At 37.0% G+C, this 72,089-nt stretch overlaps 2 pseudogenes; both read right to left on the bottom strand.

Annotated features, from left to right (window-relative positions):
• Positions 1-29,819: 29,819 nt before the first annotated feature.
• Positions 29,820-49,394, bottom strand: LOC149237360 (pentatricopeptide repeat-containing protein At5g15010, mitochondrial-like; annotated as a pseudogene).
• A 3,840-nt stretch (positions 49,395-53,234) lies between these two features.
• On the bottom strand, positions 53,235-62,281 carry LOC149237359 (pentatricopeptide repeat-containing protein At5g15010, mitochondrial-like; annotated as a pseudogene).
• Positions 62,282-72,089: the final 9,808 nt, after the last annotated feature.

The raw sequence follows: 72,089 nt of genomic DNA, 5'->3' as shown, positions 1-72,089 counted from the left end.
TTGCAAACCCTTCGGCGTGATTGTCCAATGGGCTTGCAAGAATTCAAAATTTCATGGAGGTTTATGTGGCACCAAGACTTCCTCACATGTAGTTTGTCATTCTTGGCGGCTGTCGTCTAGAATAGTTTACACACGTAATACGGTGACATGCCTCAGCTCAAATGAAACATGACTTGATATAGAGTGATATAGAGTGTTAATAACATTTTCAGAAAATAAAAACCGTCAAAAATATGTTTTGTAAATTTCAAAACACATAGGCAAGATGGTTATGCAAATGTTTTTGAGGTTAAATATAGGTAAAAATGCCTGTAACGGACGTTTTCCCCATAAAATTTCAACTTTGTAAGGAACCCATTGAACAAAAGGTAATGAAAAACCAGAATCGTCACTAAAGAAATGCTTCTCCATATCATTCCACATCTTAAACGTGCTCTCATAATCGCTCCAACTGCAACACCTTCGAATTGACAGAATGTAATTTTCCACACTAAGGGCACAACAAATTTTATACATTTTATGAATAATTTTACAGATTGCACCTTCATTTTCAACAAATCTAAAGAATGCATGATAGATTTCGATAGCTGGCACAAATGTAAGATTTGTGAGATACACAGATCTAGATCTGCAAAACAATAAACAAGCTTGGAAGAGAAAGAAGGAAGCGAGCAAGAATTGAGAAAAGAATAAAAATTGATTCTACAATATTAGTTTTAGAACAAATACATAAAAGCAACTAAGTTAAGCTTAGTTGTACATGCAATAACTAAAGCTAACTAAACCTAAGTGTGCTTTATCTTATGTTAATGTGTACATGTGCCACATGCAAGCAATAAGTTAACTGGAGCTAATCTAGGTGCATGTACACCAACACAACTAGTCTAAGTGCATGTACACCAACACCCCCGCTTAAGCATAACTTAGGTGAGTGTGATGCAGAATGAATGAGTCCCGACAACACGGCCATTTTAGGTACCCATATACAATGCATAAAAATGAGGAAAGAGGGAAAACCCAGTGGGAAGAAAACCCCCCCTCAAAATATAATGAAAAAGTAGAGAAAAGACAACTGCTAGGCAGTCGTGTCCTTCACCCCGAGACGATCTCGCAGGAATCGAAACTTCTGCTCAGTGAAAGTCTTGGTGAAGATGTCAGCAATCTGCTCGGAACTAGGACAGTACTGAAGATCGATGATCCCATCATGAATGAGTTCTCTAATGAAGTGCATGTGGATCTCGATGTGTTTGGTACGCTGCCGCTGCACTGGATCTCTGCAAAACTTTAGCGTAATTTGATTATCGCACCAAATGACAGTTGGATGATGGACACTAATCCCAAGCTCAGATAGGAACTGTTGTAGCCAAATTGCCTGAATAGTGCCATTGACTGCTCCTCTATACTCGGCCTCTGCTGATGATAAAGCAATGGCAGCCTGCTTCTTACTTGACCAACAAATTGGGCCGAATCCCAAACTAAGTACATAACCGGAAGTAGACTTGCGATCAATGGTGTCACCAGCCCAATCTGAATCTGTGAACCCAATGAGATTCAATGAACAATTGGTTGCATAATGAATCCCATAGGTGATTGTCCCCTGGACATATCGAATGATGCGCTTTGCAGCATTCCAGTGTAACTCATGTGGCTCCTGCATGTATCTGGAAACTGCTCCGACAGCATAGGAGAGATCAGGACGGGAGTGAGTGAGATAAAGAAGACTTCCCACAAGCTGGCGATACAATGTGCAATCAACCAATGGTGTGTCTTTGCCATTCTCAAGCTTTATCCCTGATAAGAAAGGTGTGGCTGCTGGCTTGCAGTCACTCATGTGAAATCGTGCCAAAAGATCTCTGGCATATTTTGGTTGAGAAATGGTAATGCCAAAATCACGCTAAAGGATCTCTAGTCCAAGGAAGAAATTTAGCAAGCCCATGTCTGTCATAGAAAACCGCTTATGCAATGTAGTTTTGATGTTAGTAATGACAGAAGTTGAACTACCCGTTATCAAAAGATCATCTACGTAGAGTACTATGATCAACAAGGAGTCAATTTTCTTCAGAAAATAAGCATTGGAATCAGATTTGTAGCGTACAAAATTTTGAGATAACAAATAAGAATCCATCTTTGCATACCATGCTCTAGGTGCCTGCTTGAGGCCATAGAGAGACTTCTTTAGTTTGCACACCAGAGATGAATTCTGCATGTATCCCGGTGGCTGCTCCATGTAGATTTCCTCCTCGAGATCACCATGAAGAAAGGCATTCTTCACATCCATATGATGCACCTCCCATCCTCTTGCTGCTGCAATGGAGAGAGCTAGTCGAATGGAATCCATTTTTGCCACTGGAGCAAAAGTCTCATCATAGTCAATACCATGTACTTGCTGAAAACCTTTTGCTACCAATCGTGCCTTATATCGACTAACTTGGCCATTTGATGCTTTCTTGGTCCGGTAAACCCACTTGCATCTCACAAGTTTTTGATTTGAAGGTAGCGGAACCAAATCCCAAGTCTGGTTCTCAATGAGAGAGTTATATTCCTCATCCATGGCGGCTTCCCATTCAGGATGCCCATTTGCTTCTGAATAAGTTTGTGGATCAGATCCATGCATCATATAAGCATGCATGGGCATGGATGGCTCCATAGCTAAGAGTTCTTGTGGATCTTCCTCAAACAGAGGGATAGAGGCAGGATCATCAAGGATATCACTCATGCTGCGTCATTTTTGTGTTGAAGATGGTCGAGAATCTTCCGAACTACATGCAGAAGTATGATCTCGATGTTCAACAACTGGTGGTCTTACAGGGGTCACAGGAAAAGACTCATCTTCATCAGAATGCTGGTCTGAAGTTTCATCTGCATACTCATCAATGAGTGGTGATGAAAATTTGGTAACAAGTTCATCTACTGGTGCATGCGAAATATCTTCATCAAACTTTACACTCCTTTCAATAAAGAGCTCTTCAGTGTGGATATCAAGCAATCTGTACCCTTTGACTTCATCAGAATATCCAACAAACATGCATGCTTTGCTTTGAGGCTCCAAAGCCTTTCTCTTCTCTGGAGGAATGCGGGCCCATGCTCGAGATCCAAAAATGCAGAAATGACTAACTTCAGGTTGCATGCCAGTCCAAGCCTCAAAAGGTGTTTTTCTAGTAACAGATTTATGAGGAGATCTGTTCTGGATGTATGAGGCACAATTAATAGCTTCGGCCCACAATTTCGATGGAAGAGATCTTGCATGCAACATGCAATTAGCCATCTCTTTCAAAGATCGATTTTTCCTTTCAGCCACGCCATTTTGCTGTGGAGTGTAAGGAACTGTATGCTGCAACTGTATGCCTGCTTCATCACAAAGATTCTTGATATATTTGTTGACATATTCCGTCCCATTATCTGTGCAGAGTATTTTGATGCGTTTTCCAGACTGATTTTCCACATGCGCTTTGAAAATCTTTAGATGTTGAAAAACAGATGTGGCGAGAACATTTTGTTGTTCTTAAATCTTGTCAATGTAATCAAGTTCGATTGGAAAGGAAAGAATCAAATCTAACAAGAAACATTGTAAATGGATTCAAGGCCTTTGTTTCCTTAACAAACTCAAGCGGATTAGGTGACCACCAGGTATACTAGGCGGATTTTGAAATCATTACCCACATACAAGGAAATTTCCATCGAACACGCGATGTTGATTCACTTATTGTAAAGTCCGCCGCTCTTTAAATTCATGCAATATTTTCTTTCCCGATGTCCTCCAATTTCCAAGTCAGGTGATGGGTGTTAGTTGTAGAGAGAAACGAGAATATAGTAACAAGATTGGGCTACACAATTAAGCCATTTTGTTCTTGAAAGGGGAACAAGAGTGGCAAGCTTCAATTCATTGATTGTTTTCTAATGATGATATTATGGTTGTTTATGGGGATTCAAGGTTGTGATTGGTTGGAACCTATTGCGTAGCTTCTATGGGAGAAATTAATTTCAAATTCGAAGTGCCTTTGTGTAGTTGTTCCATTGGATCTTGCTCAATGGTCCGCAATCATGTGGGTCATTGCTCTTTCTTCTCAAACACGATATCATTAGATACTTGGGAGTTGTTACGAGAATCATACCCATCAAAGTTCAAGATCGGTTCTGAGTCCTTAAAAAATGAATTGCACTTATGTATTCGATAAGACAATAACTTGGTTATGTCCCATTCATATACAGTCTGGCATGCATGGTAGCACTTTCGAATTATGTAAGCTAGGTAATTGTTCCTATCCCATTGCTTGTGACTTAGCTCACACAACGAGGTTCGATTATTGGTTTAGAAAAACAAAATACAAAAAAACTTTGTCCGCTCTTCCCCGTGGATAGAGGAGAAGAAGATTTGAAGCATAAATGACATAATGGTCGAGAGCACACAAGGAAGGCCTCTCATAGGTAAGGAAGGACTAGGAAGACCATTACGAAGAAGTCAAACTCCAAATTAGAGAGGAGGGCCTCTCTTAATTGGAACAGGAAACAAAAAGTAAAGCCAACTCCAACCTATTCAAAGCCAAGAAGGCCAAAGTATATTTTTGGATGTTAAAATCTTGAAGCCTCTACTTGAGAGCAAGCGTCTGGAATAGCATATGATACCCTCGCTTTAGGGGGTATCTTCCTTGATGGTTTCTCTGAATGTGAAAGAAATCCCAAGCATCTTCCTAGAGGCATATGGCGATGACATCTAGTGGTTAGCCTTGATCAAATGTGTGCTTGTCCCTAAGTCCTCTCTATTTTTGGTCAACCGTTTGTTATCTTGGTGGACATTCTTAATGAGATTGGTCAAATGACATGGACCTTCCTAGACACTTTCGTTTAGTGATTCAAGCATGGTGATAACATTAGAGTGCGATTCATCCTCCATTCATTTTGAAGTAAGATTTCATTAAGCGATTAAAACGACTAATTGAACAATAAAGCCATTAGGGTTTCAAACCCAAATGGAAAGAAGTAGAACAAAATGTGAGAGCCCCCAAAAACCGGTAGGCCAAAATGATGTTGGCCTACAAAAATAAGTATGCCACAGGTGTGTGAGTTAACGACAAACAAGAATCTGAAGAACCATTATTGGAGGCTACTGGCATGAGTGGTTTAGTGACAAGTGGTAAGGTGATTGCAATTTGAATGGTTGTAGATGAGTCGAGGTGCAAGTCCTGTGTGATTTCGACATCGTGAAAATCCTCGTCAGAGTAGTTGAAGGGCATCTATGAGCAGTATTTCAAAATCAAGCCCTAGTTGGCAATGGGGAGTTTGGAGAAGAAAATGAGCCTCCCTCGACAAGGGAACTCTACGAACCATAAAGGGAAGTCTTGTGAGTAAGAAGAATGAGACAAAGAGTCGAGCATAGAAGAAGTTCCAAATAAAATTAGTAATTACTATGAGAGATTCAATGACATGATATCATCCTGGATAGAAATAAAATGATTCTCTCCCGGCATGGGAACTCGAGGAATGATAAAAAGAAGCCTCGAGAGGAAGATCGATAAGAGAAAGCTCCAAGAAGAGAAAACATGCATATTATATAGGTTATCCAAAATGACTTGGAGAATCTCATTGTCACCTAAATCTAGAGAAGTGAAAATCCACAAAGGGAATAGTTCAAGGGCATTTAAGAAAATTCAATCTTTTGTGTCGCTTTAGAGATCCTTAAGCGCGTGGAGAAACCATGTCTGAGTATCTCACTTTCTACCTAAAGCTTGACTTAAAAATAAATTGCTTTGGATAATTTTCATCCTACACAAAAAAGAAGTGCCAAATGGACAAAGTAACATCGAAATCATTTAAAAAAAAAAATCAAGTAATTTTAGATTTGGACCATTCTTAACCTACACAAGAATAGTGATTTCACCGTTTGACATTGGCCCTTTTCAAGCATCTTCTACCCATTTAAGTTTATGGATAACCATAATAAACATTTCTAAGACTTTGCAGCTCTAACCGACCCATTTACACCTCCACTAGAGCTATGAGGTTGACATTGACATTGGTACATGTCACCTGCATGTACCTACTCCCCGAGCACCCATTTCAAAATTTCATTTTACCTCCCGAGCACCCATTTCAAAATTTCGTTGTACCTCCCGAGTTCCGTACATATTGTCTCATTCCTCTTCACTGGTTGTTGGCTACCCCATAGCTACAACTCGAACTAACGCGAAAATTGGAAAGGGGATTTCTGAAACAGATGATCCGGTGTCCGCAACGCGAGGGGATGATGGAGTTAAGGAACAAGAAGGAGTAGCTGAGCAAAACTTGTTTGTTAGTGTTGGTAGCTTACGTCCACACACTAAGATGTACACCATGGTTTCAGCGGTATCTCAAGTGGTGGCAGGAATTGTGGCTAGATCGAATGTCCATTTCTAAATTTGATCGATGATGTACTATAGTTCTATATAAATTGATTAAGAAACACCACTTTAAACATGGTGTTTTGTTATGAATTACAAACTCTGCACACTCAAGCCAAAGAGAGGACTCTGATAGAATATTTGGCCCTTTGAGGCATTTGGTGACAAGACTCGGCCTTACAGATAGTGATATTGTTAGGTGCGAGTATTTTGAAAACGTGTCTTGTGGGTATATATATATATATATATGCACACACAGTGAGCTCATTATTGTATATGCTCTTGCTTTAATACGTGTATTTTTGTTTTAGAATTTTGTGATGGTCATGGATTCATCATTTGGAAAATTGAAAGGTTTGTTCTATTATGTAGCATGATGTTTCTGGTTCAACTCAATGTATGAAGCTTTCTATACCAAGGTTCTGTGGGTGGGTATCGTCGTTTAGAGCACACTGTGTAGCTTGATTGCATTTTTATTTGAAAAAACTATAGTTTATATCTTTATCGATAGGCCATTGTATCCTCGGTTTGCCATTAACAGGATAACCCCAATATCTTTAGTTGTTGAAGCAATGGACTAACATATTCAGGAATAAGGTTTGTTCTATTATGTAGCATGATGTTTCTGGTTCAACTCAATGTATGAAGCTTTCTATACGAAGGTTCTGTGGGTGGGTATCGTCGTTCAGAGTGCACCATGTAGCTTGATTCCATTTTTATTTGAAAAAACTAGAGTTTATATCTTTATCGATAGGCCATTGTATCCTCTATTTGCCATTAACAGGGTAACCCCAATATCTTTAGTTGTTGAAGCAGTGGAATAACATATTCAGGAATCCATAGATTTTTATGGGCATTTATTTCAAGGTCTTTATGTTGAATATTTGGTTTTTTTCGTAGGAAGGAAGAGCTGGGAAGGAGTATAGTGGCCCTCTTAAATTATACTAGCTAAAACCCAAGAAGAAACGTGTAACTTGGATCCTTGGAGTCATTGGGCTCTGTGCCCTTTTCTACCTCTTGGGTGGATTTTAAAATACTTGGTCTCCTCCACCGTCTCAAGCTTCTGGATTGAGCAAGGCCAATGTGGGTTGCATTAATTCTTTTAACTCTCATCATGTCTTCTTCATTTGTTTCCTTAGATTCTGAAGCTCATTATGCAGTTGGGGAGAATGAGACTTCAAAAGGCAGTGGATCGTTTGAGTCTCGTGGTATCAAGTAGAGTGAGTATACTCCCTATAACGATCCAGTGAGATCTCGTAAGTTCAATAGATAAAGCCATTGCCCAGACAAGGAGGAAGCTTTGAAATGCCCAGGTTACAGAGCATATATGTTTAAGAAACAACATCAGAGTTTAACAAAGTATCAGTGGTATTTCTGTGAGAAAGGAATTTCAATTCCGTTAGGACCGAGGAGACTCAACACTCTATGCTTTTGTTTATTTGTGTTAGAGACTATGCCTATGGTTTATGGTCCATCGACCATTTAACTCTCTCCAAATGATGGTTTATTTTTCAATAATAAGGATGCAACAAGAGTAGGAAGATCTAGCTAACATTCTTTTCTTGTATCGCAGCCCATTGCAGATCATAGGGTCCCTGTGGATGCATATGGAGGTATAGAGAATGTTGTACGAACTGCTAGAGGTAAATAGGCTATAGTTCCTTTCTCGGCTTCCATTCGTTGCACATGACTCTGCTATGCTATAGACAAGTCCGAAATTACAATGTCACATTGATTATGTGCGTCTCTTTTGAGCAGGTCCAAAGACACTTGCAAACTCGCATGGAGGTAACATAAGAGTACTTTCACGCAAGGGAAACTGTAGCAAGTTACAACCTAGGCCAGGAATTGTGGCCAACTCGAATTTCCACTTCCCAATTTCCGAAGGTTTTTATGGGTATTTATTTCAAGGTATTTATGTTGAATATTCGTGGGAAGGAAGAGTAGGGAAGTAGTATAGTGGCCCTCTTAAATTATACCAGTTAGAACCCAAGATGAAACGTATACCATGGATCCTTGGAGTCATTGGGCTCTGCGCTCTTTTCTACCTCTTGGGTAGATGTTAGAATACTTGGTCTCCGCCATCTAAAGCTCCTAGATTGAGCAATGTCAATTTGGGCTGCAATTCCTTAATTCCAATAGTTTCTTCTTCATTTATTTCCTTTAGATTTTGGATCCCATTATATAGTTGGGGGAAATTAGGCTTCAAAAGACAGCAAAACATTTGAGTCCAGAGATATCAAGTAGAATGAGTATACTGCCTGTCGTGATCCAGTGAGATCTCGTAAGTTGGATGGAAGGGGTTGATAAACAGATAATGCCATTGCCCAGACAAGGAGGAAACTTTGAAATGCATAGTTTATAGAGCATATCAATTTACAAAACACCATCGGATTCTTGACAAAGTTTCTATGGTGTTTTTGTGAAAAATGGATTTCAATTCTGTTAGGACTGAGGTGAGTCGAGACTGTGTGCTTTGGTTTATTTCTATTAGGGACTGCAGATCTGTTTTATGGTCCATGGACCATTTTATCCTCTCCAAATGATTGCTTATTTTTCAAGACTAATGAGGTAACAAGAGAAGGGAGTGTTAAAAAATTGTGACAGCGATTCTAAATGTGGAATAAACTCAAAGAATCGTAAAACTTAATGCCCAGAAATATAAATTACCTCCATTCATTGGTGACTTTCGTGATGCAAACCACAGTCCACTTGATTCAACCACAGTCCACTTGCTTCTTTACTGAAAGCAACGCTCCAGCTTCTATCTAGGAAAAAGAAAAGAATACAGAAAGTCTGAAGGCACTTCCAAGCTCTGCTCTCTCAGCTAGATGGTGTAAAAAAACTGAAGGGGATTGAGATACAAGCTTGGGGACCAAACAGATAAATTTATAGCCAATCTTCTGATGGCTATGTGTCAGGTGTTCCACAGATCAAGGTAGAGAACTCCCGATGGAGTAATGGACCACTTCAGTAGCTCCCAACAATAAATTTATTAACTACAATTGATTTCCTTAATTTAAGGAAATTACTACAGCTGGTTTCCAGAAATTAGGGAAAGACTGCAGTTTACTTCCATAATTGTAGGCAATAGTTGTTAAAAAAATTAATGGAGCTTAACATCCCACTTGGTCCATACATCCAAACTTAATGTCTCAAATTAAAACCCATTGATAATCTGTATTAAGTAATAGATACATGAATCATGGTGATAAGTCCTCTAATGACGAGTATTATCTTCCATGTATTACTATGTATTTATTCTTATTATAATTTATGTGGCAACAATTTCTTAATGAATAAACCTTATGTTTATTCTTGGTCCTTCTTAAATGAATTTTCTCAAATCAACTTAAGGTGCACATAAATATGAGAAAAAACATCACAATAATTAAGAATTTCATTAAAATAACATTGTCTATACAATGAGAAACTACATAATGGAACCAAGTCCCATATTCATTACATGATCCTTGAATTTAAATGGTGGCATGCCCTTAGTCAAAGGATCAACAATCATAAACTCAGTGCTGACGTGTTCAATGACCACTTTCTTTTCTTTAACACGTTCCCTTATAGCTAAATACTTAATGTCGATGTGTTTATTTCGACTCCCACTCTTGTTGTTTTTAGCCATAAAAATAGTAGTTGAATTATCACAATATATTCTCAATGGCTTAGAGACAAAATCCATAATTCTAAGCCTAGAAATGAAACTCTTAAGCCATACACCATGTAAAGTAGCCTCAAAACAGGAGACGAACTCAGCTTCCATAGTGGAAGTGGCAATCAAGGTCTGCTTGGCTCTCCTCCATGATACAGCTCCACCGACCGTCATAAAAATGTAACCTGATGTTCATTTGCGTGAATCAACACATCCAGCAAAGTCAGAATCTGCGTAGCCAATTACTTCCAAGTTGTCTGTTTGTCTATACATAAGCATGTAGTCTTTGGTTCCTTGAAGGTACCTCATTACTTTCTTTGCAGCTCTCTAGTGGTCTAAACCTGGATCACTCTGATATCGTCCCAACATTCCCACAACAAATGCAATGTCAGGTCTTGTGCAGACTTGAGCATACATTAGGCTTCCGGCAGCGGAAGCATATGGAATGTTCTTCATTTGTTCCCTTTCATATTCGTTCTTCGGGCATTGGTTCAAATTGAACCTATCACCCTTCACAATGGGAGCTACACTTGGTGAACAATCCTTCATCCGAAATCTCTCTAAAATTTTATTAATATAGGTTTCCTGTTACAGACCCAAGATACCTCGAAATCTATCTCCATGTATCTTAATGCCAATGACATAAGATGGCTCACCCATATCCTTCATATCAAAATTTTTATAGAGGAATTGTTTCACCTCATGTACCAAACCCTTATCATTGGTTGCTAGCAAAATGTCATCCACATATAAAACAAGAAAACAAATTTTACTCCCACTAACTTTTAGGTATATATATTGATCCATAATGTTTTCTACCAAACCAAAAGAAGAAATTACATTATGGAATTTCAAATACCATTGGCGGGATGCTTGTTTTAAACCATATAATGACTTCTTGAGCTTGCAAACCAATTTCTCACCATCACTAGAGGGGAATCCTTCAGGTTGTTTCATGTAAACCTCCTCCTCTAGATCTCCATTAAGAAAAGTCATTTTCACATCCATTTGTTGCAACTTCAAGTCAAAATGGGCTACTAATGCCATAATAACGTGCAAGGAATCTTTCTTAGATACATGAGAAAAGGTCTCTGTGTAGTCGATTCCTTCTTTCTAAGTGAATCCCTTAGCAACAAGTCTTGCCTTGTATCTCTCAATGTTTCCCAATGAGTCTTTCTTTGTCTTAAAGACCCATTTACATCCAATGGCTTTTGCACCATTAGGCAACTCAACAAGATCCCAGACTTCGTTACTCTTTATGGAATTCATCTCTTCCTTCATGGCAGTGTACCATAGTTCTGATTCTTTGCAACTCATGGCTTGTGAAAATGACTCGGGATCATTTTCGGCTCCAATGTTGTAGTCAGATTCTTGTAGATACACAACATAATCATTAGGAATTGCTGATCTCTTTGGTCTAGTAGATATTCTTAATGTTGTACCATCATCTTCTTGAGAAGTATGTGGTTCAACTTGTTGTTCAAAAGTTCTTGGAAACTCTTGAACTCCTTGATCTACTGGAATATCGTCAGCAGCTTGTGGAACTTCAACAATTGGTTGTTCAACACCAGTCTGTACTTGAGGGGTGTTATGAACAATAACCAATCTATCACTTGAAGTGGAAGGTTGAGATTTTGAATGATCCTTCTCAGAAACTATGTTTCTGGTTTGATCGCTCCCACTGATCAAGTCATTTTCAAGAAAATTTGCATTTCTTGATTCCACAATCTTAGTGCTGTGAGATGGACAATAAAATCTATAACCTTTAGACCTTTCAGCATATCCAATGAAATACCCACTAATGGTCCTTGGGTCCAGCTTCTTCTCTTGTGGATTATAAATTCTCACTTCATACGGGCATCCCCAAATGCGCATATGTCGCAGACTCGGTTTCCAACCTTTCCATAATTCAAATGGTGTTTTAGGAACCGCATTGGTTGGAACTCGGTTTAATATATACACTGTCATCCTAAGTGCTTCAGTCCACAAGGATTTAGGAAGATTGGAGCTGCTAAGAATACTCCGCACCATGTCCAATAATGTTCGATTTCTTCTTTCTGCTACACCATTCTGGTCGAGTGAACCAGGCATGGTGTATTGGGTAACAATCCCATGCTCTTGAAGAAATTTAGCAAATGGCCCAGGTGCTTGTCCATCTTCTGTGTATCTACCATAATATTCTCCATCTCTGTCTAATCTCACGATCTTAATTTGCTTGCCGCATTGTTTCTCTACTTCAGCCTTAAAGATCTTAAAGGCATCTAATGCTTCGCTCTTTTTATGAAGCATATAGAGATACATATATCGTGAGTAATCATCTATAAAGGAGATGAAGTATCTCTGACCATGTGAGTCCATGTCTGGACTACATATATCAGTATGTATGATCTATAATATGTCCGAACTCCTATTGGCACCTTTCTTTGACTTGTTGGTCTGCTTTCCCTCTATGCACTCCACACAAGTCTCAAAATCAGTAAAATCTAGAGTATTAAGTACCCCTTCATTTACCAATCTTTTAATTCTTTCTATGGAGATATGACCTAGTCTCCGGTGCCATAATTCAGAGGAATCTTCATTAATAACACATCTTCTAGTGCCACTGTGAACATGCATTGAATCATAAGTGACATTGTTTTGTAAATTAATGCAGTAAATACCATTAGACAAAATACCATTCCCAACATAATCAGATTTATAGAATAGACTGAAAGATTTTTTGAAAAGTTTAAGGAATATCCAAAATGTACAAGCCTTGAAACTGAAATCAAGTTTCTAGAAAAACTTGGAACATAGAAGGTCTTTTCTAATTCTAAAACAAAGCCACTACTTAAAGTTAAATAACATGTTCCTATAGCTTCCACATGCGGGCCCATCTTGTTTCCTGATAAGATGCTTTGCTCACTTCCCACTGGCTTCCTTAGGTTTTACAAACCCTGCAAGGAATTCGAAATGTGAATTGTTGATCCAGAATCAATCCACCATGTGTTAATATTAACGTTAACCATATTAGATTCATAACAAATAAATGAGATTAATTTACCTTTGTCCGCAAGCCATTTCTGAAATTTGGCGCATTCCTTCTTCATGTGTCCCTTCTTTTTATAGAAGAAACACTTGGAATCCTTCTTGATATCGGCTTGGGGAGGTACTTTACCTTTCCCTTTCTGATTGGCTTGAGATTTGCCCTTTCCACGCATTGCCAACATTGCACTCTCTCCCAGTTCCATCACCAGTCTCTCTTCCTCTTGAACACACATGGTCATGAGTTCATTAATTGACCATTTATCCTTATGTTTGTTGTATGAGATTTTGAAAGGTCCATATTGGTGCGGAAGGGTGTTCAGGATGTAGTGCACTAGGAAGGACTCCGATATATCAACCTCTTCAATTGAGCCACAGTGTCCCTCATCTGCATGATGTGCTCGCGCACACCTTTCACACTAGTGAGCCTTAGTGATGAGAACTTCATGATTAGGGTGCTTGCTAGTGCCTTTTCTGAAGTGAAGAATTGATCATCAATGGCCTTCAACAAGTATCGGACCTTTTCATGCTGATCAATGGAACCACGAATACCAGCTGAAATTTTAGTCTTAATGAACATCATGCTTAAACGATTGGATCGCTCCCATCGTTCATAAAGCGTGATGTCCGCTGCAGTGCTGGTATTAGTGAGTGCCGATGGTTCATCTTTCCTAATAGCATAATCTATGTCCATCCACCCCAAATGAAGGAGAACCCTCTCCTTCCAAACCTTATAGTTATCTCCCTTAAGTTCGGGAATGTCACAACGAATTTCAGAGAAATTTGTAGGTTGTACAACTGCATCAAAATTAAAAATTACATGCTTATGTTAAAATTGAGGCTTAGATAAAATTTCATGTTTTACCAATGTAAATCATGCTCAAAATTGAATCTAATGACATAGAAATTGCCTGTGGGCTAAATTTTCAATTCAAACAGATTCAATTATTCATAATTCTGAACTTTATGATAAAACTTATTAATTCATAACTCCTGTGTGTAGGTTATGAAATTTTATCCTAATTAATTACATAAATATAATAAAAATTCTTGTGGGATAAAATTTATTATATTTAGTCTAATTAATTACAATTTAATGTTTAAATAATCTTTATGTGATCTAACCAATCATAATATATAATTTTATTTAATTAAAGATGCTGTGGCTATTCTTTAATTAATTAAAATTATATGGATCACTAGACATTATCCATTATAAATTGCATAAACAAATATATATATATATATATGGAAGGCGGAAACAATTACCGCACTAATCAAACTCTTAAAAAAAAAAAAAATCTTACAAAATTATAAACATTTCTTTAACCAGAGTAAAAAATGTTCAATAAAATGAATATGTCAAAATGACATTTTAAATAAACTTCATACAAGAAAACTATATGAGTAAAAACTGCGATAAATATTAGTATTACTTCAAATGACAGCAGGAATTTCTTTCTAAAATAAATAAACCTTAAATTCCTTTTTAATGAAAACCATATAATTAAAATATGCACTAATTAAAAAAGTTATTTTATAAAAAAAATATATATATCCCATAAAAATTGGTTCAACGAATATGGTTAAAGGGTATATATATGTATACACCATATATGGTGCCAACCCACACCGCACATAAACCAAAAGAAAGGGGCCCATAAACCTTATCCCACAGCAAACATATGTGCGATAAGGATTTAAATAAAAATGCCTCTAAAAGAGAATGCTTCTATAATCTATATTCATTTAGCGAGAAATTTAAAAGAACCCTGGTGAAATATAGAAAACTACAACACAAGCAATAATTGTGGTTGTTTGATGTACGTTCGTCCCTTCATAATGGAATTGATTATGAAGTCGACGCAATCATTTGCAAAAATTTCCAAATATGCATATGATCCGAAGATCAAATTAAAATATTATTATTTGTGAGTCATGATGGTTCACCAACCAGATCAAATTAAATAAATAGACCTAAGTTCTTCACTGCGACGTAATGATCAAAACTTTTTGCTGAAGTTAATTTTGATCTTTTAAATATGTGAAAGTTATGATCAGGTCTAACCTCGAGAGCAGATGATTAAATAGAGAAATCAGACAAACCATGTTTCATAAAATAAAAATATACAGGCTTACAGTAAACCGGACCTCTGTTCCCAATGGATAAAGAATCCCACTGTCTAACAGTCCACATGCACAGAAATTACCCTCATAAACTTTAGTGTTTTCATCATAATAGTATCATTATCATACTAGAAATCTTAGTAGGGAGGATAATGATTCATGGAAAGCCAACCCGGGAGGAAAAATATTATTACAGTCACTCTTCTCGTTGGCAGGCTCCAAAGGTACCCGAATACAATGCCATAGGCACATAAACTTAGACCCTGGCGATGACTAGGGCCAGATCAGCTAACGAACACTCAGTGTAGTGTAAATATGCTGATAGAGCTACATACTATACCTATATAACTAAGCTCAGGGTAACTGGCCAAGAAAAACAAATCCGATATACATGGACACAGATTTCGGAGAAAACAGAGAAGAGGTTCAACCCTAAGCATAAATAAGTCATAAACTTATAGATTGGAATCTTCACTCGTAGATTTCAACATTTGAAATGAACAAACCGAAACAAGCTGATAACGCTGAATCGAACAACAATACATATAATCCCAAAATTGACGTGTGGAACTACCGCCGATCATAATTCTCTTTTCGGCTAACTGCAACTAAATTCAATTTTTCGAGGGGCGAGAAAACAAATTTCTCGGGGCATGGACTGTGATTTCCGTTATCATAAACATAATTTTTTTAAGCAGAACACAACCAAGGTAGAGATAAAAAATAATGCTCTGATACCAATGTTAAAAATTTGTGACAACGATTCTAAATGTGGAATAAACTCAAAGAATCGTAAAACTTAATGCCCAGAAATATAAATTACCTCCAGCCATTGGTGACTTTCTTGATGCAAACCACAGTGCACTTGCTTCAACCACAATCCACTTGCTTCTTTACTGAAAACAACGCTCCAGCTTCTATCCAGGAAAAAGAAAAGAATACAGAAAGTCTGAAGGCACTTCCAAGCTCTGCTCTCTCAGCTAGATGGTGTAAAAAAAATGAAGGGGATTGAGATACAAGCTTGGGGACCAAACAGATAAATTTATAGCCAAGCTTCCATCAAGCTTCTGATGGCTATGTGTTAGGTGTTCCACAGGTCAAGGTAGAGAACTCCAGATGGAGTAATGGACCACTTCAGTAGCTCCCAACAATAAATTTATTAATTGCAGTTGATTTCCTTAATTTAAGGAAATTACAGCAGTTGGTTTCCAGAAATTAATGAAAGACTGCAATTTACTTCCATAATTGTAGGCAGCAGTTGTTAAAAAAATTAATGGAGCTTAATAGGGAGATCTAGCTAACATTCTTTTCATGTATCTAAGCACACTGCAGATCACGGGGTCCTTGTGGATGCAGATGGAGGCACAACACCGCTAGAGGTAAGGGTTGTAGTTCCTTTCGTGGCCTCCATTCATTGTACATGACTCTGCTATGCCATATAGAAATCTGAACTTAAAATTTCGCATTGATTTTGTGCCTCTCTTTTCAGAAGGTCCAAAGACACTTCCAAGTTTGTAGGGAAGTAACAGAGAAAGTGCTTGCAGCTAGTTCAACAGAAATAAAGGGAAACTCTAGCATCTTACAAAGTGGGGTCAATCCGATTCGTTGGCCTCAATAGCTAAAAGCGGATGTTTTAAGTCTACAATTTTTTATTTGATTTTATCTGATATGCCTAAATTATCTTGGCTATTTCCAGGATAGGAAATTTCTCGTTAATAAGTCTAGCCATATGGCCACCTCGCTTCAAATGAGAGTTCAGAGAAGATCCTGCATATAATTTGCAGGTTGGTGGTAGAAAAAAATCGATGCATGCATATGATAAGGTAGTGCAGTTTCATCCAGAAGAAATAAGACAAGATATGAGGCTGCAAAACTTGGCAAGAGAAGAAAATATTCCTTCTCCTTTCTCTAGGACCAAGGACTCTTCAGTTGTTTTGAAAGAGAAGTCTACTAGCTACATAGTACGAGCAGAAGAAAATGGAAATGACAAAAGCGGAAGTGTGGGAATGAATGGTGTGTTTGTTGTTCAAACCATGGAAACAACATTATGCTTTTCTGGTGCTCTGTCTCTGCATAAAGTAATAAGCCTTTTCTGGTGCTCTATCTCTGCATAAAAGTAATCAACGTCTTTTCTGGTGCTCTATCTTTGCATAAAAGTAAGCCGCCTTTTTTGGTGCTCAATATCTGCATAAAAGTAATCAGCATTTTCTAATGCTTTATCTCTGCATAAAAGTAATCAGCCTTTTCTAGTGCTATATCTCTGCATTAAAGTAATCAGCCATTTCTAGTGCTCTTTCTCTGCATAAAAACATTTAGATTTTTCTAGTGTTTTATCTCTACATGAAAATAGTCAAATAAATGAGACAAACAAAATTTAATATGAATAAATATAAAACATGTTCCAGTGGGAATAATAAATTTTTGAAATGGCAACTGGACTTGAATTCCAATGGTTATACCACCATATCCCCCCCAGGAAAGGGAGGTTGATGTGAATGGTTTTGGATTGAGAAAATGAGCATTGTATCTCAATGTGGCTTAGTTTTTGGCACATATGAGCAACTAGTAACTATGTTCATGAACGTGATTCATAGCCAGTAGGCATTGCATTATGGCTTTATACATTGCTGGGAGATGAGAGATCCTTTCTTCTTTTCCCCTTAAGTTTCAACCCTGATCGAGTCCTTTTCTAGTGTACCAATAAGATTGGAACCATTCTATAGAATGTAAAATGATGTAAATAATGCCACTATACAACTATATACTCTAGAAATTCTTTATCTCCGATTGTTCTTTGTACAACTGAGTTGGGTCAAAATTACTTTTAACATTGAAAATTTCATATAAATTACAATGCATGACTAAGAGGTTTGGTTTGATCTATCTTCAAAAAAAACATTCATGTTAGCATGATAGAATTTATGTATATACTAACTAATATTGTATTTGTAAAGAATCTCTCGTACCTTTTCTGAATCTTGTGTCACTGAAACTCAATATTCAAATTCTTGTGAAACAAACATTTTTGTTTAGCATGAACATACACACCAGTCTCTCTCCCTAGCCTTTACCTAAAAAGAAAGAGGTTGAAGTGACCTAATGAAAATATGGATTCGATAATGTAAGGCATTGTGAGTACTTAACGTGGGTGCATTATTTCCTATTTAATCATAGCTTATTATTAATATGTTTTTGCGGAGTCATTATAAAATAGTTGACCAACAGGTAACAAAAAGTTCTCAATTTTGAGTTTGCAAAGCTAAGGGTTATAAATTTATTCCATGCTTCTTAAGCACTCAGTCAATGTTTATTAGGCACCCACATTCTCCTTTAAGTCTGCATTGGCAACATATGACATTTATATGAACATTGTGCCTATGGTTTATTTTTCAATAGTAATGATGCAACGAGAGAAGGAAGATCTAACTAACATTATTTTCTTGTATAGCAGCACATTGGAGATCTTAGGGTTCCTGTAGATGAAGATGGAGGTACAGAGAAGGTTGTATGAACCGTTGGAGGCAAGGGATATAGGCTATTTCTCGGCTTCCATTCATTGCACACGACTCTACTATGCTATAGACAAGTCTGAACTTAAAATGTCACATTGATTGTGTGCCTCTCTTTTGAGGAGGTCCAAAGACACTTGCAAAGTTGTAGTGAGGTAACATAAGAGTACTTGTGGTCAGTTCAAGAGTTAACGCAAGGGAAACTCTAGCAAGTTACAGCCTGGAGTCAATTGGATTGGTAGCTACCTGTTCGAGAAATTCTGATTTCACATCAAAAGTGAAAAGTGAATGTTTTAAGTCTACTTTTTTGTTTTTATTTAGTATGCCTAAAATATTTTGTGCATTTCTAGAATCTGAAATTTCCCATCAATTGGGCTATACTACAGACTCATCTGCATACACCTTCCTCACTTTGAACATTGAGAGATCAACTACAGAAAATTTGCAAGTTGGTGGTGGAAAACAGTGCAGGTATGCATATGATTCAATGGTGCAGTTTTCGCAGGAAGAAATAAGAAAATATATGAGGCTGCAAGAATTGGTAGGGGAAGAAAATATTTCTTCTTCTTTCTCTTTCTCTGCGACCAAGGACTCTTCAATTATTTTGCACGAATTTTCTACTAGTGGCATGGTACACGCAGAAGAAAATGACAATCCTTAGTCTGAAGAAAAAGGAAGCTTGTGAAGGAATGGCATGCTTTCTGTTCAACCCATGGTAACGACATTAGTGTTTTCTAGTGCTCTATCTCTCCATAAAACTAATCAACCTTTTCTAGTGCTCTATCTCCGCATAAAAATAAGCAGCCTTCTCTACTGCTCTATCTTTGCATGCATATAATCAACCTTTTCTAGTGCTCTATTTCCGCATGAAATATTATATGAATCAAGTTAAAAAAAAAAAATCAAACAAGAATTAATGAATTCTCAAAATGACAGTGGAATTGGACTGGAATTCCGATGGTTATACCACTATATCCACCATGAAAAGGGAGCTTGATGTGAGTGGTTTTGGGTGAATCATATGAGCATTGTATATAAATGTACCTTAGAATTTGGCACATATGAGAAAGCTGTAATTGCATTCATAAATGAGATTCAAAGCCAATGGCCATTGCATTATGGCTTTGTACATCGCTGGGAGATGAGTGATGTTATCCTTTTCCCCCATAAGATTCAACCTTGATCGAGTCCTTTTCTAGCGTACCAATAGGATAGGAAACATTTTATAGATGTATGATGATGTAAATATATACAACTATATACTCTAGAAATGATTTGTCTTTTAATTTTCTTTGTATGACTAAATTGGGTCATGACTACTTTTAACATTGAAAAGCTCATATAAATTACATTGCATGCTTGAGAAGTTTGGTTTGCTCCATCTTCCAAAAAAAATCATTCATGTTAGCATGACAAAATCTATGTAGCTACTAACTGACATTGCATTTTTAAAGAATCTCATGTATGTTTTTTAAATCTTGTGTTGGTGAAACTCAATATTCAAATTCCCCTTAAACAAATATTCTGGTTTAGCATGGGCATACACACAGGTCTATCTCCCTAGTCTTTATCCAAAAAGAAAGAGGTTGAAGTAAGCTAATGAAAATATTGATTCGATAATGGAAGGCATTGTGAGTACTTAACATGGGCAGGTTGTTCCCTATTTAATCATAGCTTACTATTAATCTATGTCTACAGAATCACTATAAAATGGTTGACCAACAAATAACAGAGAGTTCTCAAGTTTCAGTTTTTGAAGCCAAGGGTTCAAAATTTTACTTACTACTTATTAGACACTCACTCAATGGTTATTATGCACCCGCATTCTCCTTCAAGTCTGCACTGGCGACTTAAGACATTTATATGAAGATTGTGGTGAATGTCAATGATCACGGTATGAGAGAAGTTTGTAGCGTTAACATAAATATTCATCACAAACATATATTATTGACATGTAAGCGCAAAGGAGATAGAAGAATACACAAACTAAGAAAATGTCACTTTATAGGGTGAAAGAAACTATTAACAAATGGATTATGTACTTCCTATTCTATATAAGTGATGGTGGAATTTCGAAAAAAGGTTTCTGCAATTTGTCTTCATATATTTTTTCTTTGGTAAAGTGTCCTTCCTTTTAGAAAGAATGTTTGCACTGTGTCATGTCAAATATACCTAGGTATTGTAACCAATCAGATTTTGGGATACATATTTTTATATTCGACAGAACTAGTTTGATAAACAAATAACACCACTGCCCAGATAAGGATGAAGCCTTGAAATGCGCAGGTTACAAAAGCAGGTCCGTTTAAACAACACCGTTAGGATTTGACAAAGTCTCCAGGGTGTTTTTGTAAAAAATGGTTTTCAATTCTGTCGGGACTGAGGAGAGTCACAACTATGTGCTTTGGTTTATTTCTGTTAGAGACTATGCCTCTGGTTTATGGTCCTTCGGTCCCTAGACCATTTTAGCCCCTCGAAATGATGTTTTTTTTCTAAGACTAACGATGCAAGAAGAGAAGGTATATCTAGCTAACACATCTTATTTTATTTTCCTTGTACCTCAGCACTTTGCGGATCATATAGACTTATAGTGCCTGTGGATGCAGATGGAGGTACAGAGAAGGTCATGAAAACCACTAGAGCTAAGGGCTATAATTCCCATAATTCCCGTCTTGGCTTCCATTCTTTGTATGTGACTCTACTATGCCATAGAGAAGTCTGACTTTAAAATGTCATGTTGATTGCGTGCCTCTCTTTTGAGCAAGTTCATAGACACTTGCAACTTCGTATGGGAGCACAAAGAAACCTTTTGCAGACAGTTCCAGAGAAAGCGGGGAAACTCTCGCAAGTTACAACTTGGGGTCAATTGGATTGGAAGTTACTTGTTCAAATCTTTTTGAGAAGGCCTCAAAACTGAAAAGTGAATGTTTTTACATCTACATTTTCTAATTTGACTTTCTTTACTTTGAGTAAAATAATATCTGGTTTATTTCGAGAATTTCAAATTTTCTCTCAATAAATCTAGGCTGCAGATTTGTCTAGATATAGTTCCCTCGCTTCAAATGAGAGTTCAACGAAGATTCCCGCAAAAAAGTGTCAAGATATGCATATGGTTTACAATAGTGCAGTTTTAGTAGGAAGAAATCAATAAAGATATGAGGCTGCAAGAATTGTCGGGAGAAGAAAATATTTCTTCTCTTTTTTCTAGGACCAAGGACTCTTCAACCATTTTGAATGAGAAGGCTACTAGTGACATAGTACAAGCATAAGAAAATGGCAGTCGTTCATCTAGGAGGAAAAGGAAGCTTGTGAATCAATGGAGTGGTTGTTCTTCAACACATGCCAACAACATTAGCCTATTCTAGTGCTCTGTCTCTGCATAAAAATCTGTCATCCTTTTCTAGTGCTCCGTCTCTGCATGAAAATGGTCAAATGCACGAGGCAACAAAATTTTATGTGAATCAAGATAAAACATGTTCCGACGGGAATATTAAATTCTCACACTGGCTGCGAAATTGGACTTGAATTCTAAAGGTTATACCATTGTATCCTTCGAGGAATGGGGGCTTGATATGAATGGTTTTGGGTGGAGAATATGAGTCTTTGGCACATATGAGCAAGCAGTAGTTGCATTCATGAATGGGGAATAGAGCCAATAGCCATTGTATTATGGCTTTATACATTGGTTAGAGATGAGAAATCATTTCGTCTTTTTCCCTTGAGTTTTAACCCCGATCAAGTCCTATGCTAGCGCATCAATAGGATACGTGGCATTCTACATTATATGTGCGATGATGTAGATAATGCACTTATGCAACTACATGCACTAGAAATTATTTGGCTTCAATTGTTCTTTGTGCCACTGAGTTGGGTCAGTGCCACTTTTGACATTGCAAAGTTCAAATAAATTATAATGCATGCCTGAGATGTTTTGTTTGGTCCATTTTTCGAGAAACCAATCATGTTCCCATGTTAGAATTTATCTATGTGTTGACTAATATTGTATTTGTAAATAAGCTCTTGTATTTTCTTTTAATCTCGTGGCGATGAAACTGAAGCTTCAAATTCTCTCCTTGTTGGTGAAAATCAAGGTTCAAATTTGCGACTAACATTTTTTTTGGTTTAGCATAGGTATACACACCGGTCTCTCTCCCATAGATTTTGCCTAAAGAAAAAGAGGTCAAGGTGACGTAATGACAATTTTGATTCGATAATGTAAGGCATTATGAATACTTAACATGGGTGGACTGTTGACTTGGGCATTCCTATTTAATTAAATTATAGCTCATTATTAGTCAATGGCCACAGAGTCATTATAAAAAGGTTGACCAGTAAATGGTATGAATTTCTCAAATTTCATGAAGTGAAACACGGGGCTCAAAACCTCACTTCATGTATATTAAGCACCCAGACCCTTTGTATTAGGCCCCCACATTCTCCTTTAAGTTTTCACTTGCATTGCCAACTTATGGCATTTATGTGAACACTTTTGCCAATGCCACTAATCATTGTACAAGACAAGTGTGCAGGGTTAGCAAGAATACTCATCATGGATGGATATGATTGACACGTAAGAAAAGGAGATAGGTAGAAGAATATACGCCACTGAGAAAAAAATCACTTTATATGGCGGAATAAACTATTAAAAATTGCATTCTATAGGTCATGTCACATATAAGTGATGGTGGAATTTTCCCAAAATGGTTATGTCGATTGTCTTCACATATCTCTCTTTTTAGAGCTATTTTGTTTCCTTGTGAAGTATCCTTCTAGCAAGATTGTTTGCATTGTGTCGTGTAAAAGGCACCCGCGCATTGCCGTCAATCACAGTTTGAGATACATATGAATGAATTTGATTATATCTTGCCTAGACCAATTCGTGTCTCCCCTTGAAATCCCGAGGCCTTCATGTGACAACATTAGGTTGTTTTTTATCCTATAGAATTTCTTTGGTAAGATTCCCTAATTTCGATTGCCCCTTTTACTGTGATGATTTTGAGCATTGAGCATTGTTTGTCTAGTCCAATGACACAATTGCGTTATTTTTAAAAATTTGGATATCATTAAATTTGAGCCACCTTAAAGCAATTTCTAAAACAATGGCTCATGAAGTTGGTGAGGCTGGAGTGCACGCGTTCAATTCGAACTTTCCCAAATCTGAACAAAAAAAATAATTCAAAATGGAAGTTTTTCTTTTCCTTTTAGGCACTTACATGTTATAGTGGTGAACTTTTCCCTTCACCTGCAAGTTGGATTGACTTGGCAGTAAACACGCCATGAGTTACTCATAGCTAAGGATCTAACTCACGGTTACTAATACGTTTGACTCGACTACAAAGACTCAAACTTGGGTCCAAGGTAATTCAATTTGACAAAAAGGGCGAGTGGCATGTCGACTTGAAAGTGATCAATTTTATTAACTATGCGCCATAGAACCCATATTAGTGGTTTATGCCGCTTTGGATTTGAATGTGTGACCTCTCAGGAATAATCACATGTTCTTGACCATTAAGGGTAATCATGTTGTACTATAAGTTATTCGTTTTCGTTAATCTATATTGGTTATGGTGTTTAAATGAATATTAGTAGCACTAGAATTCGAACTAATACCGTTTAACACTAAAATCATTAATTAAGTTGGAACTGGATTTAGAATCAAACACATTATCACAAATCGGATTCCAAATCAAAATAGTTAACCCTTAAATTAGGACCTCCTTAGAAGTGGAGTTGGACAGGGTGAAGCAAAATAAGAAGCAGGATTAGAACAAAACCAAAAAGGTTCAACCTCAAAGTCATGAACGGGAGAAAAATGTTCAACCAAGACATATATAAAATGGTCAATTATATATATCCAAGCCATTAAACAACACTTGCATAAATAATAATAATAATAATAATAATAATAATAATAATAATAATAAAACAATGTAAGCTACTAAACAACAATCATAGAAAGTATTTTTGATGTACAGAGAATGTAAGGGTAAATACACGGAATCTATTGACATTTAAATGAAATATATTTTGAACAAATATACATAACATTGATGATCTAAATTGTGTAAAGAGTGCAAAAATAATTATACTATAATCTACAATTAATGTATGTATATGGTCCAAAATGTTCGTTCATATATATATATATATATATATATATATATATATATATCTCCAAGCTATTAGACACCAACGATATAAAAGTTTTTAATGAATAGGGAATGTAAGGGTAAATACATGGCACCCAATGGAATCTAATGGCACTCAATGCAATACATTTTTGAATCAAAATACATAACATTGAGGTTCTAAATTGTCTCAATAGTCCAAAAATAATTGTAGTATAGTCTACAATCAAATCATCATCCAAATATTGGTCTTCTACCATCTATACATCGATGTATACTCAATGTCCGATACCAATGTTTTTACCTTGCCACAATGAATTCTGTTTCCCGTTACAATTCCATCAAGGTAAGTCCATTGAAGATGGGTGGAATCATTAAATAGATTGAAACGAAGCTTTGGGTAGTTGCGGTGTTTTTTTTTTTTTAAATGGGGATGGCGCAACACCAATTAAATTAATTGTTTTGCCTGTGATTTACCACAATAGCCAATTTTAATGGATTTTGTCTAATTTTGATCAATGCACAACATGAGAAGTGAAAACTAGTTTGAATGACTAGTGTTGTTTAGAAGTGACCAAAATTTGGTTGAATTAGTGAATTTTGGTGCAGAATGATCGATATCAATAACACCGGTTCAACAATTTTCTTTAATTTTATATTTGTTTAATTTTCAACATCCCTCCAATAAGATTGAAGAACTAATATCACGCCATGCTAAAACATCTCGATATGCTTTTCCATTAGAGAAAACAACCACTTTGATAGGATGTTCAAAATGATGAGCATTTGGGTCAACACAAAGTTCAGCCCCAAACAAAGAATACCACTGTCATCGCGGTTTAATATAGATTTCATGTATAAGTTATAGACTAGAGACTAATCTCACATTGTTCAAGATGCACAGGATCATGTGGTGAAGAGATGGGATTAGATTCATCATGTTACAACGAACAATCCCACATAATAAGAAGAATGATTAACATAGATTATGAACAACGAGCACAAGAATAAAAGGTTACAACAATGCATCGAATATGCACATCAAAACATATCTGCACTAGTACATCAGTGGTGTTCATACATATTATTCACAAGGTGGACAATATATACATGTGCCACCAAAAGACATACATCAAGCATTTCTTCAATGGATTCATCCTTAATGGTTACATTGTCCATCTAATCATTAGATACACCGGAATGTTATTGCTTAGTTCTGGTCCGTAGGTGTCAGCGTTACAAACTCAGCAGCCTCTCAATGACTTTCAATGTGCTCTATTGTACCAATTTCACCATCCTTAATTCCCCTTACTTTTGTCTCATTGACCTATAATATTAATCCTATTCCAAATCCACTTGACTTAATATCCAAAATAGTATCGATTGCAGTACCTTCAAGAATATTACCTCATCCATCTAGATTTTTATGCTTAGAAAGTTGCTTCCTTGCGATGGAAATACAAATAGACTTTAATTTCCTTCTAGACTATAGGATGTGATTGTGGTGCGTTGTCCTCACAACTTATGGGGTGAGGGACGGGGAGCGATTTTGACGAGTAACATGATTTCATCCCAAAGTTGAGAGTTGCATGGACTAAGATAATCAGTGGGCAAACCAAACCTTTTTGGTGAGTTTATTTTTTAAGACGGGGTAAGGTTTTGTGTTGACGGGGTAAGGTTTTGTGTTGACTAAGAGGATCTATTCCCTGCGATTACGATGGGAAAATGAAAGTCATAGTTCCTTTGTTGGTCAAATTTCCTTCACCACTATTCTTGTTAGTCAAAGTTCCTCACCGGAAAAGTTCCAAATCACTAAAGGAACCATGACCTCAAGAAATTTGATTGATAGGAACTATTCCTAGAAAAATGACTGATGGATGAAGGTCATATCCCCTTTGTTAGTCAAAGCGCCCGATGTCATAGTTGTTTACTAATAAAGGCACTGTGACCTCAAGAAATCTGATTGATATGAACTACGACCGACATATCAAGGTCCTAGTTCCTTTGCCAAGCAAAGTTCCTTCATCATAGTTCCTATTAGTTAGAGTCCCTAACTAACAAAGGAACTATGACCTGGGGAATTTTCATTGGTAGGAAATACTCCCTAGAACTACGATTTACAAATGAAGGTCATAGTTCATTTCTCAGTCGAATTTCATTCGTCGTAGTTCATGTGGTCATAGTTCATGTCTGTCGAATTTCTTGATTAACAAAGGAACTGTGACCTCAAGAGCTTTGACTGGAGAGGATTGTTCCCTAGGATTCGAATTGACAAATGAAGGTCATACATAGTTCCTTTAACAGTTAAAGTTCATATAATTCATGTCAATCAAAGTTCCCGACTAACAAAAGAACTATGACTTCATGAACTTTGATTGATAGGGACCATTACCTAAAACTACCACTGACAAATAGAGGCAATATTTACTTTGTCATATTTCATGTGGTCAGAGTTCATGACGGAAAAAGGGACTAGACATCATTTTTAAATTAAAATATCTAGATGATTTTAAAAGAACATTTCATGTGGTCAGAGTTTATGACGGACAAAGGGACCATGACCTTATTTTAAAAATAAAAGATGTGGATGATTGATTTTAGACTTTAGTGGTCCATACTAATTTTGATAATCCGAAAGACATTATCAAATCTCTGGATAATATATTTAAAAAAAAAGAGGCATGCCGGCATCTTAAAATATTAAAAAAAAATCTGACTGATATATTTTAGAAAAAAGAACGGGCACGTTAAAATATCTAAATGGTGTATTTAGAAATATAAGTGAATGAGATATATAAAAAAATATGAAATGGATGATATATTTAAATATAAATGAAATTAAAAGATGTAGCGGATAATATATTTAAAAAACTTGTGAAATGGATGATGATATATATTTAAAAAAATAAAAAATTATGAAATAGATGATGATATGTATTTAAATAATTGAAAAAACGGGCACGTTATCCTTCCACTGCAGGGAGCGGGAGGTAGTCGTTGCTCTGTGAATCCAGCCTCACGCGTTCCCCTCCTCTCTAAGGCGCATGACACTTCCGGAAGAAGCTCCCGGACCCTGCCCTTCGACAGGGGGCCATGTACCAACTCTCTACTTGGACCAGGGCGCACCCACATATCCAATAACACCTCACGCCCACCAGTATCAACGCTTTGGTTTCTGCGCCCCTGGCGCGTGTGGGATATATGTGACTCACTCACTCACCATTACATTCCTATCCTCTGTGTCTCTGTCTTTGCTCGGCTCATCGCATTGTGGTACCAATTCAATTCTTATTGTGACCATCCATATTTTTGTCAAGGACAACGAGCAGAACACAGCTGGACGTGGAGAACAGAATCGATTGCTCACACTCACAATACGCATTTCACACCACATTCGCGCATTTAAATTTAAAACTTCCTTTCTGGACGTGCACATGCAGAAGAGAAGTGTATTCGCTCATTTCTCCCTTCAACACATTAATAGTGAATCATTCAAATAACAAGCCTGTCGTGCATCCATAATAACCCACTCCAGCACTCACCACGTGCCAAGTTTTCCAGCTTCCACTGTGAAGACATTGATAAAAACAAATTACTAAAAGAATAACAAATGCCAGTCGATTTGCTGAATCCTTTGAATGTTCACCGTCAGGCCTTGCACGACAAGGGAAAATAGGGATCAGTTTTTCACGTTCACACTCTTTCATTTCTAAGTTCAGAAAAAATTGGATTCCTTCTTGTGTATGCACATTGCAATCTCACCGCCAGATAAAATTGCTGAGTTTTCACGGGAATTGCAGGGAAGCGTGAAAATATGCACTATTTCACCACTGTAATATTGTGAAGTTGTGATCTGCATCCCAAAAAAATGGAACAGAAGGCAGAAATATCTTTCTATGTCAAGAAAATATGGTGACTGTCATGAGAAAGGCGCGAGGAGAGGTAGCATTAATGTCCTCATACTCCTTGCAGTGTTACTCAATGCTTTGGACGTAAATGAGTGTGACAGACCCTTCGGCGCGATTGTCCAACTGGCTTGCAAGCAGTCAAAAGTACATGGAGGCTTACATGGCAGCAATACTTCCTCACATGTAGTTTGTCATTCTTGGCAAGCTGTGACAGGCCTCCGCTCAAATGAAACACAACTTGATAACTTGAGTACTAATAACGTTTTCGGAAAATAATATTTCATTGAAAACACGTTTTGTAAATTTCATAAGACATAAAGCAAGACATTAGCAAATTTTTTGAATGTCAAATACAGGTTAAATGGTTTGTGATTGGAATTTTTCCCACAAACTATGGGGATTTTTCCCGTCAATTCCAGCTCTGATTACACTTCAAAGTTATGATAACATAGTGTTAGTTATTTCACTTCAAGGTGGATATCATACCCATTTAGATGGGTATGTGCTTATGGATTCAAATTCTCAGTCGTCTGTGACTTTTGTCATCTTTATGCTCATGCGTATGAGATAAAATAGGTATATTTCCATGTTTGTTCTCTAATGTAATTTGTTTGCAGGGTGCAGATATGTTTGGGGCCACAATACGTGCAAGTTTTTTATTTGAGCTATTGGTATTAGATATGGAATTAAATATTCAAAAAATAATGAAAGCAAATGTGTTTGTAGAGTTTGGAATGGAATATTGGGATCATTGTGCTTACCGAACTGTTTAGCCTGCCTCGTTATGGCATATCCATGAGGTATAACTATATTTTACAGACATTGATCCTCATTTCTCACATCTCTCTGGAGATCTGATATTTATTTCTTTCTCTTTATCAAGTGGTTAATCATTTATAATTACATTTTAGAGAAAGGTGGACATTGATCTCACTTTTATAATTACATTTTAGAGAAAGGTGGACATTGATCCTCACTTCTCACTTTTCTTTAGAGATCTGATCTTTATTTTCTTTCTCTTTATCAAGTGGTTGATCATTTATTTCCAGTAGCTGAAAATTAAAGTTGCATCTAGTATATAATGTTCACTTCTTAGATTTTGTGGCAATGCCATTACCCCTTCTATGAATTGTAGTAGTAAATTTTGTTCCTTGTCTATCTAATTTCTTTTCAATTGGTTTCCACTATTGCTAGAGAGGGAATTTTTTTTGTCCCAGGTCCAAGATTCAAATACATTATTTATTTATGGCTCTAGAGAAAATCCATTGGCCTTTATTTTTTGATAACATTTGCAAACCTTTTTTTTTGTTAGTAACCTTATGTTTAAAATTTTTCCCTTCAAAAGTGATCTTCTAATAATAAATTAACCCTTTACCAATAAAGGTTTTATTAAAAAATTATCCTTCAATAATGTAGTTATGTTAAAAAATTTCACATATTTATTATACTAAAAAAAGAGAAATGATCATAACAAAAAAATAACTTATTAAATTTTGAATCTTGATTTGAAACTGCATGGAACACTGACAATAAAATTTGGGAACCTGAAATTAAATGTGGTTGACAAAATAGTTAATTTCATTAATGTAAATTGACCTCTCACACATTTAAGGACCCTACCAAATGGAGGTGATGAAAAATATGATAAGATCTATTGCACAAATTGGTGAACAAATATTTGCTCAATACTCTAATATATGTCATCCTTAAATTTATATTAAAATGATGCATTAAAAAAAAGATATGTTTTACAATTTAGTATTGAACAAGTTGGTGAAAAAACACTCAAAATTATGATATATAGCATTTTTAAATTTAAATAAAAACATATATTTAAAAATTGAAAGAGAACATTCTTATACCAATGAAAATGAATACACTTTAATATTAATATATATTAATTTCTATAATATATCTTATAAAATTCAACATCAAAACAATTTTATTTAAAATAATTATTAATTATTTTTATCCCTTTATAAAATATATTATATAAAATTATTTTTATCCTTTTATAAAATATATTATATAAAATTAAAATTTAATAAAGATAAATTTAATTTGAATTACTTAACAATCATTTAGAGTTATATTAAACCATCAATCCCCCCTCTATATATAATATTTTATCCATAAAATTTTAAACCAATATTCTTTATATTAGGGAAAAAAACTTCACAATATACCTTATTTTCTTTTATTCTATGATCCTATATTGTATTACTTATGAATATTTTTTTCTTACTAAACACTAAACTGTATTTTATTTTATTAATATAATACAAAATTTCAACTCCCATAAACTAGCCATAATGTCTTTTCATACTTTTGTTGGAACTGCTACACACCTACATGCCGACTCTTAGTTAGAGCATGGGACTACATGCAAGATTCCTTTTGCATGATCTACTCCCTGATTTGCTCCTTCTTTCACTCCGCAACTGGCTAGTTATCTCCGGAACTTGTTGTAGGTGTTGAGTCTTCTCATTGATCACCACTATGGTGCATTACCTTGGGATCTTCACCCAGTAATGCTATATCATGAGCATTGTAACCTATTTTCTTATGAACCATTCTTTTGTTCTTTCGATTTTCTTTTAGTGTTTTTGCTCTACAAAGCTATGTGTTCAACCTTTACTAGCTAGATTCATCTGTGCAAGTTTTCTAACACATTTACATAGTATCAGAGCCCACAGTTTGCTAGATAAAAGGCGCACCAGTACTTTATTTTGCAAGTATTAGAGCTTGGAGATCGAAGATCGACAGAAAAATGGAGTTTCCCAAAGCATCAATCCTAACACCGTACAACTATCATGAATGGAAGGACCAAATGGCTCGATATCTTCGTCATAAAGGGTTTACAGGATTACGATGGCTACAGAAGTGGAACCCACTTCAGCCATAGATAAATCCAAGCACCTCAACCATATGGATGAGGCCCACGGATCCATATGCATGTGCATCTCTCCAGAGTTGCAGTTTCATCTATCTGCTTGCAAATCTCCCACTAAGATTTGGAAAAAGGTTGAAGATCTCTACGAGAAATAGGATGAGATGAAAGGACATCTGCTCGAAGTGGAGCTGCTGTCATTGGATCCACGGAATTATGACAAAATTCAAAACTTATTCACCAAATATAATGATCTATTGCTGCAACTCAAGGGTTGTGGAATTGACAAATCCAAGGAGGAGATTCGCCAAGTTCTCTCTATTATGTCAAAGCTCGAATCGGAATACTCAGTCTTTGTGTCTACATTTCATTTAGTAAGGATCGTAATAGGTAAATCCTACACTATGCCTTCTCTCAAAAAATTTATGGAGTCCCTTATTTTTGAGCAAGATAAACTCATTGGCATGGGGAAAATCAAACCTCCAAAAGCGCATGCACTTGCTGTGCATGATGGCAGCCACAATAAAAATCACAGATCTGATTCAAATCAAAAAAATCAGCAGCAAAAAGACAAGGGAAAAGCGCATTCCCATCCAAAGAAGGAAGGGTACACCAAGCCCTTCAATGACTCCTCTGGCTCGAGAAATGAGAAAGGGAAGAAAGGAAACAAATGCACCTACTGTCAAAGAGGATTCCATCCAGAATCCTCTTGCATGAAGAAATAAATTAACCAAATGGCAGAAATCCTTCAGAAGCACAACCTTGGGGACCACATCCCTCAAGGCACCAAGAAGAAAATTGAGGATCTGCCACATGCGAAAGGTAACAACTTTCATGCTTTAGTTGCAATTAATTCTTCTTCTGATGCATGGATTGTAGATTTTGGTGCATCACATCATATGGCTGCTGCAAAGGAATTCTATTCCTCTTTGGATGCTTACAAAGGACCTCCCATCCTCATGGGAGATGACTCACCTATTGAGGTCACCGGAAAAGGCAGAGTGGAACTTTTACATGAAAGCTTTGAAGATGTGCTTCATGTTCCAAAACTTTCGGTAAACCTGCTTTCAGTTTATCAAATCACTCATTCCGGCACAGGAAAGAGAGTGGAATTCACTCCAGATGCAGTGAAAATATATGACCTACATAGCAGCTCCAAAATTGCAACTGGTGAGGTAAACAATGGAGCCAGATTGTATATATTTTATGAATTTATTGAATCTGGATCCTCCTTATTGCTTACACATGTTGATGATAGTAGTAGGCTTTGGCACGAGAGATTTGGTCACTTAAATTACAGGTATATGCAGCAGCTAAGTAAGAATGAGATGGTGGAAGGCTTGCCAAATATCAGTTTCTCCAAAGGAGTTTGTGAAGGGTGTGTCCTTGGCAAACATCCTAGAGAAAATTTTGACATCGGCAAGACTCACAGAGCATCCTCTCCTCTAGATCTGATCCATAGTGATCTCATGGGGCCTTGTCCTCATACTTTCATCAACAAAGCAAGGTATGTGCTTACATTTATTTATGATTTCTCACGGTATACTTGGGTGTATCTTCTCAAGAACAAATCTAAAGTTTTTGAGCACTTTGAAGATTTCAAAGCGCTAGTTGAGACACAGTCAGAGAGAAAGATCAAAGCCCTCCATACAGACAATGGGGGGGAATATGTTAACACAGCACTTCGGAACCTTTGCCTTCAGTCCGGCATACAGTTGCAATACACAGTTCCATACACTCCGCAGCAGAACGAATTTGCTGAGAGAAAGAACCGATCTCTTAAAGAGATGGCTTCCTGCATGTTGCATGCTAAGTCACTGCCTCATAAGCTATGGGATGAAGCACTTATTTGTGCTAACTACATCCAAAACAGATCTCCTCATAGATCTGTCAAGGATCAGACCCCCTTTGAGGCTTGGAGTGGCACTAAACCAGAGGTCACCCACTTCCGTGTTTTCGGCTCCCAAGCATGGGCCAGGATCCCCTCTAAAAAGAGGAAAGCTCTTGATCCATAGAGCATTGAGTGCATCTTTGTTGGATACCCTGATGGTGTGAAGGGATATCGATTCCTGATTTCCTCTACGGACAAGCTCATCATTGAGCAAAGTGTCAAATTTGAGGAAAGTCTCTCGCATGCATCTCAATTACTGCATGCAAAAACCTTTTATCTACCTCATGTCTGAGATGATGACTCAGTACACTCAGATGCAGATACAGAGCATGAAGATGCCGAGGTAAAGCATGCAGATGCAGAGATAGAGTCTTCAGATACAAATCTAGTGCATGCAAATGATGATCCACATCCAAGTCCAAATTGGGCTTCCAGCAGTGAATCATATTCCCCTATCATAAATCAGAGAACAAGGAGCTTACGTGAGATATATGCACAAGACCACCCAGCTACTAGAAATGGTCTTGTGTGGGATAATTCTGATCTGCAGAGGACTAGCTCAGAGTTTATTGAGCCTCCTCTTATCCTCACTACCACTGAACCATCGCTATCCTGGCATTTTCATTTGGTTCAGTGTTCTGATCCACAGTCTTATGTTGAGGCTGCTAGGCATTCATCTTGGGAGTCTGCGATGGAGGCAGAATATAACTCCCTCCTCGAGAACCAGACCTAGGATCTAGTCCCCCTTCCTTCAGGAAGGAAACTTGTCCGATGCAAATGGGTCTACAGGACCAAGAGTGCGACAGATGGGCAAATCGCCAGACGGAATGCAAGGCCAGTAGCTAAAGGCTTCCAACAAGTGCATGGCATTGATTATGACAAGACCTTTGCTCCAATAACAAAGATGGATTCCATACGCCTTACACTTGCCATTGCAGCTGCTCAGGGTTCGGAAGTACATCAGATGGATGTGAAGAATGCCTTTCTTCACGGAGACCTATTAGAGGAGATTTACATCGAGCAGCCACATGGTTTCATTCAGGATTCATCTTTGGTCTGCAAACTGAAGAAATCTCTCTACGTCCTTAAGCAGGCCCTAAGAGCCTGGTATGCAAAGATGGATTCTTTTCTCTTATCACAAAACTTTGAAAGATATAAGTCTGATCCAAATGTTTACACGCTCAGGACACATGATTCTCTTCTTATCTTAGTTTTGTATGTGGATGATCTCCTAATCACCGGCAGCTCGGTTTCAACCATCACTACAATCAAGAGGGCCTTTGCATGATAAGTTCTTGATGATGGACATGGGTCCATTACACTTATTTCTTAGTCTTTAGAATAGCCAAGATGCCACAAGCATCAAACTTTCTCAGGCTAAGTATGCACGGGATCTCCTCGAGAGATTTCACATGACTGACTGCAAGCAAGCACCGACTCCTTTTATGTCTGGGGTCCGCTTTGAGGATGGAGGTGACACTCCATTAGTTGACAACACTCTCTACTGACAGCTAGTGGGGAGCTTATTGTACCTCACCCACTCCAGACCAGATCTCTCATATGCAGCAGGGGTAGTTTCTAGATACATGCAGGAGCTGCATGATCTACACTGGAATGATGCCAAGCGCATCCTCCGATATGTGCAGGGCACCATCACCTTTGGGATTCACTATGCAGCAAGCACTGCATTGAATCTCCTTGGCTTCACTGATTCTGATTGGGCAGGCAACATCATTGATCGCAAGTCTACCTCCAGATATTCACTTAGTCTAAGGTCTTACCCTATCTGTTGGTCGAGTAAGAAGCAAGTTACTATTGCTCTCTCTTCAGCCGATGCTGAGTACAGAGGAGTATTCAACATCACCATTCAGGCTCTGTGGCTACAACACTTCCTCACTAAGTTGGGCGTCCAATTCCACCAGCCCATTGTCATCTGGTGTGACAACCAGAGCACTCTCAAATTTTGCAGGGATCCAGTACAGCAGTAGCAGACGAAGCACATAGAGATCCATATGCACTACATCAGAGACTTAGTACATAATTGGGTCATTGATTTTCAATTCTATCCCTCAGCAGAACAGACTGCAGACATCTTCACCAAGACATTCACTGAGTAGAAGTTTCGCTCTCTGTGCGATCGTCTTGGAGTGAAGGACATAGTTGTTTAGAAACTGTCTTTTCTTCCTCTTTTCTTTTGATTACATTGTAATTTGAGGGGGGAGTTTTCCCAAGAGGTTTTCCCTCTTTCCTCAATTTTAGTATAAGTTGCACTGTATTTTGGGTGACCTTTGGCCTTAATTGCTAGGGCCCATTTTCTATTTTTCCCCATAGTGGTGTTCAAGGGGGGTGTTGGAACTACTACACACCTACATGCAGACTCTTAGTTAGAGCATGGGACTACATGCAAGATTCCTTTTGCATGATTTACTCCTTGGTTTGCTCCTTCTTTAACTCCGCAACTGGTTAGTTCTTCTTCATGATTTACTCCCTGATTTCCTCCTTCTTTCACTCCGCAATTGGCTAGCCATCTCTGGAACTTTTTGTAGGTGTTGAGTCTTCTCATTGATCACCACTATGGTGCATTACCTTGGGATCTTCACCTAGTAATGCTATATCATGAGCATTGTAACCTATTTTCTTATGAACCATTGTTTTGTTCTTTCGATTTTCTTTTAGTGTTTTTGTTCTGCAAAGCTGTGTGTTCAACCTTTACTAGCTAAATTCATCTGTGCAGGTTTTTTAACACATTTACAACTTTTAGTTGATCATGGACTTGGACACTGAAACCGATATTCAATAGCTAACTAACTTCTTAGAAGGAAAAACGTAAAGGTAATCTTACCTAGTATGGATGGCTTAATAACCCCGAAATGCCAATTGACTTATTAGCGTTAGCAAGGGAAGTATGGATAGGATATGGCAATGGAAGAAATGCTAATCGACAAATTTACTAGTGGCATACGATGGTTTGTACAATTTTCAATTTATACCATTGTTTATTATAAATTTAATGGTGGTCTCAATTGACAATGATGGATCCTACATTTTGTAGGACATCCCATGCCTATCACTTTGAATTTCCACTAACAGCCAGACGAATCATAATGTTAACCTCAATGCAACGGGATGCTTCGCGAAGTGTTCCGTGGCCTCTTTTCTATGAAGGTTGGATGCGTGTTGGGTAATCTACCCACGTAGACATCCAAGAGAGCAGCATTTTCATCATGAAGAAGTTACAAGGGTCAAGTGAAGAAGATATAGCCTTTCTTAACCCCATGAATTCAGGCACGCGACATATAAATGTTTGCCAGCTTGCTTGACAGTGAAGTATTAATATCGAAGAATTACCCTAAAAATTAACTCATATAACGTGAATGAAACGTACTCGGTTGATATTACAGGTTAACATTAATATCAAACACCTACACTCATACTAATTTGCATAATGGCAACGAAACTGAGTTTTTAACCCTACCACCAAACAAAAACCCAAAGTACGCATGCGAAGTATTTATAGCCAAAGTTTATTGCTGAAATTTAGAGTAAGTACTCTCCTATATGATATTAAAAATTACAAAAACCCTTTTGTATCAATCTTAATTGATACCTTCACTCAACAAAATATCACAAAGCAAGCCCCTGAGAGAAATCCAACCAAATTCGATAGCATACTTGGCATTCAATAACAAAATTCTCAAAGAGGAGATTTTATAGTAGTAGGAGGGAATCAAAGCACCATAAAAGAGGCATATCAAATTATTGTTTTACAAACATGCACCAGACAACACATCAGGGTGGGGAAGGCCCAGCAAGAGCGCTTATCCCGCAACCAATTCCAACCAACATCAGTAGGAGAAACTACTATGGAAGTCCCCATAGAAATCAAAATATTCTCAAAGGAATTATTAATATAAAGTTGCAGTTATTTATGAGAAGGATTACCATGAAAAAATAGCAACAAAATCAACCATTATTGAAGCTGGACTGCTGCTTAAAAATCCAAATATTCTTCACATATACATAATTGGTAGAAGAATAAGTAATAAACTAATTGTGAACACAAAACGCATGACAAAGAGGAGATATTTACGTTCTCACAATCACATAAAGATTTCTTGGCAGAAGTTGTTTTTCCTCCTCCCAGAGATCCTACTCATTAGAAGCCTATGGAAAAGTTTCTTCCATTGTCGTTGCTTCTGTTTCTATTCTCAACTCCCTCTTCGTGTTCTTAATCATAAGAGTATCCTCCACATGTGGCTCCTCCTCGAGGTCGTCCTCATTGGAAGCTTTAGAACAAATTTTTCCTCTACTGTTGCTTCTTTTATCTCTATGCTTTTCTCCCTCTTCCTCTTCTTGATGAGAATATGATCCTCCACATGTTTCCATTCTCTCTTCTTCCTCCATTCCCATCATTGAGGTTTTGTGTTGTTATGCTTTAATAGAAATTGTAAATCCTTGTACTCCAATTGTCTATATTCACTCGTTTCTCCATTTAACACATTAATAATGATTCATTCAGATAACAAGCCTGTCGTGCATCCATAATAACGCACTCCAACACTGGTGAGCTTAAGTCGAATGCAGATTCTCTGAATACTGGTGAGTTTAAGTCGAATGCAGATTCCCCAAATATTCGGGAATCAGCCAGACATGGGTACTGTCAAAAAATTGATGCTGCCAAAAAATTGATGATGCCCATGTCCATCAGATTCCCGAATATTCAGGGAATCTGCAATCAGAAATCTACAATCTACTTAAGGATGGCGCTCCAACACTCACCATGTGCCAAGCTTTCATGCTTACACTGTGAAGACGTAGATAAAAACAAATTACTAAAGGAATAACAAATGCCAGTCAATTTGATGAATTCTTGGGATGTTCACTGTCAGGACTTGCATGACAAAGGAAAGTAGTGATCAGGGTTTCACGTCGACGCTATTTAATTTCTAATTTTAGAAAAAACTGGATTCCTTATTGTCTATGCACATTGCAATCCTACCGCCAGATAAAATTGCAGAGTTTTCCCGTGCATTGCAATCCTACCGCCAGATAAAATTGCAGAGTTTTCACGGGAATTATTGGGAAGGGTGAAAATATGCACAATTTCAGCACTGTAAGAATTCAAAGTTGTGATGTGCATCCCACAAAAACGGAATACAAGGAAGAAAGATCTTTTCATGTACAGAAAATATGGTGATTGTCATGATATAGGTGCGAGGAGAGCTAGTATTAATGCCCCCCTACTCCTTGCAGCGTTACTCCATGCTTTGGACATAAATGAGTGTTGCAAACCCTTCGGCGTGATTGCCCAACGGGCTTGCAAGAATTCAAAATTTCATGGAGGTTTATGTGGCACCAAGACTTCCTCACATGTAGTTTGTCATTCTTGGCAGGCTGTCATCTAGAATAGTTTACAAACGTAATACGGTGACCTGCCTCAGATCAAATGAAACATGACTTGATATAGAGTGATATAGAGTGTTATTAACATTTTCGGAAAATAACAAACCGTCAAAAATATGTTTTGTAAATTTCAAAACACATGGGCAAGATGGTCATGCAAATGTTTTAGATGTCAAATATAGGTAAAAATACCTGTAACGGACGTTTTCCCCATAAAATTTCAACTTTGTAAGGAACCCATTCAACAAAAGGTAATGAAAACTAGAATCGTCACTAAAGAAATGCTTCTCCATATCATTCAACATCTTAAACGCACTCTCATAATCGCTCCAACTACAACACCTTCGAATTGACAGAATGTAATTTTCCACACTAAGGGCACAACAAATTTTATACATTTTATCAATAATTTTTACAGATTGCACCTTCATTTTCAACAAATCCAAAGAATGCATGATCGATTTCGATAGCTGGCACAAATCCGTCCATAATCATCTTGTCCAGATGATAGTTTTCGATAGCTGGCACAAATCCCTCCATAATCATCTCGTCCAGATTCTTGTAAGCCTCTTTTGGGTTCCATGTCCCACAAAGGAGATAAATAACACATGTGTATGTAACGACATTTGAATGGAAACTCATTTCTTGAATCTTGTTAAGGAGGTTTAATGCTTATTTGTTACATCCTTAAAAAAAAAAAATTACAACAATATAGACCTTAAGGTGGTTTAATGTTTATTTGATACATTGTTCTTCTAAAAAAATTGCAACATTATAGACCTTAATATTTGGATAATAACTTTCTTCTTCATCTTAGCATCGAGTCTGACATGATCATAAAACTTGCCTATGTTGGAGAAATAACAGATGGAAGTGGTGTAATAAAATGCATCAAGGGTGATGCACAGGTTAGACATTTCTTCCCGTAGACTCTTAATAGGACACACATTAACAAAAATGGCACACCGACCATAAAGGATAACAATGAATCTCTATGTTTCCAATGTATAACACTTCTTGTTAAAATAAATTAACTCCTTTGCATCTTCAACCATCATGTTATGTTTATGTAGAGTGCATGGAAAAGGAAAAGAAAATCATCATAGTTTGCAGCAAGGTTGAACTTATTCATGGTATGGAATATCTTTATTTTTTTCGCATTATCAACTCTTTACTCATGAGGTAATTTTTTATTATTTTTTTTATAATACGTTTTGGGTCTTTATGCTTTCTGTCAAGTAACGTTATGTTTAAAATTTTTCCATTTAAGAGTGATGTTCTACTAATAAATTAACCCTTCACCAATAAAGACTTTATTAAAAAATTACCTTTCAATAACATAGTTACGTTAAAAAATCTCACATATTTATTATAATGAAAAAAAGCAAAATGACCATAACATAAAAATGACTTACTAAATTTTGAATCTTGGTTTCAAATTTCATGGAACACTCGCAATAAAATTTGAGGAATCTCAAATCAAATTTCCTTGACCAAAAAATTAATTTCATGAGTGCTAATTCATCTCACAAATTTAAGCCCCTACAAAATGGAAGAGATTAAAAATATGATAAAATCTATTGCACAAATTGGTGAACAATTATTTGCTCAAGATTATAATATATGATATTCTTAAATTTAGATTAAAATGTGCATTAATAAAAAATATATGTTTTACAATTTAGTATTGAACAAGTTGGTGAACATTATTTAAAAATTGAACAAGAATATTTTTATACTAATAAAGATGAAAACAAACACGTTAGAGACTCTAATGTCTCCTAAATTTAATATTAATATATATTAATTTCTATAATATATTATATAAAATTCAACAATAAAACAATTTTATTTAACATAATTATTAATTATTTTTCATTCTTTTAATAAATATATTATATAAAATTAAAATTTAATAAAAATAAATTTAATTTGAATTACTTAGTAATCTTTTAAATATATATTAAACCATCCATCCCCTCTCTATATATAATACTTTATCCGTAAAATTTTAAATCAATAATATATATTAAAAATACCTTAACAATATATCTTATCATCTTTTATTCTATCATCCTCTATTCTACTACACTTGAAGAATTTTGCAAATAATTATTTCTTACTAAACACTACATTGTATTTTATTTTGTTAATCTTTTACAAAATTTTAAAACCCACACACTAACCATAATGCATTTTCATATTTTTAGTTTATAAGGGCTTGGACATGGAGACCTATATTCTATAGCTAACTATATTCTTAGAGGGAGAAAAGTAAAGGTAATATTACCTAGTATGGATGGCTTAATAACAATGAAATGCTAATTGACTCATTAGTGTTAGCAATGGAATTATGGATGGGTTAAATATGGCTAACAAGAGAAATGCTGATTGACAAATTTAAGTCTAATTTACTTGTGGCCTACGTTGGTTTGTACAATTTTCAATTCATACAAATGTTTATTATAAATTTTAATGGTGGTTTCAATTCATAATTATGGATCCTGCATTTTGTACATCATCAAATCCCTATCTCTTTTCATTTCCACCAACATCTTAGCTTTCTTAACCCAATGAATTCACTTACGTGAGATATAAACGTTTTCCAGCTTGCTTGACAATGACGTATTAATATCAAAGAATTATACTAAAAATTAACCCATATAATGTCAATGAAACATAATCGGTTCATATTACAAGTCAATATTAATATTAATTCACATAATGACAATGAAATTGAGTTTTTCATGCTACCACCCAACCAAAAGTATTGATGCAGAGTATTTATAGCCAAAGTTTATTCATGAAATTTAGAGTGAGTACTCTTTTGATATGATATTAAAATCTAGAAAAACCCTTATGCATTAATCCCAATTAATACCTTTTCTTAGCAAAATGACATAAAATTCAACAAAACAACGCAAAGCAAGTCTCTGAGAGAAATCCAAGAAAATTCGACAACATATTTGGCATTCAGTGACAAAATTCTCAGAAGAGGAGATTTTATAGTAGTAGGAGGGATTCCAAACACCATAAAAGAGCATATTAAATTATTATTTTATAAAAATGTAGCCAAAGAACACATCATGGAGGGGAAGGCCAAGAAAACACACTTTTCCCACAACCAATTGCAACCAACGTTAGTAGGAGAAACTACTGTGGTTGTCCCCATAGAAATCAAAATATTCTTAAACGCATAATTAGTAGAAAGTTGCAGTTATTTATGAGAAGGATGACCGGGAAAGACTAGCAACAAAATAAACCATTATGTAAGTTGAACTACTGCTTACAAATGAAAATATTCTTCACATATACATAATTGGTAGAAGATTAAATAAGAAACTGAATCAAAACACATAACACATGACAAAGAAGAGATATTTACCTTCTCGCAATCACATAAATATTTGTTGGCATAATATTTTTTTCCCTCCTCCTGGAGATCCTATTCATTAGAATCCTATGGAAATTTTTCTTCCATTTTTTCTTCTTTTGTTTCTATTCTCAACCCCCTCTTCATCTTCTTAATCATAAGAGGTTCCCCCACATGTGGCTCCTCCTGGAGGTCCTCCAAAATTGGAAGCATGTGGAACAAATTTTTCCTTTGGTGTTGCTTATTTTGTCTTTCTGCTCGACTTCCTCTCCCTCTTCTGGATGACAATATGATCCTCCACGGGTTTCCTTTTTTTTCTTTTCTTCCTCCATTCCCATCATTGAGGTTATTTTCTTTTATGCTTTAGTTGAAAATGTAAATCCCTGTACTCTAATTGCTTGTATTCACTTGTTTCTCCCTTCAACACGTTAATAGTGATTCATTCAAATAGCAAGCATGTCGTGGATCCATAATAACCCACTCCAACACTCACCATGTGCCAAGCTTTCTAGCTTGCACTGTGAAGGCATAGATAAAAACAAATTACTAATAGAATAACAAATGTTAACCAACTTTTTGAATCCTTGGGATGTTCACCTTTGGGACTTACACGACAAGGGAAAATAGTGATCATGGTTTCACTTCAACTAATTTTAGAAAAAATTGGATTTCTTCTTGTCTATGCACATTGCAATCCCATCGCAAAATACAATTGTAGACTTTTCATAGGAATTGCAGGGAAGCATAATTTCACCACTGTAATATTGCCAAGTTGTAATGTGCATCACAAAAAAATGGAACACAAGGCAAAAATATATTTCTATGTTCAGAAAATATGGTGATTGTCACGAGAGAGGCACGAGGAGAGGTAACATTAATGTCCTCCTACTCCTTCAAGTGTTACTCCACGCTTTGGACATAAATGAGTGTGACAGACCCTTCAGCACGATTGTCCAACTGGCTTTCAGGAATTCAAAAGTACATGGACGCTTACGTGGCATGAATAAATTGCCACATGTAGTTTGTCATTCTTGGCAAGATGTCATCTAGAATAGTTTCCAAGCTTAATACGGTGAAAGGCCTCAGCTCAAATGAAACACAACTTGATATAGAGTATTAATAAAGTTTTCAGAAAATAATAAGCCTTCGAAAATACCTTTTGTAAATTCATAAAACATCAGGCAAGATGGTAATGCAAATTTTGTGAATGTCAAATACAGGTAAAATGGCTTGTGATGGGTGTTTTCCTGTCAAATGCCATCTCTACTTACGCTTCAAAGTTATGATAACATAATGTTAGTTATCTCACTTCAAGGTGGATATAATACCCATCTAGATGGGTATGTACTTATGGATACAAATTCTTAGTAGTCTATGAAATTTATCATCTTTATGCTCATTTGTATAAGATGACATGGGTATATTTCCATGCTTGTTGTCTAATGGAATTTGTATGCACAGTGCAGATGTTGGGAAAAATGCTGAGAGAGGGGGGGTGAATCAATATTTCCAAATCAATAAAATTCTCATTTCATTTCCTAGTTTCTATATGCAACTTTACAGAAGGGAATTTGCATGTGTATGTGACTACTCTTAAGGTAGATAGCGTATATCCAGTACACTTACTTTGCAATTAATTCATCTTCTGCTTGTTTTGATCTAGTGTATCAATACTTCATTAAACATTAAACAGACAGTCAGTAAGAACAACATAAACCATCACACATAAGAAACACACATGAACACCAGGATTTAAGGTGGAAATTCAATGCAGGAAAAAACCACCTATTGTTGTCGTCTCTGTCTTCTTTTTAATATAACAAAAAGCTTTAACAATCTTGTAATGAGGCAGACTCATACCAGTATGTAGGCACCCACCTAGAAAAGTCTAAAACCTTCGCTCGTTCTCCACCTCCTACTAGAAGGGAGCTTCAACGCCGTAGATCTTGTACTGGCGTACACTCATACCAGTATGTAGGCACCAACCTACAGAAGGCTACAACCTTCACTCGTGCTTGAGCTACTACTGGAAGGGAGCTCCAACCCCGTGATATTAATTACCATCTACCATAGGAAGGAAGCTCCAACTCCCTCAACTTTGAGGACCACATTTCATAAATTTTCATACTGGATCCACCTGCTACAACAAATCATAACTTGTAGGCCATGTTTCATCAAATTTTCATACTGGACCCACTACCAACATTTAAGTTCAATATTAATCATCAAACTAAAACTTATCTTTGTAACTCAATCTCTGCCCAAGCTGAAGGAACCAATCACTGGAACCCAATTAACTGAAACTCAACCAAAAATTCTACCAATCAAAACAATCAGATCACTGTAACTAAAATATAAACAACATATTGTGCATCACAGAAACCAGATTATGTTACTACAAACCTTGATCAAGCATCTGTCAAAATATGTACACTACTTTTCAGTAGAAAACCCGTGTGTGTACACATCTTTCATGAATCATACTCGTGTATAGATCTTAAACCTCTGAAAACTAAAAACTAAATAACTTCCATTATGAAACAAACACTGAATCATACTCATATCTACTCCATCATTCTAAACCAATCACAGAGCTTTCCCTGGTCTCCAATCACAATTAGAAAGTAACTTCAAAATTCTTTAATCAATCAATACATAATCAAAACATCATTGTTTAAGCAAAGATCATCAAGAAGACTTCATTAACAGACAACAAAAACACATCAAGACTAATTAAGCTTATTAGACATCCTTCTCATCAAAACCCTACTTTTTGTACGTGCTTTCTTCAAAGCATATCCGCGTGTGTATGAATTTTTTAGAAACCAAACTTGTGTGTACGTGACTTACCAGAAACACATGTGCGTGTGTACGCACCTTTCCAGCTATAAAAATTGGGTATAGATCTACAAATTTAGAGTCAAATCTTCGCTATAACATATAACTTTAGACATATCGATATCTTGACATACACAGACAGATCATGTGTCCATCAACACAAATCAAATCATCCAATAATCATGATTGTCGTCTCAGATCTATTGGATCTGATCCATCGTCAAACTCTTGAGTGAATACTTAGTTTAGATCCAACAAAACATCAATAGCCCATAACATGCATATTTGCTTCAGATCTAACTATTCAGAATATTTCCATCACTTGCACACATTGCACACATGTTACCACTTTGATCTTCATCACCTTATATAACTTAGCTTTTTTCAACACCACAAGTCAAAACCATACTCCAGCCACTGGGTTTCTTAGATGAGATATAAACATTTGTTATTGGGCTCAGTACCACAAGGAAATACCATGGTAAGGACAATTGGTATTTAGAATAGCATGGTGTGGAAACTGTATGCGCCTTTTCTTCTTCAAACTCGTATGTGTACGTGGCTTTGCTTAACAGAACTTGCATATACTTCTTGAACTTTCAACTTTATCATACCTCTTCCTCGAAACTACTATTCCTTTGCCAAAATACTTTGTCACATTTGTAAAACACTCTGTTATGTCATGTTGACATCTTCAACAATCAGGTTCCCATCAAGATCCAACTCATCAAGTAGGTTGTCATTCATGAGGTAGGTTTCCATCAAGTACAACACATAATTCATAATTCCAATCATCTCCCACTTTGGACTTGATGGCAACCACTTTGGAGTTTGGCCACCACAACCTGTAAATACATGTAAAACACATCAAGCCAAGCACCAAACCAAGATACTCTTGAAACACCCAGCTACTCTCCCCCTTTGACATCAAGGGAAAAGGGTTGACCAAATTCTAAATGAAGACTTATGTATCTGAACTGTTGAGTATGAACACTGATCATGCTCCCCCTGAGCACATGCTAAAGTTTCTAACAAATGTACAATGAAGTACATAACTCTATGACTCATATGACTTGTTCTATCATCAAGGACCCAAGTTTACATCAATCACGCAATGATAGTGGGTTTACATATTTCACATCATTATTACATCAACTTCCCAAAGAGAGTGGGGTTACAAATTTCATCACATAATGAGAAGGACTTGACCACAATAGTCCATACATGACTTAATTCTACAATGATTACATCATAGGTCTTTACATGACCTTTACATCAAATAACAGATAAGACATTTATAACCAAGACCAAATACCTCAAAAATACCATGATAGTCATCAATAACTATCATAAACCATACATGATCTACACCATAAGCATCTGTCAGCATCAACTCATCATAAATATATAAGATAGAAGAATGTAGCTTCAATATCATCAACATGTGGCTTATTATGCAACCACAACATCATAAGTGAGAATCATCATAAGATAGGACAGTGTAGCATCATTCTTCAATATGCCATGTTTCCAAGTATCATTCAATAGATGTAGCAGTAGCATATGACCATGTCTTCACAACATCATTCTCTTGGCCCAAATTATTCATAAGAAGAATTATGTCACCAACACCACTTCATGAAGAAATGTGCAAATCAAGTATAAATAATCAACAAGTTCATCATTCAAGAACTTCGTCAAGATAAGAAACATCACCAAAGAATCATCATGTATGAAGAAAACATAATGCCAACAATTCATGATTAGAAGCATAGCAAGTGCTCCCTGTGAACCTGTGTCAACTGTTCACTTTCAGATCTAATCATATAATTTCATATATCAGTTAGGATATCAAAGGATCTTCATCAACCAGTCATCAAAAACTTATACAAACCAAAAAGAAATTTCAAATAACTTCAACATACTGTAACCTTCAACCATCAGAACATAAAAGCCAATTAATAATTGACTAAAGCATATTAGACCATTTTCCTAAGTTTGTCCCACTGTTTCTTCATCAAACCAAAATATACACAACTTTTCAGTTCAAAACTCGTGTATACATGCGACAATTCTTCATAAGATTCATGTACAGAAAGTGAAATACTGAAATTTCACACCTTCATGTTCTGTCTTTTCCTGTTTAATGTTACTTCACCAGAGACACTGTCAGTAGTATAAGCAACAAGAAAATAAAAAACAACCATGGGAATAAATACGTATTACTTCCCCTGAGATTACACATCACTGATCCTGAGGACCTGATAACCATATTCTATTTCCATGAGGTCAAGTACCTCTCACCACTTCTATAGTCAATGTTAGAAATATTCATTTAAGAATAAGAGACTGCAATAGGCACCATCTTCTTTTACTTTAAGTTTGAACCTTATATCTATGAGAATTTTGATCTTCAAACACATATAATTTTTCTTGATTTCTATATCCTATTATTATGACTTTTCCAGTTACTTCATTCATAAAATTACACTTGGTTGATGTAAACATAATTATATTTCCCTTGTCTTCCATTTTTCCTACACTTAGAATATTCTTCTTTAGCCCTTGAACTAACAAAGCATATCTTGCTGCTCTAGTTTGATTAATTTTGGCTTTACCTTGTACATTAGTTCCAAACATTAGTTCCAAGAGTAACATTAACATTACATTATATTAGTTCTAGTTTGATTAGTTTTGGCTTTACCTTTAATTTTGCTGAAACATTAGTTCCAAGAATAACATTACCATGATGGTTCTTCCTGAGAGACTCCATTTTACTCTTATCCCTAGTCATGTGATGAGAACATCCACTATCTATGTATCATCCATCTTCATTTTCATATGAGCAGAGAACAAGACCACACCTTATATGATATTCTTTTTCTTTCTCATTGGTGGATCCACCTCTTTCAGATTTTGTAATATTAAGGTTCTTATCTAGTTTCTTATCATGTTTTTTGTAGTGATAAATAGACTTGTAAATGAATTATTTTGCTACATGCCCAAACTTGTTACAAGCATAACATATTATATGTTTCACATTCCTTCTATTGAAATTAATGGCTTTGTGCCCAAACATATTGCAAGTAAAACAATGTCCCTTAAAGTACTTGGAAGATGATGATCTTTCCGTGAAATAGTTATTAGATTGAAACATTCTACTTATGCAACTGGTCACAACATGTTTCAAATTATGATATATAGAACACTCAACATTATTGATCAGAGGAGAAAATCTATTAACACTTCTATAGTTAGGAGTAAATGGTTTCCTTTGAAAAATTTCTCTCCTTGGTTGTTGATGAGGTTGACTTCATATCTCCTTGTTGAGCATTTCATATTTTGCATTAGAATTCCTTGACTCAGGTTGTGAGCTAGATTCACCTTTAATAGTTTCATGAAAACCAAGACTAGATTTGATGGAAGGCGACCTTTGACTACTAAGAATATTATCCAAAATCTTATTACTATCTTGAAAGTTTACCCTTTTCTTCTAATTTACCTTTTAGGATATTTACCTCAACCTGATATTTATTTTCCTTTTCTAGATACTACTTCTTCATGATTTCTTCAACCTTTCTTCCTTCCTCCATTTGTTGTTTCAATTTGAGAATCTCTTCTTTCAACCCATTTTCTTGTTCTTCAAAAACATGAAGTAGATCTTCATTCCACTTATTTGATTTTTCAAGATCTGCTCTTAGAGAGATGACCTCAACTTCAATATCTTCACAATATTGGTTAGATACCATACCAGCATGATCCTTGTTATCATAAGCTTGCAACTTATTGTTAAGATTAACAATATTTTTCAAAGAAAGATCAAGTTTTGTTCTAAGATCAACAATTTCTTCTAACTTGTCTTCTCTTGAATCAACAACTCTATTTGTCATATTGGACACATTGTTAGATATAATATTACCTATGATATATTCCTTTGAGACTTCTTCATATATTTCTTGTAACCGATCCCACACCTTCTTTGCAGTAGTATAATGCATAACCTTATTCAATAGTGAATCAGATATGTTACAAAATATTTTACTCAAAGCCTTACAGTTCTTTTGCAGTTCCTTTTTTGATGGAGGAAACTTGATGTAACCATTGCACACTAGATGCTAGACATCGAGATTCATTGGATTTTACTTCATCTTTACCTTCCATTTTTGATAATTATTTTTTCTTAGCATAGGCACAACTGCATTGTCCATTAATTCTAACTTGCCTTGATCTACTGCTTCAAGAGACTTACTTTCACTTTTACCCATAAGTGTAAACTCAATAGTTTCATTGTCATCATCACTATCATTGTTGCATAGACAAGAAAATGGATCACATCTTGATCAAGAATCCATACCTGATGATGCTTCATCTTCTTCATTCTTGATCACTAGAAAGTAGGTGTTCCTCTCAGATTTGAATATTTGTTGACATCTATAACTATTACTGCATATGGTCTATTCCTGTCAAAGTTTTCAATAGATGTATCATTTTCTTCTAGGTCATCAATGAAATTATCATCACACTAATCTTCAAATGATGTAAGTAAATGACAATATTGATCAGACTTACCTTCTTCACCATTTGAAAGACCATCATTGCCTTCATGTGTATAAAAAATTCTCATGTATCCAAACCTCTTCCTATTTATTTTGGCAACTTCTTTTCCTTTCTCCTAATTTTCTTTATAGGGACACTTAGTAGCATAATGACCAACTCTACCACAAGCAAAACATTTGAAAGGAAGCTTATCTTTGAATCTTCCTGTACCCACTTGGTGTTTCTTTACAAAGTTTGCTTCTTTTTCTTCTGATACATAACCCGATTCTTCCTTCTCTTTTCCTTTTGTAGTAGTTTTGAAGGCTGCTTCTCTCATATTTGAAGGGTGACCTTTCTTCATCTCAAATGTTGTCAATATTCCATGGAGCTGATCAAGTGTAAGACTTTTCAGATCCTGCATTTTTCCAATAGAAGATACTTTAGATTCGAACTTTGGAGTTAGAGATTTGAGAATCTTTTCAATAATAGAGGCATATTTTATTTTTTCACCAAGATTTCTCATGGAATTCACAACTTCATATACTCGAAGAAAAAATGGTGGAATTTTTTCATCATCATGCATTTTCACTGTCTCATGATGAAATCTGAATGTTTGAAGTTTAGCACTTTTTACCTTGCTGTCACCTTCATAATTTTGGATAATATTATCCCACCTTCCCTTTGTTGTGTTTAGGTGCACTACCTTCACAAACTCGGTCTTGGCCAGACTTCCCAAGATGGAATTTATAACCTTTGCATTGGTTTCTTATTGTTTCTTTTCTACAATGTTTGAAGGAATGGTGGTTGGAAATTGATATCCACTTTCAACTACTTGCCATACATCAACTCCTAGTTCTTGCAAGTATGCTCTCGTCCTAACTTTCCAATATAAAAATTTAGTTCCATTAAATATAGGAGGTATGATAGAAAATACTCCTTCATGACTAACCATCTTGACAGATCTCATTCAAGTGATCAATCTTCTACCAAAGGACCTTCTCTGATAATAATTGCTGGAAAAAATACTGGGGAGTGGGTGGTGAATTAGTGTTTCCAAATCAATAAACTTTTCCTTTATTTTCTTGATTTATGTATGTGACTTTATAGAAGGGAACCCACATGTGTACACAACTATTCTTAAAACAACTAGTGTTTATCCAGTAAACTTACTTTGCAGTCAATTCATCTTTGGTGTATTTTGATCCAATGCATCAGTACTTCATTAAACATTCAAATCGATAGAATCCATGTGCAATAAGAACAAAATAAACCATCAGACATAAGGAAAATACATGAACGCCAGGATTTAAGGTGGAAACCCAATGTGGGAGAAAACCACCCGTTGTTGTCATCTTTGCCTTCTTTTTAATATAGAGAAAATATTTTACAATCTTGTATTAACACCGACTCGTACCAATACGCAAGCACCCACCTGCAGAAGGCTACAAACTTCGCTCATTCTCCGGCTCCTACTAGAAGGGAGCTCCAACCCCCTAGACCATATACTAGTGTACACTCATACCAATACACAAGCACCAACCTGCATAAGGCTACAACCTTGCCTCATTCTCAAATTGCTACTGGAAGGGAGTTCCAACCCCCTGATATGATTTACCAGCTACCACTAGAAGGAAGCTCCAACTCACTCAACTCCAGGGACCATGTTTCATAAATTTTCATACTGGATCCATGTGTTACAACACATCATAACTTGTTGGCCACATTTCATTAAATTTTTAGACTCGACCCACTACCAACATTTAAGCTCAATATCAATCATCGAACTGAAACTTATCTATGTAACTCAATCTCTACCCAAAATGAAGCGACCAATCATTGAAACTCAATCAACTGAAACTCAACCAAAAATTCAACCAATTAGAACAGTCAGATCACTGTAACCAAAATATAAACGACATATTATGCATCATAGAAACTGTATTTTTTTACTACAAACTCTAATCAACCATCTGTTAAAATATGTATGCTACATTTCAGTAGCAAACCCACATGTGTACTCACGCTTCATGAATCATACCCACGTATAGATCTTAAACCTCTGAAAAATTAAAATTGAACAATTGCCATTCTGAAACAAACACTGAATCATACTCAAATCTACTGCATCATTCTGAGCCAATCAAAGAGCTTTCCCTCATCTCCAATCACAATCAACAAGTAACTTCAACATTCTTTAATCAATCAATCCATAATCAAAACATCATTGTTTAAGCACAGATCATCAAGAAGACTTCATTGACAGACAACAAAAACACATCAAGACTGATTAAATTGATCAGACATCCTTCTCATTGAAACACTACTTTCTATATGTGCTTTCTTCAAAGCATATTCACGTGTGTACACATTTTTCAGAAACCAAACCCACATGTATGCAACTTACCAGAAAAACACCCATGTTTGTACGCACCTTGCAAGCTATAAAACCCTTGTACATATCGAAAAATTTAGAGTCAAATCTTCATCGAAACCCAGAACTTCATACATACCCAAATCTCGACATACACACAAAAATAATGCATTAAGATGCCAAAAACACAAATCAAATCATCCCATAATCATGATTGTCATCTCATATATATTGGATCTAATCCGTCATAAAACTCCCAGGTGCATACTTAGTTTAGATCAAGCAAAGCATCAATAGCCCATAACATGCATATTTTCTTTACATCTATCTATTCATAATATTTCCATCACTTGCACACATTGCACGCATTTAACCAGTTTGATCTTAGTCACCATATATAGCTTAGTATTTTTCAATACCATAGGGAAAAATCATACTCCAGATGATGGTTTCCTTAGAAGGGATCAAAACATCCGTTACTGGGCTCAATAGCATAGGGAGATACCATGGTAAGGACCATTGGTATTTAGAATATCATGGTGTATAAGTTGTATGCGCTTGTGCTTCTTCATACTCATGTGTGTATGCGACTTTACTTAACAAAACCATGTATACCTCTGGAACTTTAAACTTTATCATATCTCTAACTATGAACTACTATGCCTTTGCCAAAACACATTGTCACATCTGTAAAACGCTCTGTCACATCTGTAAAACACTCTGTCACATCCTGTTTACATCTTCAACAAGTAGGTTGCCATCAAGAGACAACTCATCAAATAGGTTTCCATTCATCAGGTAGGCTACCATCATGGACAACATATAATTAAAAATGCCAACAATTGAGGTTCTCTACACAGATATGTTTGACGCATTTTCAGTGGTAGTTGGAGCCACAATATGTGCAAGTTCTATACTTGAGCTATTGGTATTAGATAGGGAAATAAATATTTAGAAAATAATGAAAAAAAATGTGTTTGTATAGGTTGGAATAGAATACTGGGATCATTGTGTTTACCCGACTCTCTAGCATGCCTCGTTATGGCATATGCATGAGGTATAACTACATTTTGCATAAAGGTGGAATGTGATCCTCACTTCTCTTGAGAGATTTGATATTTATTTCTTTCCATTTATCTAGTGGTTGATCATTTATTTGCAGTAGCTAAAAATTGAAGTTGCATCTAGTATATAATGTTCACTTGTCAAATTTTGTAGCAATGCCACCACCCCTTATATGGACCGTAGCAGTGAATCTTCTTCTTTTTCTATCTAATCTCTTTTCAAATTTTTTCCACTATTGCTAGAGAGAGGAATATTTTCTTCCCATTTCCAAGATTCAGATGCATTGTCTATTTTTGGCTCTAGAAAAAATTCATTGGTCATCATTTCTTGATAAAATCTGCAAGCCTCTTTAGGTTTTCCATTCAGAAGGAACCAGGGTTAGAATTTGGATTCCTCTTTACCCATCATACATTTTTTTTGAGCTTTTAGGTCTTTATGATTCTCGTTGGGTAACATTATGTTTAAAATGTTTCCCTTCAAGAGTGACATTCTTATAATAAAATAGCCCTTCACCAATACAGATTTTATTAAAAAATTACCCTTCAATAACATAGTTATGTTAAAATCTTGATTTGAAATTGCATCTAACACTCACAATAAAACTCGGGGAACCTGAAATCAAATGTCATTGACAGAACAAGTAACTTCATGAGTGGAAATTGATCTCTCACACATTTAAGGCCCCTACCAAATGGAGGAGATGAAAAATCTAAAAAGATATATTTCACAAATTGGTGAACATATATTTGTTTAATAATATAATAAATGACATTCATAAATTTATATTAAAATGATGCATTAAAAAAAAGGATATGTTTTAAAATTTAGTATGGAACAAGTTTGTGAACAAACACGCAAAATTGTGATACATAACATTTTAAATTTTCAATAAAAAAGATATATTTAAAAATTGAATGACAACATTCATATACTAATAAAAATGAATACACCTTAGAAATCATAATATCTCCTAAATTTAATATTAAGATATATTAATTTCTACAATATATTATATAAAATACAATATTAAAACAATTTTATTTAATATAATTATTAATTATTTTTATCCTTTTATAAAATATATTAAATAAAATAATTTGTATCCCCTTATAAAATATATTATATAAAATAAAAATTTAATAAAAATAATTTTAATTTGAATTACTTAGTAATCATTCAAAATTATCTTAAATCATCAATTCCCTCTTTCTATATATAATACTTTATCCATAAAATTTTAAATCAATATTCTTTCTATCAAAAATACCTTAACAATATATCTTATCCTCGTAAAAATTTGATAAAAATAATTTTAATTTAAATTACTTAGTAATCATTCAAAATTATATTAAATCATCAATCCCCTCTCTATATATAATACTTTATCCATAAAATTTTAAATCAATATTCTTTATATTAAAAATACCTTAACAATATCTTATCCTCTTTTATTCTATCATCGTCATGTGAAAAATTTTGTAAATAATTCTTTCTTACTAAACACTAAATTGTATTTTATTTTATTAATATTATACAAAATTTCAAATCCCATAAACTACCCATAATGTGTTGTTATACTTTTAATTGATCATGGACTGGACACAGAGACCGATATTGAATAGTTAACGAACTTCTTTGAAGGATAAAAGTAAAGGTAATATTACCTAGTATGGATGGCTGAGTAGCCCCGAAATGATAATTGACTCCTTAGTGTTAGGAAGGGAACTATGGATGGGTTAATAAGACAATGGGAGAAATACTAATGGACAACTTTCAACATAATTTACTTATGGCCTACAATGATTTGTACAATTTTCCATTCATACAATTTTTTATTATAAATTTTAATGGTGGTCTCCATTCATAATTATAGATTGTGCATTTTGTACCACATCCAATCCATATCTCTTTGCATTTCCACTAACATCTTAGCTTTTCTTAACCCAATGAAGTCAGCCACGTGAGATATAAACGTTTGTGAGCTTGCTTGACAGTGAAGTATTAATATCGAAGAATTATACTAAAAACTTAACCCATATAACGTGAATGAAACTTTATCTATGGATATGAGATGTTAAAACGAATATCAAACATCTACACTAATATTAATATGCCCTGAGCTAATATTCAGGAAATATGGTGTCTGTCCAATTCCCAAATATTTAGGGAATCAGCAATCGATTTAAGAATAGCCATACATATTAATGAAACCGATTTTGTCACTCTACCACCACCCAATATTAATATACATAATGACAACAAAACTGATTTTTCAAGGTTACCCCACCAAAATGACTGATGCCGAAAATTTATAGCCAAAATTTATTCATGAAATTTAGAATGAGTAATCTTCTGATATGATATTAAAAACTTAAGAAAAAAAAAACCTTATTCATCAATCCCAAATGATACCTTCGCTTAGTAAAGCAACACAAAGCAAGCCCGTGAGGGAAATCAATAACAAAATTCTCAAAAGAAAAGATTTTATAGTAAGAGGGATTCCAAACACCATAAAAGAGGCATATCAAATTATTTTTATATCATATTATTTTTATCAAACATGCACGAAAACTACACATCATGGAAGGAAAGGCCAAGCAAGCACAATTATCCCGCAACCAATTGCAACAAACATTAGTAAGGAGAAACTATTGTGGTAGTCGCCATAGAAACAAAATTTTCTTGAAGGAATAATTAGTAGAAAGTTGCAGTTATTTATGAGAAGGATTACCAGGAACAAAATCAACCTTTATGTAAGTTGGATTGCTGCTTACAAATGAAAATATTCTTCCACCTTTATGTAAGTTGGATTGCTGCTTACAAATGAAAATATTCTTCATATATACATAATTGGTAGAAGATTAAATAAGAAATTGAATGAGAACACAAAACACATGACGAAGAGGAGATATTTACCTTATGACAATCATATAAAGATTTGTTGGCAGAAGTTGTTTTTCCTCTTAGAGATCCTACTCATTAGAAGCCTATGGAAAAGTCTCTTCCATTGTTGTTTCTTATATTTATGTTCTCAACTCCCTCTTCATCCTCTTAATCAAAAGAGGATCCTCCACATGTGGCTCCTCCTAGAGCTCGTCCTCATTGGAAGCTTCTGGAACAAATTGTTCCTCTGTTGCTGCTTATTTTGTCTCTATGCTCGACTCCCTCTGCCTCTTCTTAACGACAATAGGATCCTCTCCATGTTTCCTTTCTTTCTCTTCTTCCTCCATTCCCATCATTTCTCTTCTTCCTCCATTCCCATCATTGAGGTTCTGTGGTGTTATCCTTCAATAGAAACTGAAAGTCCTTGTACTCCAATTGTTTGTATTCACTCATTTCTCCCTTCAATATGTTAATAGTGATTCATTCAAGTAACAAGCCTGTCACACATCCATAACAACCCACTCCAACACTCACCACGTGCCAAGATTTCCATCTTGCACTGTGAAGACATAGGTAAAAACAAATTACTACAAGAATAACAAATGCCAGTCAATTTGTTGAATTCTTGGGATATTCACTGTGAGGACTTGCATGGAAAGGGAAAAGAGGGATCAGGGTTTCACGTCGACACTATTTCATTTCTAATTTTAGAAAAAAATCGATTCCTTCTTCTCTATGCACATTGTAATCTCAACGCCAAATAAAATTGCAGAGTTTTCATGGGAATTGCTGGGGAGCGTGAAATATGCACAATTTCACCACTGTAAGATTGCGAAGTTGTGATGTGCATACCCGAAAAAAGGAAAAAAAGGGAAGAAATATATTTCTATGTACAAAAGATATGGCGATTGTCATGAGAGAGGAGGGAGGAGAAGTAGTATTAATGTCCTCTTACTCCTTGTAGTGTTATTTTATGTTTTGGATGTAAAGGCAGTTCCTATTTCTAACTCTATTGAAACATAAATGCAGTTTGACATGCAAGAGGAATAGCGGTTGCCTTGCATTTATATTTCCCTCAAAGTTGATTTTGGCATGTTAGCAGCAAGGCACCTGTTATTCCCCTTGCATGTCAGACTGCATTTATGTTTCAATAGGGTTGGAAATAGAAACTGCCGGACATAAATGAGTGTGGCATACCCTTCGGCGCAATTGTCTGTCTGGCTTGCAAGCATTCAAAATTTCATAGAAGCTTACATGGCACCAAGACTTCCTCACATTTAATTTTTCATTGATGGAAATCTTTCACCTAGAATAGTTTCCACATGTAATATGGTGACAGGCCTCAGCTCAAATGAAACACAACTGGATATAGATTATTAATAATCTTTTCGTAAAATAATAAACCGTCAAAAATATATTTTGTAAATTTCTAAACACATCAGGAAAGACGGTTATGCAAATTTTTTAAATGTCAAATACAGGTAAAAGGGCTTGTGACGGTCATTTTTCCAAGTCAAATTCCAACTCTGGAAAGAACCCATTTAACAAAAGTTAATGAAAACTAGAATCGACGCTGAAGAAATGCTTCTCCATATCATTCCAAAACTTAAACGCACTCTCATAATCGCGCCAACTACAACGCCTTCAGATTGACATAATGTAATTTTCCGTAGTAAGGGCACAACAAATTTTTTAATTTTATCAAAAAAAGTTATAGATTTTAATATCTAGCATAAATACCTCCATAATCATCTTGTCGAGATGATAGATTTTGATAGTTGGCACAAATCCCTCCATAATCATCTTGTTCAGATTCTTGTAAGCCTCTTTTGGGTTCGATGTCCCACATAGGAGATAAATAAGGCAGGTGTATGTAATGACATTTCGATGGAAACCCAATTCTTGAATGCCGTTAAGGAGGTTTAATGCTTATTTGATACATCCTTCTTTAGGAAAAAACATAAATTACAACATTATAGACCTTAATATTTGGAGCAAAAACTTCCTTCTTCATCTTATTATTGAGATTGATATCATCATAAAACTTTCCTACCTTGGAGAAACAGCAGATGACAGTGGTGTAATAAGATGCATCAGGGGTGATGCATAGGTTAGATATTTCTTCCCATAGCCTCTTAACCTAGACACGTCAACAAAAATGTCACACCAACCATAAAGGATAACATTGAATCACTTTGTTTCGAGTGTATAACACTACTTGTTAAAGTAAAACAGTCATGTTTCAGCAGAGAGCATGGAAAAGAAAAAGAAAATCGTATAACACTACTGTTTAAAGTAAAACAATCATGTTTCAGTGGAGAGCATGGAAAAGAAAAAGAAAATCGTCCTAGTATGAAGCAAGTTTGAAGTTATACATGGCATGGAATATCTTTATGATTTTCCAACCATCATCAAAAGGGTTGGAATTTTGATTTTTTTATTTATAAGATATTTTTTTTTTTATGTTTTGGGTCTTTATCCTTCCCGTAATGTTATATTTAAAATTTTTCTCTTTAAAAGCGATGTTTTAATAATAAATTAACCTTTCACTAATAAAGGATTTTTGAAAAAATTACCCTTAAATAACATAATTGTGTTAATAAATTTCACATATTTATTATAATTAAAAAAAACAAAATAACCATAACATAAAAAAGACTTATTAAATTTTAAACCTTAGTTTGAAATTGCATGGAACACTCAAAATAAAATTTGGAGAACCTAAAATCAAATGTCATTTACAGAATAGTTAATTTCATGAATGCAACTTGATCTCTCACACATTTAAGGCCACTAGGAAATGGAGGAGATGAAAAATCTGATAAGATCTATTGCACAAATTGGTGAACAAATATTTTCTCAAGATTATAATATATGATATTCTTAAATTTGTATTACAATAATGCATTAAAAAAAAATATGTTTTACAATTTAATATTGAACAACTTGGTGAAAAAATACTCAAAATTGTGATATATAACATTTTAAATTTAAATAAAAAGAAATATTTGAAAATTGAAAAAAACATTTTTATAGAAATAAAAATGAATACTTCTTAGATATCATAATGTATCATAACTTTAATATTAATATATATTAATTTCTATAATATATTATATAAAATTCAACATTAAAACAATTTTATTTAATATAATTATTAACTATTTTTATCTTTTTATAAAATATATTTTATAAAATTAAAATTTATTAAAAATAAATTTAAATTAAATTATTTAGTAATCATTGAAATTTATATTAAACCATCAATCTCCTCTCGCTCTATATAATACTTTATCGATAAAATTTTAAATCAATAACCTTTAGATTAAAAATACCTTAACAATATACCTTATTCTCTTTTATTCTATCAACCTCTATTGTACTACCTTCGAAGAATTTTGTAAGTAATTCTTCCTTAATAAACACTAAATTGCATTTTATTTTATTAACCCTATCCAAAATTTCAAATCCCACAAACTACCCATAATGTGTTTTCATACTTTTAGTTGATCATGGACTTGGACACAGAGATTGATATTGCACAACTAACTTCTTAGAGGGAGAAAAGTAAAGTTAATCTTACCTAGTATGGATGGCTTAATAACCGCGAAATGCTAATTGACAGTCAATTAGGGGGATCAATAAATCCCATGCTATCGGGCCATAAATGAACGGCGGGTGTATATGCCCACCATTCGATTTTGCTAAGGCCGAAATCGAACGGTGGGCATATACACCCGCCATTCATTTATGGCCCGATAGCCTGGGAAATATGGCTCGTCGTCAATTAGTGTTAGCCAAGGGAACTATGGATGTGTAAATATGGGAATGGTAGAAGCATTAATTGACAAATTTCAACGTAATTTACTCGTGGCCTATGATGGTTCGTACAATTTTATATTCATACAATTGTTTATTATAAATGTTAATGGTGGTCTTGATTCATAATGATGGATCATGCATTTTGTACCACATCCCATCCCTATCTCTTTTCATTTCCGCTAACATCTTAGCTTTTCTTAATCCAGTGAATTCAAACACGTGAGATATAAACGTTGCCAGGTTGCTTGAGAGTGAAATATTAATATCAGTAAATTATACTAAAATTTAACCCATATAACATCAATGAGACGTGCTCGGTTGATATTATAGGTTAGTATTAATATCAAACACCTACACTAATACTAATTTGCATAATGAAAACAAAAATGAGTTTTTGACACTACCACCTAACCAAAAGTACTCATGTTGACTATTTAGAGCCAAAGTTTATTTATGAAATTTAGAGTGAGTAGTCTTCTGATATGATATTAAAAACTACAAAACCCCTTATGCATCAATCCCAATTGATGCCTTCACTCAAAATAATAACACAAAGCTCAACGAAACAACACAAAGCAAGCCCTTGAGAGAAATCCAATCAAATTCGACAACATTTTTGGCATTCGATAGAAATATTCTTAGAGGAGGATATTTTATGCATCAATCTCAATTGACACCTTCACTAAAATAAATAACACAAAGCTCAACAAAAAACCACAAAGTAAGCCCTTCAGAGAAATCCAATCAAATTCGACAACATATTTGGTATTCAATAGAAGGATTCTTAGAAGAGGATATTTTATAATAGCACGAGAGATCCCAAACACTATTGTTGGTTTGTTGGGGCTTGACCCAGGTTCAGAAGTGATTTAGCCAAACAAATGCCGAAACTACCGACCCTTTCGGCAATAGTCCGCGGTGCGCGGACTGAGGTTTCACCCGAGGCAGTATGGAAGGGTGCTTGAACCAGGTTTCCGCACCCTAGGGATGTCTTGATGAAGTCTAGGAAGTTCGCGAACCGAACCCGAGTGACTATGCTGCTTTGCGCAACCCTCTGTCCTTTGTAGCTTTTGCGACTGTGTCCGCGCGGCTCTGTAAAGAGCGCAAAGAGGTGCTATCTCAATCCTTTATCCTTACTGTGCTATTATTATAGATCTTAACATAATTGTGTGTACCCAATATTCCCATTAATCATTCAACATTCATAGCAAGTGCGCGCAATCATAAAACTGTAAAGAGATGCATAAACATAACAGAAGCATAAACACACAATATTTCAAAATCAACTTATCTTTTATTAATCCTTTGTTCAAATACAATCCCAACTCCACCCTGTGCACTCAGCTGTAGGGGTCCATGCACTCAGCTGCAGAGCCTCTTCCCACCACTACAACCCAAGATTCAGACTTACAGACTCATAGCTAGTTCATCATCCAAAAGAACATAAGACTTCTCCCCCTCCTTTACACTTAGAACCTTGCTCTATTTATACAATCCCATGGTCCGCGAACCATGGATAGGCCGACACACACTACATTAAATTATATTATTTTAGGGTAGACAACCCTAGCCTCTCGTGCTCCGCGTCCACATTTCGTGGGGTCTTTTCATTACACTTGACGAAAATCCGAGCTTCCAACCCCAAAAACCCACTATGGGGGGATCCGCTGCCCAATAGGCCCCCAACACAATCATCGTGACTCATCCTGAGTCACTCTGCTGGTGCGGTGATCTTTGCGTGAAGTCCATGTAGTAGGTCTCACACAACTTGGGTGTCTACAACACACTATTCTGCCCTCTATTGTACTTGTTTCACATGTATTTTTGAACTTTCATGTGCCAGGTCACATTCCTGTCCAACCATGCACAGTTCCTGCATCTGTTCTAGCTTCCCTTTAATGGTAGTTGTGATTGTGAATGCTTCATCGATCCATGGCTAGATGCACACTTTAAATAGGGCTTCATTTTGGCGCACATCGTCTAATTGGTCCTTCAATGCCCTTTCCTACTGTAGACTAGCGAGTTGTTGAGTAAGGACAATCGTTTACACAGTGCCCTAGACACTGTTGTACTCCTGCTGCAACTCGTGCACCTCTGTAGGTTCGGGTCTTCCTACAGATGTGTAAGTATGGTGAGTGCTTGCTCCAACATCCCAGAGCACCCTTGTGTCACCTGGTCAATTCATTCCAACCCAATCCGGGTAGCGCAGGCGCGCTGCTCTCTGACTTCTTGGGGTGTGGAGGGTTTTGCCTTTAATCACAGCTCGGCGATTTGCAAGTTCAGCTCCAACTAAACCTTTGTCGTTTCCTCCTGGGCCTCGCAGACTTCGGCCACCAATCTATGGACCCGCTTTGTTGTTGGCAGTTCTGCTAGCACGACCAACTCTAGAATGCTCTTGCATGCGCCCTCTACGACCTGCTCCAATTCTCTATCCTGTTCAACCAACGCAACCCTCTGGATACTGAGCCGGTCCATGTTAATTTTCTGCTCATTCAGGACCTAGATCGCTCGGCCTTCTCAGGCATGGAGTTCGGTGATGACCCCATCTTATAGCTGGTATAGTACTTCATGCGACATGGTGGCCAAGTTCAAGCCGACCCCTTTCATGCTGCTCATTGTAGCCCAGTCCTCCTCGTTTTCTACTGCTAGCGCACCTTCGGGAAATATGAAGGTGTTACTCATACGGTCGCACAACGTCTATTCAGCCTCAGTAGTTCTTGCTGCGACATACTAAGCCATTGTACCTGTTTCGGGGTGTCGTACCTGTAAATATTGTAGTTGCACACTGAGCACCTCCAACACAGTGTTCTGCTCCATCCGTAATCCCTAGAGAGCTTCCTTCGCAACTTCATGAATCTTTTTGGTGATATCCTATAGATCACCTTCTGTGAGCGTGAGCAGGTGTTCAGACATCTTTGTGACTTTCCCTTTATTTCTGGGGATGATTTTCTCTGGGTTGTGCGGCCGCTTGAGTTGTGTTGATGTTGTATTGGGTCTGCGTGGTCCTCTTCCCTGTCCACTTCCCTGGTTTGCTGCTCCGAGGACATCTCCCGGCCTTCCTCGGCCTCTCTGGTGGGCGCGATTTTGTCTTCAGCAATCTGTGTTGCTACTGCTGCATCGGCCACCTTCTGTCGTGTGGCTGCTTCTTGTTCCTGTCACGTCCTCTCAGCCAGTTGCGCGAGGCACAGCTTGGTATCCTTCTTTTGTTGCCACGCGTCAATCTTCTCCATTTCCACTAAGTCCAGGGTGCGCCACTCAGGAGGCCATAACTCCATCACTACGAAGATCGCATCGTCCATTGCAATGACTGAAAGCTTCACCCATTTTCGTATTGGATCCTTGTACGCTTGGATATATAGGTTATGCATATCCGCCTTGAATTCTGCCACGCTTTGTAAGTTGTTATGAACTGTAGGGGACAAGCGCAACCTACGATTGATCCATGTTCGGATGCTTGACTCCACGAACACCGAGAACACCTTTATCTCGCGAAATCCTATTCGCATCTCTTGTAGCCCAGAGCGAGGTGTACCTCGTGGCTTCGAGCAGGTCACCCTTAGTAGTGGGAAACTGGCTATCTGCCATAGATCCCCTGCAACCAACATAATGGATAAGAGCAACCATGCATAGTGGAAGGTCTTACCCTGCTCCTTGGCCTCCCTGCAGTTCGTCAAGAATTCATCACATAGGAACTGCACCCAGTGGAACTCGACCCCCTCTGCACATTGCTCTGCCAACACAATCATAGACGCTGGTACTTCATCAATGCAACATTTCCTCATTAGCTTGTCGGCCAACAGCTTGGTGGCTATGTGCACCCCTTGGTCTTTAATACTTGATATTACATAACCACGCTTTCTCTTTTCTATCTTATATTTGGCCTTCATAGCTTCTGCGAGGGCCAAGTCGCTGCTTTTTCCTGCTATGGCTGTGGGGTCGTTTCCTTTGACTGGCAGTTGAGAAATTCAGTGAATCAGATCGGCCATGATGGGAATCGGCTCCTCCAGCCAGAGATACCCATCATGCACCAGGCGCAACGCTTCCTGATGACAAAAATGGTGATGGGCATGTGGTGGTAGTGGGGTATCCATCGCAGATGGAGTAACCCAGCCTTCTCCACACCGCGCAACCATTTTTGCTTTATTAACTTCTCCACGACCAACTATGGGAACTTCTCGCTGTCTATGAGATCCCAATATTCAAACTTCATATTCGGTACTTGTCCCAACGATGAACCTTCAAACTTTATATCATCGGGGAGGAGCAGGGTCTAGAGGGCACTCTTCGTGGCCTCCAGGTCCTTCGGTATTTTGGCTTTTCTCTTCCACGGGGGCATGTAAGGAGGTAATTTCATAGCAGCATGCTTTTGAGAGAATTCCTTTAATTCATCATCTTGCACCTCAATTTGGGCAATCAGGGTCTGCAAGTCTTCCTCCACCTCCCTTGTTTCTAGGGTGACGACTTTTCCCTTCTCTGCCATTGACAATTTTCCAAACCATGGGTTTCTTGGGGATACATAGACTGGCCCCATCGGTTCTGTAGCTTTTTGTGGTTGTGGCATGCGTGGTGATTTTGGAACTTCAGCCACAGTTGCTGCCTCTTCAAGCTCCTCATGGGCCATACTGGGCTCCGCGGTTACTTTGACAAATCGCACTCTCGTTCTAGCAGCTGTCATTATGTCTACACTTGAGGATGGTAAGAGTACGCGGCGCTCAATGCTTTGTGATGCTCAATTCTCAGACAACCAAGTGTCGCCTTGGAGTTGGCCCTGGGGTTTTTATAGTGTCCTTTGAATTTGAATTCAACCCTTCCCTCCACTTCTACATCATTAATGCCTTCTTGGCGGTAGATCGTCCCAAATCTCGTTTTTAATTCTTCTTTTAATGGCCCACTGCCTGCTCCTTTTTGCCTTAAATTGGACCTCTTATCATAAACAATGATACCAATGGTCACCTCCCAGCCTACCGGTGCAACAAAGTAGCACCCTATGCGCAGTCGCGACCCTTGTGACATATTGATCCTGCGCGCAACCTCCTTGTCGCGCAGCTCCCATACAGACTCGTTTAGAGTCCCACGCTCTCTTTCAACTGCTTGGAGCACTGATACTATGCTTCCTATAGATAGTCAAGTGGTCGCACCACCGGTGCGAGGCTTCAAGTTACCTTCCAACCCAATCCGCGGGCCCTCCTTAATTATCTTGCATTCTTCCTTAGATGGTGCGCTCCCCTGTTTACTTTGTCTAGTAAGGTGCGGTCGTAGCCATGGTAGCACGGTCATAACTTCCTCTATTGTAGTAGTATGGCTGACTATTCCTTATTCCATCATGCTTAGTTTCTTGGTGTAGTATGCTTGCGTGACTTCGGTTTCCAGTTTCTTGATTTCTTCATCCAATATCATACTTTTCTTTCTCAGCAGTAACCAATCGTTGTCGAGTTCATGAAGTTTCAAGTTCCCTCACCGAATGGCTTCTTGTAACTACATAATTCCTTTACTTGGGTCTTCGCATACTGTCCCAACTATGGGAGCTGTTTTAGGGGGATTCTTCTCTGCTCTTATGGTTTCGTCTCTTCTTGTCAGTGTTGGGATCACTTCAGCGCTCCAGTTTTTGCTTATGGCCCTATAAGCCCATCAAACCATTGGTACGCGCAGGTCCCAGTTAGTTTTTTTCACCTGGTAAACTCTGTTCATGATTTTGCATAGATTTTGAATGCTCCGACGTCGAATAGTTATGGTGCGTGTTGCTTTTCCTGTTTCCGTGTCTGGTTCTGATTTTCGATCCTTAGTCTGGGATGTGCTTGCACAACACACATCTGCACCCATCGACATAGCTGGGCGCACAAGCTGCTTCGTCCTCGCTTCCTGGCTCTCATTCGATGTTGGGGACTTCCAAACCATAAGCGCATCTATCTTCTATGTTTGCATCAGTTTCCAATGGTCTTCTGATGTGTACTCCACCATTGTGCGGGTGTTGCACGCAACGACCATTCCATCGCACCATACCACTGTTCTTCTAGTATCGTGCTTTCAAATTTCTCTAGGAATTCATCCACCGTTGTCACCCCACCATATGTTGGCAGTTCCCTTGCCTCTGTCGTCACGCAACACGATGATCTAGTCATCATATTGCAATTCAACGTTGTCACTTCGTCCAACTAGTTCTGCCAGCTTTCTACTTCTTCGTCTGAATCCGAAGTACAAGAACTATTGCACTCCCATGAGATTCTCTCATCTACAGTCAAATTCACCTGATCCTGGTCTTGTGCCATTATCTGGTAAATAAAATCTAGCTCATCATTGCTTTCATCGTCGCGCACTATTTCAGTGTAGCGTGCTCCTTCAGCTAAGTCTAGTGGATCTACTACGCATAGGGACTTTTTCTCAAATATCATGTTTCGCTTCTTTAGAATAATGACTCCATTCATGTTAGTGGCCCAGTCTATTCCTATCAACGCAGGATAAGTATTTCTATCATCAACAATCTCTATTACTTCAAATTCTGTCTGCGTGCTCGTGCCTTCGATATCAACTCTTACCCCTTGCAACCTCTCCATGGGCAAAATCTTCTATTGGTTCACCATTCGTAATTGAATAGGGGGCCATTATAACATGGGCCTACCCATGCATTCCCATGTCTGCTTTGGTAACACATTCGTCTCCAACCCCAGGTCTAGGATTACCTGATCCATTTTGTACTCGCCAATCTGCATCGTCAATCTCATTTCCCTCCCAGTGTGCATTGAATTCTTTCTTAGTTTTCGAACTACACGCGGTTTCCCTGAGCCCGCGCACCTAATGATCAACTCCTGTAGTCCCTTAACTACCTTATTGTCGTGCAACAGTTTCATGCACATCTCCAAAAAGGTAGTAAGCATAGAAGGATCCATCCCTAGCTCTGGTTGATCCTTACTACCTGAAGTGGAGGCCTCTGTGAATCTCTTCTTAGCTTCCATAAACATCTCCTTTGTGCGTTCTAAGTCAAACTCAGGTTCCTTCGTAGGAGCCTTGCGAATCGATGTATCGTCCTTGAGCTGCTTCCCCTTATCTTCCCCTGTGGTCGCACCGCTTCTGAGTGTCATGTTCACATTTGGGTCTTCTTCGTGTGGTTCAGTCCTCATCATTTGGATATTCTGAGTCGAAGTAGGCTGCAGTACCCCTTTCTCGCGCATTTGTGCGACCAATGTAGGACAATCTACTGCTTCATGATCAAACTAAGGATAGAATGAACAAGATACTCTCGTTGGGTTGGTACAATCACGAGCATAGTGCCCTAGTCCTCCGCAATTGTAATAAATTAACTGTCCACGACCCCTGCCTGGCCCCATTCCTCTCGTCCTTGACCTCGGCCCTGAAATCCAGCGCGCACCATCCTCGCGGCTAGGTTGAGGCTTCACATTTCTGTCTGCACTCTATAGGCCGGGGTTCAATCCATCATTAGCTCGTAGCTACGACAAGTACGCTCATCATGGCCCACTAACCTATAGAAATTACAAAACAACTCTTGGGGAGTCTGTGTATACTTCTGCAATAAATGATAGTTATTCATCGTGTGTTTTCATCATATCCGATAGATCATGCACCATAATGTGGGTGTTGCACTCTTCCCTACCTGTGCCTCTGGTCTTAGTGGCATTGGTCCCCCTCCTGCCAAGTAGTTCGAGAATACTGGACAGCGGTGCTTGTCATGACCCTGGCCTTTGCACTTTACGCACCACACTTCCTCACGCACCTCTAGCCACAGTGCCCTATCCTGCTTCAAGCTCTACATTTCCAGGTAGAGATTTTGTAGTTGTGCGTGGATTTGTTGAACTCCCAGCCCCGGATCCTGTATCGGTGTCTCATGCAACCTGATCACCATTTCCAACACTTCAACCTCGGTAGCAAGTTTTTGTTGCGACAACGTCGTCCTTAGGTTTGGTGTCAAAGATGGAACAAACCATGCGCGGTGTTGCACATCCATTAGCATCATATTAGCCTCGCGGATCATACTCTTCAGCCGATGATCCAGATCCCAGGGGTTTTCACCTAGAAGCATCGCGATCTCTTTGAACCCAATGATTGACTGTGTCTCTGATTTCGGTCAGCTAAATTCTTTGTTCAGCGTATTCTGGATGTCCGCTATTCCTGCATTTGGGTGATCATTAGAGTGCTTGATATACCATGTCAACGCACGATCCTGCAACATGCTCACCAACGTAGCCTTCTTAATTTTGTCATCTGTGACCCCTTTTGCTTCCCACACTATTCTTACCACAAACCAGAGCTAATCCGGATCCTCATTCCCTACTCCTCTGAATACGGGTAGCTTGATCGCACTCGCCACGTTGAACTGTGGGTTTGGTTGAGGTGGGATGGGTGAAGTTGAAGGTGAAGGAGGTGAAGCAGGTGGTGGCGTAAGTGGAGGTCGTAACTACGGAATGTGTTGCCTTATAAAACTAATCACTCTTCTCGAAGAGACCCGAGCGAGCTCTTCCATGCTCTCTCGTGAAGGTGAAATTAAAGGAATGTTCCTCAATTCGTCGCCACCTCTGTAGATATTTCCGCTCTGCATCATTCCAAACATTAATGTATTTGCATCACTCCTTTTTCACATAACAACATCTTATTCCAGGTATTCAAAGATTTAATGTACTTACCTCGCGGTACCTTGAGGAAACTTCTTTCTGCTTCATTGTAGATCACGGTTGTGTCTATTGCAAATTTAGTGATAAACCGCCATATTATCCTGGTCGAGCCAATGGTCCACAACTTGCGCGATCTTATCTTCTTATGTCTCTAGTCTGCGTACTAATGTTGGAGTCCACACTATCAGTTGGTCAAGCTTATACCTTCCTTGGCTATCAGCTAACCTCGCGATCCACTCATATAGTTTAGAAGTAAAGGACATGGATAAGATCTCGTGGATTTCTATATATACGTAGCGATCCAGCCACCTTTTCTCAAATATCTGCAGAGTTTTGTTTTCCTGTGTCATGAACTCATGAAGCTTCTTGTCCAACCACTCTTCAATTTCCTTCTTTGTTGAGTTCCAGTGGCATGACATCAGACATCCCTTAGGCAGATCCCGGTCCCAGCAACAAAACCATTTGTTGGCTTGTTGGGGCTTGACCCAGGTTCAAAAGTGATTTAGCCGAACAAATCCTGAAACTACCGGCCCTTTCGGCAACAGTCTACGGTGCGCGGACTAAGGTCTTACCCGTGGCAATATGGGAGTGTGCTGGAACCAGGTTTCTGCACCCTATGGATGTCTTGATGAAGTCTAGGAAGTTCTTGAACCGAACTTGCTCATGCGTTGCTCCGCACATCCGTCTGTCCTTCGCAGCTTGTGCGACTGCTTCCGCGGGGCTTTGTAAAGAGCGTGAAGAGATGTTGTCTAAATTCGTTATCCTTACTATGCTATTATTATAGATCTTAACTTAATTGTGTGTACCCAATATTCCCATTAATCATTCAACATTCATAGCAAGTGCACACAATCATAAAACTGTAAGGAGATACATAAACATAGCAGAAGCATAAACACACAGTATTTTAGAATCAACTTATCTTTTATTAATCCTCTGTTAAAATACAATCCCAAATCTGCCCTGCAAACTCAACTGCAGGGGTCTATGCACAACTGTGGACTCTACTAGGCCTCTGCACACTCAACTGTAGAGCCTCTTCCTACCACTACAACCCAAGACTTGGACTTACAGACTCAAAGTTAGTTCATCATCCAAAAGAACATAATAATTCTCCCCCATTTACACTTAGAGCCTTGCTCTATTTATACAATCCCATGGTCCATGGACCATGGGTAGGCCAAAACACTCTACATTAAATTATATTATTTTAGCAAACAACCCTAGCCTCTTGCGCTCTGCGCCCACATTTCGCGGGGTCCTTTCATTACACTTGACCAAAATCCAGGCTTCTAGCCCCAAAAACCCACTATGCGGGGATTCGTTGCCCCACAACCATAAAAGAGGCATATCAGATTATTATTTCAGAAACATGCACCCAAACAACATGGCAAGTAGGGGAAGGCCAAGCAAGCACACTTATTCTACAACCAACATTAGTAGGAGAAACTATTGTGGCTCTCCCCATAGAAATCAAAATATTCTTAATGGAATAGTTAGTAGAAAGTTGCAGTTGTTTATGACAAGGATTACAAGGAAATACTAAAAACGAAATCAACCATTATGTAAGTTGGACTACTGCTTACAAATCAAAATATTCTTCATGTATAGATAATTGATAGAATATTAAATAAGACACAAAATGACAACACAAAACACATGACAAATAGGAGATATTTGTTGGCATTATGATTCAGGTTTGCGCTATGACACAGGTGTTGTTCTTGATGGCAACTCACTCAGGTGGAAAATCTCTGTTCAGGATCTCAAAATCATAGAAAAAGAGATACCCGTAGGTGAGCTTAATAAAAGCTGCGGACCCGCAGGTGCCCCGAAAGAGAAGCGCGCACACGTGGGAATTTTTATGATTGGTCCATGGTATTTAGTCCGACATTCATGATCCTATGGTTTTGGTCCGTGGTATAGGATCTAATTTATTGAACCCCGGTTTTGGATCCCTTGTATTGGTTTTCGATGGTGTTGTTCCATGGTTTAAATAAGGGCTTGCCTATAAAAAGGAAAGGAGATCACTTGGCTAGTCACTTGTGAAATTTGAATATCTTAAGATCTGAAATTTTGGGTGATCGGTTTGAAAAGCTAGATCTAAATCAAGGTGTAATCTATAAATTGTAAGGCGGATCTATTGATAGGTCGTGATTTCTCTGGCGCATGATCAGATCTGTGGATCTGACTGTCTGTGGCACATTAAAGGACTGTTAACTTGGCTCTATTCGGAGGTCCGCAGGCGATCCACAACGCAGGTGCGGAGGTACGTAGCGCAGCAGAAGGTGCAGGTGCAGGGGTCCGCAACACAGTAGAAGGCGTAGGTGTGGAGGTATGCAGCGCAGAAGAAGGCGCAGGTGCGGAGGTATGCAACGCAGCAGAAGGCACAGGTGTGGGGGTCCGCAACGTAGCAGAAGGCGCAGGTGCAGAGGTTCGCAGCACAGCAGAAGGCGCAGGTACGGAGGTCCGCAGCGCAGTAGAAGGCGCAGGTGTGGAGGTACGCAGAGCAGCAAAAGGTGTAGGTGTGGAGGTACGCTGTCAAGTAGACGGTGCAGGTGCGGAGCTGCGCAGTCCAGACGCAGAAGAACTGCAGATATTCGCAGGTTTCTATTGGTGAAGTTGCAGACTTTTCTTAAAATATTTGTTGGCTGCCTTTTATCTATTGCTGCAGAGTTCTGGGTTTAGATTACTGGTATTGCTTTTCTGGTTACGGCATTCTGAGAAGTTATTGGTTGATTCATTGGGTGATTGTAAAAGGAGATTGGTTGATTCACATGTACTTGATGATTATTTGATGTTCATGGATCCAGTTTCAAAATTTATGAAAAGCGGTCCTTGGAAGAAAAGAAGTAGGTCAGCACCTACGTACTAGTAGTTCAGCTAGTACAAGAGCTAAGGGGGTTGTAGCTTCATTCTAGGAGAGACTGGAAAATGAGAGAGGGTTTTAGCTCTCAGCAGGTTGTAGCCTGCGTACTGGTAAAGGACTGCACCAGTACAAAATCATTGTAAAAGAAGTTTCTAATTGAAAGAAGATAGAGACATATTGCAGCAGGTGGTTTTCACCCACATTGGGTTTCAACCTTATATCTGGTGTTCTTTGGTGTGACTATCTGTTTTTCTTGTTCTTGCTCATTATTATATGGTACTGAAATACAAATTAATGATCAATATCTGAAGAATAAAATAAAGTATAAAGCTGGAAGATATATTGAAAAGAATTTGATAATACTGATTCACCCCCCCTCTTAGTATTATTTCCAACAATATTTACCTTTTGGCAATCACATAAAGATTTGTTGGTAGAAGCAGTTTTTTCTCCTCTTGGAGATCCTACTCATTAGAAGCCTATGGAAATTTTTTTTTTGTTGTTTTTGCTTTGGTTTCTTTTCTAAACTCCCTCTTCATATTATTAATCATAAGAGGATCCTCCACATGTGGCTCCTCCTAGAGGTACTCCTCATTGGAATCTTTTGGAACTATTTTTTCCCCTGTTGCTACTTCTGTCTCTGTGGTTGACACCCTCTTCCTCTTCTTGATGGAAAAAGGGATCCCCATAGGTTTCCTTTCTTTCTCTTCTTCCTCCATTCCCATCATCGAGGTTCTTTGTTCATATGATTCAGTAGAAACTGCACATCCTTGTACTCCAATTTTTTTTATTC

Source organism: Pinus tabuliformis, chromosome 8, assembly GCF_031772625.1.
Source record: "Pinus tabuliformis cultivar Carrire ecotype Pingquan chromosome 8, CPIR1, whole genome shotgun sequence".
NCBI lineage: Eukaryota > Viridiplantae > Streptophyta > Pinopsida > Pinales > Pinaceae > Pinus > Pinus tabuliformis.
The sequence above is the reverse complement of the archived record's forward strand: the minus strand, read 5'-3'. Positions and strand labels throughout refer to the sequence as shown.